This window comes from Syzygium oleosum, unplaced genomic scaffold, assembly GCF_021117445.2.
Source record: "Syzygium oleosum isolate NSW1041296 unplaced genomic scaffold, Sole_v2.1 Sole_v2.07, whole genome shotgun sequence".
In the NCBI taxonomy this organism is placed as follows: domain Eukaryota; kingdom Viridiplantae; phylum Streptophyta; class Magnoliopsida; order Myrtales; family Myrtaceae; genus Syzygium; species Syzygium oleosum.
Window position 1 is genome coordinate 4,732,948 of NW_026607491.1, and position 70,948 is coordinate 4,803,895.

Here is a 70,948-nt window from a genome sequence, read left to right on the forward strand (position 1 = left end):
GTGCGAACGAATCATCCGTGAATCACGATGACACAAGAGTTTACATGTGTCATTCCTCTTGCGACACGTGAAGAGGAAGTTGGGTGAGGTTGGAATCAGATTTGAGCGAGGATCACGACATCATAGAATCGGAGCACGTCTGCAATTTCAAATCCTAACGATAGTCCTCGAATTCACCTTTACCGACCTTGTTATTATATGCTTCCTTTCTATTTGCACATCAAGCACCATTACACCAGCGAGTATTGAGAAATATTCTCGCCATATAAGTCGGGTTAAGCAACGGTCGAATAATACCCTTTCCTTGTACGGTTGTCAATTCATCGTTTCATTATTTCCGATCAAATTTATTCATAAATTTAAGAAAATGAGTCAATGGAAAGTCAAATTCCGCGATAAATCCCATTCGGGATGGTCATTAATGCCCCCGATCCAGTCCACTAGGTTCTACCAAACTAGACTTCACTGATGTGGGGCGGGGTGGGGTGGGGCCCCTTGATCGTTGAATCCACGCAAGCGAAGGAACGCCGGGGGGGGGGGGGGGGGGGGACCCACAACACGACAAGACGTCGTCGGGGCTTCTTGCATCTGAATCCGTTGGGAGATGTAGTTGTCGCAGATGGGAGCCTGGAATTTTCTATGCTTGTCTCTCCCTCTCTCTCTCTCTCTCTCTCTCTCTCTCTCTCTCTCCTCTGGATTGCTTTATATATAGAGACGAGTTGTCTTGTTCCTCACACTTCGAACAACAGCGCCACACCCCTCTCTCTCTCTCTCTCTCTCTCAATCTCAAGGTGATAAGGTTCGCTCTTGCAGCTGAGATCGGCGTGCGTTGCATGGATGGAGTCTCCAAGCGTGCAACATCAGGTGAGGATGGAAGAGCGTTTCTTCCTTATGCGCAACCGCGACTGAACTTTTTTTTGCTTTCTACTTTCCACCGTTTGATGATGGCGATGATGGTGATGGTGATGATGATGTTGATGTTGCTGTTCTTTTTCCTTTCTTCCGATGAGAAAAGGCGCTTCGCTGTTCATTTCAAGAACTAGCGCAAGATTCGCCCTCAGAGCCCGTTTTCGGGTTTTGAGATGTGCATCTGTTGAGCTTGGGTCGAATTTCCCGAAACTTTACTTCGCTGACATGAATTGGGCTGACTCGACTGATTCGGCAAACATCGCCCATTTGCTCAAAAATCAAACTTTCTTTCGCTTAATCTCCTCGGTGTTCGAACTATTCTATTCACAGCAGGCGTGAATGACCGGTACCTAAAACCGTGTTTTCTTGAGCAGGAAATGTCCGGTTCGCTTGAAAGCATGCTGGTCTGCACGAAACCCCAGCAAGAGAACAAGAAGCCGAGGCCTCAGCCGGAGCAAGCCCTGAAGTGCCCGAGATGCGACTCCACCAACACCAAGTTCTGCTACTACAACAACTACAGTCTCTCTCAGCCCCGGTACTTCTGCAAGTCCTGCCGCAGGTACTGGACCAAAGGCGGGACCCTCAGGAACGTCCCGGTCGGCGGAGGGTGTAGGAAGAACAGGAGGTCATCGTCCTCGTCCTCTTCTTCCTCGAAGAGAGCCCAAGATCAGCAACTCCTCACATCCAGTGCCAATTCGGTCTTCAATGGACTCCCCGGGTTGAGCACTTTCGACTCGAGCGATCTCACGCTCGCATTCGCCAGGCTCCAGAAGCAGGCCGGTGAGCAATTTGGGCTTGATGACCATGACCATCTTCCAATTCTGGGAAAACCCAGCATCCACCCAAGCGATGTTTTGGGCAACCACGGCGGTTTCCTCGATTCGCTCAGGCACGGGTTTCTCGAGACCCATCAGAGCAATCTCCAGAATTTCTATTACGGTCTCGGGGGTGCAAATGCCGGAGACCCGATGGAGAATGGCTGCGGCCCAGAGATGAGCCTCGGGTATGATCAAGACATGAGCTGCCCCACGACGACGGCAGTGACGATGACGACTATGAAACAAGAGCTGTGCTCCGGGGTGGAAAGTGAGAACAGGATCTTGTGGGGATTTCCATGGCAGCTCAATGCCAATTATGCAGATGGAGGGAACACGATGGGTGATCTTGATTCTGCAAGAGGAAGCAGCTGGAACAATGGGCTCGGTTCATCATGGCATGGCCTTATTAATAGCCCACTGATGTAGGAACTCAACAAGATTTTCCAAGTTCAAGTGTATGCAATTAGCTAAGAAGTGACCAGAGGCATTAGGGGGTTTCTTCTGTTCCAGAATGAATGAATTCATATCTTAAGGAATTTCGTCCTCTGGGTGGTGTGTTAAGAGATGAGATTAGTCTAAATCATCTCCAAATTTTCTTGGGGGTTTTGCTTTTCTTTTAAATCTTTAATCTTTCCTTGTTTAATTTAATGAGAGAATGAAATTTCAATTTTCCTTTTCTAAGAGAATGTATTTGTACGGCGTGACTCCAGTGGTGGTCGATCGAGCGGTCCAGAACTTGATCTGCAAGTCAAAAGTTGCAAGTTTGATTCTCCAGTCTAATTCTTGATCTCGAAAAATCTTTATTAGTCTGTGAAGGATGTGTTTGTACCTACGTGTATGCCCTATCTTGGGCAGCTCACTAACATCATAATGGAGTAAGGATGACAAGCTTGCCTAATGGGCAGTGCACCCGAACAAAATCCGCAGTCTCAAACCGAAAAATTCTACTAGGGGTGATTTATACTTTGTCAGCGCTAAACATCCTTCATTCGGTTGAACAATAGTACGAGAATGAACGAGCCAATTATAGGCGAGAGTTTTCGAAATACTTTTGCGGTTCTTGTGTTATGTTTCATGATTCAGGGAAACGAAATTTCAAATTGGTTGTTACAGCGAGATGTGGCGAGCAAAACTTTTGGTGGTTCTTATGATATTTCGAGAAATCAATCCATCGAGTGCTTTATCTAAGTACCAAGTAACTTATTGTTGCAATTCCGGTACAAATAATTTGAACGTCAAAGCTTGAAAAAGTTCTCATAACATCTATTATCTTGAGATTGGCTGTCGATTTTCTTAGTCTTCCGAGCTCTTTCCAGTTTTAGAGATAAGAGAAAAAGAAAAGGAGGGACAACGAGTGACGTTACAGGCGTTTTGTGCAATCTGAAACTTTCGCTTTACGTACACTTAAACCTCTGCAGGTTTGTTCAAGAAAACGCATTATTCTTTTCCCTGTAATGTGAGTGGCAGTTTTCGAGATATTCCCGTCATGATTGCCTGGTTGTTCCGACGGATTCCGAGAATATAAAGAATTGGATTATTATAAGGGAATTATTGTCCGATGATGGGGTCGATACAAGTCGCTCCTTTTCCCCCATTTCTTTAGTGCAATGTTTTTTCTTCCGAGCATTTGGAATTTCAGTGAAGCATGAGCACCGATTCCGGAGAGGATTTTTGCCCCTCCCACCTTCCCTTCGCTCTCTGCACCAGACAAGATCCAGCAACAAAGATTCGGGCGTGCCTGAGGGGGCAGCGATCTGATTCGAGAACGAAGGGGGACGAGGACGAGACTCCCAAGCCCGAGGGCAGCGCCAGAGATGTCAGAATCAGACAGAGTAAAATATTGCAGGACATCTGGTCTGCCTGACTTCAGTGTCCGTCTCGCTTCTTTTTTTGACTAACTGTCGTTTTCCTTGTTCCGGTTTCTCGTCTGAATGCGAATTGGTGTGGGGGTGGACATCGAGGAACGAGTGTACTTTATTAGACGGAGGAAATGGGGGGAAGTTGGATGAGCTTGAAAGGCCCAAAGCTTGAAGGGGAAGGCACACGGAACTAATGGAGGTGGGTGATGTGAGATGTTCCCTTATCTCTTGTAAATAGAACTTACCCCGAAATCAAACAGCTAAAAGCAATAACTTGTGACCCGGATATCGTAAGGAATGCCTCGGATTGATTCATCGATGATAAATATCGGCGGACGCATGATCTATCTATATGTATATATGTATCTAGCTATATAATTATCTATTAGCGCTGTGAGTATCTGAAAAAGGTTCATTCGACTATAGTATTTCATTTTGCGGTTTCCTTTGTAAATTTTGTTTTGCGTTTCCCTTAGACTACGGTAATTTTATTTAGTAGCAATTAAAAGCGATTTTCGATTGAAAAATATAATTCCGGGTCCATAATCCTGTTGTGGACTTCACATTGATTGTAGCCAACGATCATTCAAATTACTTGATGGGTTTCATCAAACGCGCCTTCATTTTCTAAGGAAACCCACAATTAAGTTCAATTTTTTTCTAGATCTCTAAATTATGTTCTCTTGCTATTGGGCAAATCTGTGTCCACCGACAACCACCATCGCCATCAGGTGGCCGCGACCATGGCCGCGGACATCATCTCCATGATCAATGCAATGTGACGCCATATTTTCCAATTCTATTTAAATTCACAAGATCTAAATTTAGTATGTAGATTCTTTTCAACTAAAACATACTTGAAACTCACAATAAAACTATTTTTGGATCGTATCCCACTTACCCTGATTTCTTTTTCACCATACTTTTCGTGACATCAACGACAAATACTGGTTCATGTCCCATACCACATTAGTTTTCGTCCCCATCTTTTTGATCTTGTTAATTGAAGGACTTGCAGGTGGGTATTATCTATGAATTTTGCCAACATATTTACGAATTAAATTGAAAAAAGGATTTTCTTCCTAATTTTCAATTTTAGGGGCTTATATATTCATGAAATGTCCATAACAGTGATGCCAGCAGCACTGAACTGAAAGTCATCCCCTTCCATACGGGGGACGTTTCCCAAGAAGATTAACACGTTCGAAACCAGAGCAACTTCTCTTGTTCATGCGATAAACATGTGATGGCATCTCAAGAAGATTAATGTAAACACTTTGGTGAAAGACGGTCGCGCGACATAAAGGAGGCTGCTTTGGCGGATTGGGAATCTGTTCCTTCCCCTATCTCTTCCGGCGAACTCACGTGATGGGCTGAAGCTGTTATGTTAGAGGAACAAAGGGCTGCAGACAATCAAGAAATTGAAGGTTGATGTGGGTCACTTTGGTTTTTTGCTGAGAGAGTACATGGAAAGATTACTGATAGAATTTAGATTCCATTAAGAGCTGAGGTTTGAAGTTGTCTATGAAAAAAAAAAATTCCAAAGAAGTGATGATTTGAGTGTTTGAGAAATGTTGGCTCTAGGGTTACAAACTGATGTAACTTTCATTCAGCGTTTTAGTTAATTCGACTTTAAATGAATGTTCACTTCAGTCTGACTTGTTTTTTCCTGTTTTTTAACCTTTTGCAGATTGGTGCCACTGGCTAACAAGGTGGAGGTTGCTTTTCCTCTGCGCTAATGCACATCCCCGCTGTTGTTGTTTGATATGTGAAATCATATCTGCATACTCTTTCTTCGCAGGACCACCCAGCAATTGTTTTTTTTTTTTTTTGGGGTCTGTACCCAGCAATTGTTTATTGTATTCAAATTCTCTCTCTCTCTCTCTCTCTGTTACATATGTTTGGCAGGGATGCAATCCTATCAAAACAAATGAGTTCATCTTCCCTCTTATGCAGCGGAAAGAAAAGAGGAAGAAGAAGAAGGAAAAGTTGATTCCGAAGGCAGGGAAATGAACGGTTTAGCAACTTTTCTGCTTGAGGTCATTTGGGCTTCAATTAACGTTCTGGTGGCATCATTTGTGATGGGTTCTGGCTGTTAGTTGGTGATGAGGATTTTGCTGCAAGATTATTCAAAGTAGTGAACAATAGTTCAAGTCTGACAACCTCGGCTCAGCCAATTGCCCAATTTGTTGGCGATTGATGAATTTTTGGAACTCGCAAGGCCGAGTATTTGTAACCTGTTTAGCTCGTCAAGAATGGCTATATCCTCTAACGAACAACCATCAAGACACAGAGTGTGTAAGTTATGCAAGGACTGAAACGGCAACGGCGAACGAGTGAGACGTATCTCAATAAGATTAAAGAGCATAAATTTTTTCATAGAATCAAAATGTAAATATGAGACTTTAAGAGATTTATTGTTTGTGAAAAGCAAAAAGATGTGCAATTCAAGGCCAATCTAATCATTTGGGAAGCTGCTCATGTCAATATAGGGAAAGCATATTGCCCAACCAGTTTTGAGCTTGCCCTTGGGCAACTATGCTATCAACTTATCTTTATCTTTCAACATGAGAAAGATCGAGGATGCTTTCTACAAGCTGACTGAAACAACAAACTCATGAACCAAGTTATGTAGCTTGAAATTATCAACATCTCCATTATCTAACAAAAGGGAGTAGACTTGAAGAGCACGGATTAGCGAGCTCAACCTATCGAGCTTCTTCCATGCCCCGCTGTCTTCATGAAATAACCCCAAACCCATGTCGTACGTCACCAAAATTTCAAGAAAGGACTCGAAGATGCCATAAACAACACAGAGTCATAACAATGACTTTACCTCCTTGCCTTTTAAATGATCTCATAACTCAATTGCAACGTCTTATTTACCGCCTCATCGATTCCTTCGTTTTTAGATATCTCGATTTGTTTCAAAGCATCTTTCCATTCAAATAAACCAGCGTATTTAAAATGTGCAAAGTTCTGATAACCACGAAACTTTTTAAAGAAGCTGGTTTATCTGAATGGAAGGATGCTTTGAAACAAATCGAGATATCTAAAAACGAAGGAATCGATGAGGCGGTAAATAAGACATTGCAATTGAGTTATGAGATCATTTAAAAGGCGAGAAGGTAAAGTCATCGTGATTACGTGTTGTTTATGATGTCTCTGAGCCCTCTCTCGAAAATTTGGTGAGGAATGGCATGGGTTTCGAGTTATTTCCGAAAAGATAGCAGCATGAAAGAAGCTAGAGATTGGTTGAGCACACGGATTCCTACTTTCCAAGCCTCCTCCCTTTTGTTAGACAATGGATATGCCGATGATCCAAGCTTAAAGGTAGAAAAGCTTCCTCACAAGCCCCACGAGTAAGCATGCATTCTCCCCCCTTCATAAACCGAGCAAAGCCCATTGTATCGAATTCTTTTTACCCTGCACACAAAATGAATGCTAGGAGCCCAATAGCTAACAAATACTAACTTCTAAATCGTATGTAAGCGGGACCAAAACTAGGTAATAATCACTCACTTCGTCTGAACCGATCGCTTGTTAAAATCTGGATTGTCACACATCCTTCTCCCATGTCGAAATTTATCTAATCTAATCTATCCTCAAAGTCGGGCCTAACATAAATGTTAAGTATCTTTTCGAAAAGTCAAGTCATATCACCGTCACGGCATGACTCTGGCAACTTAGGCTTCGATGCCATTCGAAAACATCCCGAAATTCACTTAGCTCTGATACCAAAATCCGAAACATCCCAACTCTTGCTTACCTCGGATACGAAAAGCTGTAATGCCCCGGAATACTCTCTCCTTCTACCCTGCGCTTCGATATCCCGGAACCTCGATTTCCTATGTCCCTGCGAACAAACCTGCAAATGCTGTTCCCGGGGTCAGCCTTAACGCCGCCGAGGATGTTGCAGGGCCGGCGAAAACTGAGATAACGCAGTCGAACGCAAGAGGATGTGCCTTCCTTTCTTCGTTCCAAAAGCGTGGAATGTCTGCATTGTGTCCGTCGCGTGCTCGTTGTCGTTGGTTCGATTGCCGGTTCTCTCTAGCAAGAACGACCCTTGTCGAGAGTACATGGACATCATCACTTCTCCCGGAATGAACAACTGAACTTTGAGAGAACGAATTAACCGAAGAAAGGAGTAAATTTTGTCGGATGCGAAGTGAAGACGAAGCTGATCATGGGGAGTCTGATCAGCATGGAACACAGTGAACTGAACTTATAGCTGCAGCTCATGGGGTTTGTTTCGCAAAAACTAGATGATTTAGAAAACATTTTTCTAAAAATAAAATTGCTATTGCTTACAAAAATGGGCGAACGAAAAAAAAAAGTTTCATCGTTTAGTTAAATTTTTAGACATAAACTATTGTCGATAATGTAAGATTTCATCAACTAATTATTTCAAGCGATATAAGCTATCATTTTTAGGAAAATGTTTTCTAAATCATCCATTTTTCGTGAAAGAGACAGAGCTGAAAACTTCAAGATAAAGTAAAATGTTTTTCGTGACAATCATTTTTAAGGAAAATTGTTAGTTTTGATATGTTCGGTGGATTAGGGAAAGTGATTATCATGTTAAAGAAGAGATAGTTATTTTCCCTTAATTTAACTTTATAGTTTTCACTCCATGGAAAAGGTTTTTCGTAAATCGATTAGTTTTTGCCCATTCAAATATTGAAAAGTCTGAAAATAATTTTTCTTCAAACAAACGGATTTCAAGAGTCATTAATAATTACACTTTCTAAGCAATGTTGATTAACCACGCTTACTGTCCCATCAGTAGTGCACTCTGCAAGCACAGATGGTACTGCATGTTTAGGGTGTGTTTGTTTGAACGATATAATTTTTTGTGAATTAGTTTTTTGGGCTTTCACTTGCTTAATTTGTTAAAAATGATAAGTCAACAGAAAATGATTTACGGTAAAAAAAAATATATGCATGCTTAAAAGTTAGGAAAATGAATTCTCTAATCTGAAAATGAAAAAACATTTTTCTGGAAAACGATTATATTCATTATGAAGTTTTACCCGAAACAAACACACCCACAATATGTCTGGAGAAGATGATGTAAGTGAGTAAGTGTGGGATAATGGTATTGCAGTTTCCTCCGGTGGAGGACGAGTCGCGTGTGAGCGAGAGGACATGCAATTTTCTTCTCCAGAAACAATTCATTAGATCGGATGAATCACAATCGTTGCTTTTACGAGTGGAACCCACAGAATCAACATCTGCGATTCATTTAATCCAAGATCTGAATTTAAATATGTACTCCTGGAAAATGGAAGAATCGGCCTTGGCGGAACCCACACAATCGTTGCTTTTACTGGTGGAATCCACAGAATCAATAATTGTGATTCATTTAATCCAAGATCTGAATTTAAATAAGTACACCCGGAAAATGGATGAATCGGCCTGGGCGGGCCATAATTATATCCGATAATATCTTTTCGTGTAAGTTAGTGATTTTTTTAAACACGGAATTTCATGGGCAGATCACTAGTTTGCACTTTTATTTAATTTTAAATACTCCAAATTTTTAGAACTATTTTGGTAATTATAATGATTTGATATGATTTTACATGCTTTGTCATTTAGAGACAACGCAAAGAAAAGCTGCCCAAATGAGACCTCCTCTTTTATGAAGTACTCATTTCTTTGGTAATATGTAATCATGAAAATTTCGATTTTTTCAATAATGAAAAGCAATTGTTGGTTAAAATTGCAAAGAGCAAAGAAATTCTATCCATATACCTAAATAGAGAATAATATTTCTAAAATTCGAATAAGGTTGTAATCTAATCAACAAGATTTACATTTTCTAGAGAATTGAATTACTAACTTACGTTACACATTTCTCTGAGAGATATGAAAAAGGAAAAAAAAAGGATCGAAATCTTTAAAAATAACAATTTTTCCTTACTCCACGTAATAATATATAGAGTTAATATCATGAAAAACCCCAAACTGGTTAATTTATCACAAATTTACCCTCCATGAAATTAGATTAATCCCACGAAAAATCCCAAACTGGTACGCCTGTTAACTGTCACATGTCATCAAATTCAGAAATTTGATAATAGAATTTAACGAAAACCGACGGATGGTAAAATTTATCACGGGTATAACAGTTTGGGATTTTTCGTGTTCATGTGCGCGTGCTTACATATATATAATTATTTTCTTAAGACTAATTTAATTGCGGTATGTCTGGACTTTTAGGTACTTCCGACGTACGTTAGCCATCGGCTCGTGCAAAAGTGGATTAAGGTAGGCGAAAAAGTATTTTTGATAATTCTCCCATTTTGTTTAAAAGAGGGGGAGAATTGAGGAGGGGAAAATATTTTTTTAAAATGTTTTTTCAAATTTGCCTTTTTTTTATATTTATTTAAATTAAACCTCCAGTTGACCCCTCGGAGAAGCTACTCCCCTCTTCCATTTTCTCCCTCCACCTCCTCCTCCTGCTACTGCACTCCCCGGGCCGCTTTCCCGCAATCCGCCTGCCGAGAAAACGGGGGAAAGTTCCGGCCGCCGCGAGGAATGGACGGCGACGACCTCGAGGCCGCCGTCGCCGAGCAGCGCCGGGAGCTCGTCGCGTCCCAAGCCCTAGCCTCCGACGCCGACTACGCCTTCCAGCTCCAGCTGCAGGAAGCCATAACCGCTTCCCTCTCGCCCTCCCGCGCCTCGGCGTCGCGGCCTCCCCCGGCGCCCGCCGAGCCGGTCGGGGACGACGGCGACGGCGACGGCCGGTCGCTGGCGACGGCTCTGATGCTGGAGGAGATGGAGAGGTACGCGCGGGAGCACCAGGATCGCGCGCAGTGCGAGGCGGAGTTCCGGAGGATGAGGGAGGATTTGGACTGTCGGGTTCACGACCTGAGGTTCGCCGCCGAGATCGTCGGCATCCCTGAGGAAGAGTGGCGAAACTACGGCGACTTTTATCACAAGCCGTTCCAGGCCGGTTGCTCTTCCTCTGCTGCATCGTCTTCGTCGTCGTCGTCGTCGCCCGCGAGTAGCGAGTGTTTCAGGGTTCATGTCAAGGGTTTGGTGAGCGAGGAGTGGATTAAGGACGAGAAGGTTGTGGTGGCCGGGCTTGGGGTCGCTATTTGCGATTTCAAGGACAATGTGATTATGGAGGTGAAGAAGCCTTTGATCAATGACGTTTTGGTCAGTGACTTAGAAGCTGAGATCGAGGCCTTAGTCCAAGGGCTTCATGCTGCGTTTTGCTTGGATTTGAAGAGGGTTAACGTATTGATCGGCGATGTTAGGCTCTATAACTACGTAAGTTTCGACGATTCTCGGCATTAGAGTCGTCTTTTCCTATGAAAAATGGCGTTTTGCTTATAATTTTGGTTCATTTCACTAAGCTGTTGGTTCATGTTGACTGGTTTGAGTATCTGTTGCATTGTTGGAACTTGTAATGCTGGATTACTTGGGCTCGATTTGCATTACGCGCATTTTCCTGTTGGTAGGGAAACGGGAATGGTCTGGTGATGCTGACTAGTATGAAGCAAGTTATAGAAAGTGGCTAATAATTAGGTTGGTAGATTGTTACTGTTTGGTTGATGAGGAACTATTTTTTTATCCACCCGCAGTTTTTTGGCCCTTTTTTGCAAGAGAAAAAAGCAGGGTTTGTAAGCAAACAAAGTGATCTTTCTGTTTTGAGAAATATGTGAAAGTGTGATTTAAGTGGAACTATCTCAACTGGCTAATGGGATAAAGCTTGGTGGTTCACTGCTCTATTGCATCACTTAAAAGATGGTTAGTTAAAATTACTTTGTTTCTGAAATGGGATATCTTATGGTGAGAAGCTGGTATCTGTTCCTCTGAGGAGAGCAACGACGCTCCAAATTGCAAGGTAATAGCCTCTAGGTCCACATTGTTGCTTCAGCTCTTCCTAGTAGACTTGGAAGCATTTGCTCCATTCAGTAAATAACGATGACTCATCTCGCTACAGAGAACTGAAACACTTCTGTCACCAATATTCCATGGATGTAACCTAATTGCCCATCTGATTCTGTGCTGCTCTATCTTTGTTTGTCAGGGGAGTTGCTATTGATCTACTTGCCAGAAAGAATCACTCTTCCACTGAAATTGTTCATCTGGAATAAATAGCAACAACCATATGGCATGAAATCTTTTGTTCGATCTTTTAATTACATCAGTTCTCTTTTTTGATGTACAGTTAAATTGCTATTAGAAATTGCCGGTAGGTATGACTTCTCTATCTTTGGATTTTGATCGAGTGGTGCTTTGAGCAAGGGTTTGCTGCTTCTTTCAATTCGCAAACCTTGTAAATTATTTTCACTTTGCACAATCGGATCTATTTTTGCAGCTACCTGAAGAGGGAAAAATAGAAGGTTTTAATCTGCTTCGCTGTTGTTGCTTGTGTGTTCTTTAAAAGTTCACTGTGATGCAAAATTGCAAATATATATTGACATTGTTTACTCCTCAAGTTTCAGATGACATTTTCATTATTTTGCTCGTAATGCTCTGCAGCTGTCCTCTTCTGGTTTGTACATTGGAGGTGTCATTCTCATGCTATTTTTCATTCCTAACTCCTGTTGTTGTCCACATACTTCAGAAATTGAAATTACTAGCAAAACTTTGGTTACATGTTTATTTTTCGTTTCTTTCTTTGTGTAATTAATCCTGATAATCAGCAATAAAGACAGGTCACAGGCATCCAATCGCCTGGACAAAGCAAGATTGCTACGCCGTTGAATGAGGCTACCATGCTCCAAAAGAAGTTAATGTATTTCGGTGCAACCCTGGTGGGGCCAAATGATACTAAATATGCATATAAACTAGCAAGAGATGCCATTGTTTCTCAGATCTCATGGCCTGAGGAGACTAACCGCGGGAAGAGCTTGAAGGAGACCTGTGTTATATGTTTTGAAGATAGCAGTGTCACCGAAATGTTTTCAGTTGAGGAATGTCTGCATAGGTATTGCTTTTCTTGTATGAAGAGGCATGTGGAAGCAAAGTTGCTGGATGGAGTGATGATTAAATGTCCTCATGATGGTTGTAACTCTGAGGTGAAGATTGATAGCTGTGGTGGGTTTCTCGAACCAAACATTATTTCAATTATGAGCCAACGGATGAAAGAAGCATCTGTTCCTGTGACAGAGAGAGTCTACTGTCCGTATCCCAGATGTTCCACTTTAATGTCAAAACACGAGGTTTTAGAATATTCCAGAAATGGTTTCGTTGGAGCTGAACATAGCGGAGCTAGAAAATGCATGAAATGCCAATTCTTTTTCTGTGTTGAATGCAAAGTCCCCTGGCATTATAACATGAGCTGCTATGAGTACCAGAGGTCAAATCCTATTGCCACTGCTGGAGATGCACAACTGAAGTCTCTCGCAAGTAAGAGACTCTGGCGTGAGTGTGTGAAGTGCAAAAATCTGGTTGAGCTGGCTGAAGGTTGCTATCACATAACGTGCAGGTTTTCCCTGTTCTTTAACCTCATTTTCCTTTTTTATCGTTGACACTTGATATGTGATCCTACGCTCAGTCAACCGGGCTGTATTCTTTGTTAGGATGTTTTCTGCGCACTTTAATTTGGAAATCTCATCTCAGAATGAACTTGAGATTTTCAGTTCGTGTTTTGGTCCTGGGATGAGCTTCAGATTTTTAGTTTGGTCTGTTGGTGTGGGTCGACCTAGATTTTTTGTTATCTGAATTCATAGTTCACAAGCGGGCTGGACCACTTTTGGAGTTGGTCAGAAACAACTAGGACTTCTTCTGGCATACTGCGTGGGACAAATTATAGATCTTTCCACTCGTTCAATTTTGCGCTGTCCAAATTTTTCTATGATTTTCAAAATGTATTTCTGTGTTTCTAACTTGGTTGTTTAATTTGGAAATTTGCATTGCAATTGATTGCCTTCATAATTGTAGATGTGGATATGAGTTCTGCTATATCTGTGGAGCTGAGTGGAAGAATAAGAAAGCAACATGCTCCTGCCCAATCTGGGATGAGCGGAACATTATTCGTGATGGCCGCCGAAGGTACTGATGGTATGCGAAAAAGAATGTACAGAATCTAAAGATCTTTAGTTTCTCTGAATGTCGAGGAAATATGGGTACGAGAAGATTTGAACTTGTGAATGGGACATGGGCAGAAGGTGCCATACGTCACTGCTGATATGTTGATGGGATGAATTGTAAATTCTATACTGCAAGTTGCCTTAGTTGTCTATTTCCTAGTTACTTTCACAATCACAGGCACATTAGCAAAGAGTAAAAGGCGAATGTATGACAAAATACGTTTTGTTAGTACCTGTACCTTGTTTTGGTAAATCCAAGTTAGGCAGAAATGCATGGAAAAACGGAGATGGGAAAGGAAACGTCATTTTCCTCCTCAAATTCTGGATGTACTTGGAAGGAAATATGTGGAGCGGATAAGAGTTATATGCAATGGGTTTTAGGTGTAAGAAAAGCGATGGAGAAATGGGAAGACGAATGTGGTGGTAAAATCTGCTTCCAGCAGGTGGATTGTGCAGGGAATTTCTTTCATCTCAAACTATTTCCCTCCATCTTTCTATTAGCGAAATGAAGGGTAAAAATGCTCATCTGTTAATCTTTTCTCTTATCGATTATTCTCGCACATCAAGAACCGATGCACTGCCACCATGATGCACACGGGGTACGTGCGCAATCACGGGTAGGTCCGGAGATTGTGACCGATCTCATCTTCGCTCCGGCCTAGTAAATGTACCGGGTTCTGGGCGGAACTTCGCCACGAAAGGCCGCATGAGAGTAAACACGAGGAAGCTTCTTTGCGTGTTGCATGTGTTGTTTGATTTGGATGGACTTGGGGACTGTGCAAGAATGGGGATTGTGTGTGCTGGCGGAGTGTGCATGATAAGTTTGGCAGAATGTTCAGTTCAATCCGACCGGTGCTAAAAGGCGATGGGCTAGGGTGGGATGGACCACCCATTATTGAGGCCACTCGGGGTTAAAAAGGAGGAGAGGGAGAGCCCATGTGCACGCCCGCGTACTCGTGCGATTAGATTGCTTGAGCTGTCTCGATTGAATTATTAGGCTCCGCTTCACCACCACGGACGGGTCGATATGCTCTTTCTCTGTCTCCCTCGATCCAATTCCCAAGCTTTTCATAATGGGAAAGTGTTCGGAGGACCCACTCCTTTGATAGCAAGACAAAGAGCAACAGCCATCGTAATAGCTCGCGAAATTGGAAAATGATAGGGCTTGACTTCCTCTCCGGGGTTGAAGGTTGTTGAACACGCTTTGAGAATGGGACGAACTTTAGAAACAGACGATGACGCGTCGAGGACGTTTGGATCGATTGTCCTCCGCGTCTTGTGTTGGTTTTTCTCTGTTCGAGAAATTTGCGACATCCAAAATGCAGATCGGATTATAAAATTAGCGGTAATGAACATAAATATGTGGTGTGCGCGTGCGTGTAAACGAATGGACAATTACGAAATGAGAAGTAGCTGACCGAAAGTTACCTCCGAGGAAGTGAAAATAGTAATGTTTTGGAGTGAATGAAAGGGGGCTGGCGATGGCTGATAAATGGTAATAGGCTATGCTCTCTCTTTTTTTTTTTTTAACGATGTTAGGTATGTGTTGATTCGCATTCATAGCTTGCTTGCTAACCTTCTTTCTATTTTCATTTCGATGCGGAGTAAGATTGATTTGATGATTGAGAAAGATTGAAGATGCGATGTATGTTCAATTCACCGCGCTATTGAAAATGCATTTAATCATACGTTCCGTTGAATTATTTAGACCGCGATTTACATCTTACCTGATATATCGATATATCCCGGGTGAATTTAAGGCGGGTCTTACGAAAAAAAGAGATGTACTCCTTGTAATTGTTGTTACGTTACAATTTGCAACAGTCAACTCGCGTAATTATTCCGACCAAATTTTTTTTTTTTTGGGGGGGGGTTCGGATATTCCAACCAAAAGTTAAAAAAAAACCAAAAGAAAGAAGGAAAGAAAAGACCCCATCTCTTCTCTACTCGGCCAACCCTATCGTCACGGCAAGTCAAAGCATAATGACCGTCGCAAACACGAGGAAACGTCGCCTTCCGTCTCTAACGACCCGCTCGCTGACGTTGACGGCCGTTACTCCGACGGTTACGCCAGCCAGCGGCAGCTTTTTCACTCCCAACCCCCCTCCTGCGCGCTCATCTCCACGTGGCGAGCTAATCGACCGTAAAGATCCTCATCGGCCGCGCCATCCTAGCCGCCCACCCTTCCCCGGCAGCACCGGGCCTCACGCGCGGTCGCGCCGTGGTCCACACGCAAACATAATTCCATTTCGTCTTCTTTTTTCTTTTTCTTTTCCTCTCTTTTTTAATAAATTAATTAATCCCCAGGCACTTTTTTTCGTGCCGAGGCAGTCTTTAGTCATCGGATAATTATCCACATGACAAGCAGATAAAATGGCTAACGAAAAAATTTATTCTAGAGCGATTCGATGGCGTAACGATGATGCACGGGGATTCAATTCGATGTAGAATAATTTATCGATCGGATTGTCCTTGCTCAACAATTGCTTGCTATGAGATCAGATGAGGGTTCCCCTTACTGGACTCCTTTTTTTATTTTATTTTTATGTGTGTTTCGCCTGACATGTCAAAAGTCTATTCCATCAGCAATTAAAAGATTTGTTATAATTTATTGAAGTTCAAAGAATTTTCATTTATTTATTTACACATCGATGCACTTCAATTGAAAAGTTCGATCAAATGTCTAGTAACTGTCGATAGGCATTAATGTGGTAATTTGATACATGGACATTAGACATCATTTCAGCATTATGTGAGAAAATCGCTTTATAACTGTATCGATTGAAAAAAAAGCACATAAAAATCAAAATAAAATGAAAGTTCAATAATACGAAATTAGAGAAAGGATAAAAGTCACCGAAAATCTTAAATTATGTCCACCGTTACACACATAAATTTTTTTTCCGTGATACAAAAATCTCAAATTCGTATTTGTGTACAAATTTATCTTTCGTCAAAATTTTGTCAATAAGAATCATTAAAAATTTGGTTATACGGATGCCAAAAAGTAAGCAGCATTAATATGACATCACGTGATTTGACTAAAAATTTTGGGATTTTTAATATTGTATCACAATCAACATAGCATGAGGTTTTAAACGTCGAAAAAAAAAAAAAGTCCGAGTAAACAATTGGGTTTTTCCTTTCTTCTTTGTTTCTCATTGCATAAATTTTTGGGTTAATACCACGAAAACCCCAAACTGGTACACTTATGACACATTTATCCCAAATTATTTTTTTGACCATAAAAAACCCCAAACTGGTACACCTGTGACAATTTTACTCTGAACTATTTTTTTGACCACCAAAAATCCCAAACTGGTACACTTGTGACAATTTTACCCTGAACTTACCACAAAAAACCCTAAACTGGTACATATGTGACAATTTTACCATGAATTAAAATTTTAATATTAATATTAATTTTTTTCGAATTTTTATTTATTTTTTATTCTTTTCTTTTCTTTTTTTTTTCATCTTCAAACTCTGGCCGGTCGCCGGGCCAGAGGCGGAAGCCGGAGAGGGCCGCCCTTGCCGGTGTCGGGCGAGGGCCACCCTCGCCGGATCCGGCGAGGGCGACCCTCGCTGGCGTCGGGCGAGGGCTGCCCTCGTCGGATCTGGCGAGGGCGACCCTCGCCCGACACAAGCGAGGGTCGCCCTCGCCGGCTTCCGCCTCTGGCCGGTCGTCGGACCGGCGACCGGCCAGAGGTTGCAGGTGAAGGAAAAAAAAAGAAAAGAAAAGAAAAGAAAAAAAAAAAAAAATTCAAAAAATTCAAAAAAATAATATTAAAAATTAGTTCGGAGTAAAATTGCCGATTTGCGATTTAGGTTTGTTTATGTTTGGGGTAAAATTATCACAGGTGTACCAGTTTGAGGTTTTTTATGGTCAAAAAAATAATTTGGAGTAAATGTGTCATAAATATACCAATTTAGGATTTTTCGTGGTATTAACCCTAAACTTTTCAGTGAAATCCAGTGGCCGGTGGATCGTCAGTATCAAAGACGAGTCCCACTCAGAAGATTCCAAAGAGAGGGTGAGGGTGGTGGGGCGGAAGAAAAAAGCTCAGGGAAAAACCAGCGGAAGCTTTGAGACAGCGCCGTTCATGGCGGCGGCGGAGGAGGAGCAGCAGCGGTTACACTGCAGTCCTCGCTGCTGATAACGACACTCTTTCATTCTCTGCGGTCACGTCTCTTTCCAAACCCCCACCATAAACACTCCGCTATCTGATCTCTGCTTGACTCGCTCCCTCCCCACCGTCCTTTTCGGCCCATTTCTCCCATCAACCTTCCCACACCAACGCAACCACCCACCCACCCACCCACCCACCAATGCCAGATCCATCTGGGTCCTCGCCCCCCCTTTCGACTCCCATGGCTTCTGGGTGTGCTTCGAACTGAACTGGGGTGGGACGAGAGAGAGGGAGGGTGTGATAGGGGCGATGGGTTCGGCCGCCGGGGAGATCGGGAGCGCGGTGGGCCACGCGAGGGAGTTCGCGAGAGGGGCGGCGGAGATGTGCGTGGAGCTGGCCCGGGGATGCCGGGACATCGTGCGGCAGACCCTCGGCAACGACGACGACTCCTTCCTCGCCAGGTACTTGGGGAGGGGCTCGTACGTGGCGGGCAGGCTCCGGGGCCCGTGCGCGAGGGCGCTCGCGAGGCTGGGCCGCCTGAACGAGTACCTGCCCGAGGACAAGGACCCGGCGCACGTCTGGTCGGTCGTGCTGTTCGTCGCCGTCGTCGCCGTCGCAGGTTGGTTGTTGATTCTCTCTCTCGGGGTTCCTGGTTTGACCGAGCAAGTTGCTTGATTGAATAAATGCTATCATCCGATGTTGTGTGTCTCTGTCGTTGACACCGTTATGCCCGTTTTCGACTATGGTTCGATCTTTCTGAGGATGAGAAATTGGAGAATTCGATCGGTTGACTCTCCTTTTAGTGCTCTGAACCCGGATACCCTTTTTTTCGGTTTTGTTGTTGATGAATTCGGATCCATTCAATCGAAACCTTTTTGCCGAGATGATGAGTCGTCGTAATCATGGGGCAATTCAAGCGTTGAGTTTCCTCTCAGTGCTCTCGCAGGCTTTTGATTGATAGTGGTGTATAAATTGATAGAAGTAAACTATTCAAAGGTGACAGCAATTGCCAAACATGCTACTAGAAGGCGTTCTCTGATTGCTAGCACGGTCTCTTGAGATATTGGCTATGTCCAGTCTGTACTTCATTCGCTTCAGTCTTAAAAATCACAATGCGGAGAGGTGAAGCTAGTGATTGGAGACTGGAATGAAGATGTGCAGCTGGATCAACCCTCTTTTTCAGCTGGAGAGGTGAAGCTAGTGATTTTTTTTCATGAAATTTATATACAGGAACATGAAATTAGGTACGCTACACGTGTATTTACCTATCCATTGAACTTCCGAGGAGATAGATTCCATTGGTGGGATAAGAAGTGGCACACTCCCGAGGCACAACTGGCAAAGATTTCACTTCCCTCGAAGTGCGAAATTAGTGAATCGGAATATCGGACGAACATGACTTTCTTTTCCATCTTGAGAATGTTTGGAAATTGGATGTTTGGAACCAGACAATAAAGTAATTGGAAGTTCAGCTTTTAAGATTAAATATTCCCGTGTGGAAATGTGGACGGAATTGCACTGTATGTCAAAGGGGCGCTTAAAGTGAGTTACCAGGTCACAAATGTTAGTACTAACTTATCAATATGATTGTATTTACTCCAATGAGAGCACTTGAGTTGGAAATATGTCGTGATAAAGCGAGAGTAGGCTTTGTATGGTTTGAAGTATGTTTTGCAAGCCATTGCAAACTGTTTCTTCATGATGCAAATTGATCTTACCTACATTCTTTTGGCATGGACTTACTGTTCTGAGAGCATTTCTGATTAGACTACTTTCTTGTACCATTTTCTTTCTGTGTTCGTGTTCCTTTGGTAATTGTAGTCATGTGGCCGACAAATTGCAGCTCTGAGTGTATATATTGAACCTAAAGCTTCTGTGCCTCTGGCGAAGAAAGTATTGATACATCCTCCAAGTGCTAGCCGCATATTGCTTCCAGATGGCAGATACATGGCCTATAAAGAGCATGGTATTCCACCTGACAAAGCTAGGTTTTCAATAGTATTTCCACACCCGTTTCTCTCCTCTCGACTCACAGGTGGGATTCTACAGTTTCTGCATTTATGTCGTTTCAATTCTCGTCTTGTTATTTTGGAGTCTCTCTAGTAGCCCTTGGATTTTAAATTATTTGATTTAAATAGGTATACCGGGACTTAAGTCTTCATTACTGGAGGAGTTTGGCATTCGATTAATAACGTATGATCTGCCTGGTTCTGGTGAGAGTGATCCTCATCCCCATAGAAACCTTGAATCATCAGCAAGGGATATTTCTCTTTTAGCAAACGCCTTAGGAGTCAATGACAAGTTCTGGGTGTTGGGATATTCCAGTGCAAGCATGCATGCGTGGGCTTCACTGAGGTACATTCCCGACAGAATTGCAGGTACATCATTTCCTTCTTCATTCTTTTGTCATGTCTCCCCTAATTTTTCTTTTTCAACTCTATAACTCCTATCAAAACGTGGGTTCTTGGATAAGCACGAGTTTTCAGAATATTGTAGATCATTAGGAAAACTGACAGACTACCCTTGGCGCGTTTGCTGAAAAGTACTAACAATTGCCTTTTACCTGATATGCAGGAGCTGCCATGTTTGCCCCCATGGTCAATCCGTATGACCCTCTAATGACCAGGGAGGAGAGATATAGAACCTGGAACCAGTGGACACGTAGAAGAAAATTCCTTTTCTTTTTAGCAAGAAGATTACCTAGATTTCTTTCTTATTTTTATCATCGGAGCTTTTTGTCCGGAAGGCATGGTCAGATTGATAAGTGGCTGTCATTATCACTTGGAAATAGGGTAAGTCACTTGGTTCTGACAACTGATGGTTCCTTTAAATTTTTTTTTGGTTTTCCCTCAGTAGAAACTTCTGTTACTGCTCTAAAATTTCCATAATGCAATTACTACGGATTGGTAGCTTTTAGGTGTGACTAGTAGTTATCGATCACAAAATTTTTCATCATGGCCGAGAAACATTCAACATTTGATTAAGAGACTGACTTTTGATGGAAAACGATTATAAATTCTTTTTAGCGTTGATGATCCGTGAGGATTTTGGTTGGATGTCATGTTACAGGCAAAGAGTTGACTATGATCTGTCACTTTAACACTATTGCACTTTGGCCTTGTGGTTTCCCTATGGCCCATTCAAAGTGTGAGATGGGAACCTGATCTTAGAGTTCTGGGATGAATAATGGAATATCATGCAGAACTTGATAATTTGTCATACCATCAGCTTTAGCTGTTTATTTATCTTTCATAACACTCCTAGTCACTGGCACTAGACCAGTCACGATCTCTCCCTGATTTCAATGTTCCATGATGCCAAACAATTTGGTGTTATCATACTGAATTCTGCCAATTTATTTAGGACAGAGCATTGATAGAAGATCCATTATATGAGGAGTTCTGGCAAAGGGATGTCGAAGAATCAATTAGGCAGGGGCATGCAAAACCTTTTGTGGAAGAAGCTGCATTACAGGTGTCAAACTGGGGTTTTAGCTTGGCAGATCTCAAGTTACAGAAGAAATGTCGAGGTAAAGGTGTTTTGAATTGGCTTAAATGGCTGATTTCTCTACTCAGCAAAAAAGAGGAGGAATACACAGGCTACCTTGGGCCAATACATATATGGCAGGTTTGTCGTGCATACCTTGAACATTTTATGTCCTCATGGCCAGAATAAGTTTAGGGAAATGCATTTGATGTTTATTCGTTCAGGTATTTCTGTTGTCAATATCTAGTGACTGCATTCTCTATTGAAGCTTTTAAATTTACTCGATTCTTATACTCGGGTTAATAGTTAAATCTTTAAGGAGACTTTGTCATAAATCTTTAAGGAGACTTTGTCATACTCTGGAAGAGATTTCCGGTAGGTCATACATCATTTGTCATTGATGATCACAGGAAGGGGGAAAACTAGTTAAATAAGCTGAGACTTGTAGAATATAACAGCATTTGATTCTTATGATTAGTACTTCCGAGCAATGGTTCTTATATGACTTTCTTTTTTTTCTCTTTTATTTTTCAATTGCTTCCTGCTCATTAGGGAATGGATGATAAAGTGGTTCCACCAGCAATGACTGATTTTGTGCACCGCGTCCTGCCAGGTGCTGCAGTTCATAAGCTCCCATATCAGGGTCATTTTACCTATTTATACTTTTGTGATGAATGCCACAGACAGATATTCACTACACTTTTTGGAACCCCACAAGGCCCGCTTTCTAATAATACTGAAGCTGATCTAAATCAGGCGGATGACAAGATGGTACAGCAGGAAGACATTATTCATGTTGACGTCACCACCGAGTGATTGACGATCATCTTACTATACAAGGGAGAATTACCATGTACATATATGGTATACGGGGTTTTCTTGGAAAGGTGAAATTGCGGATTTCATGTCCTTTGACTCGTCTTAGGCTGTCATAGGAAAGCGCTGTTGCTAAGTTCAGATAGAGATGTTGATAGATCAAAATTAATTCTCTTGTTCTTGTTCTTGTTCTTGAAGTTGGCCGAGGAGTTCAAGTTCCTCCGATTTGAACTGCTGATGTAGTATTTACTTTCGTGCAAAATCTGATGTACTATTTATTCATATTATCTTCACTTCCTCGATTTCTCTGGACCATTGTCGCAAAGGAGATATATGTACCCTCGATAATTTGTCCGTTTGAGTTGCTCCACGTGGACTAGGTTTATGTCCTCTCAGGTATGTCTGTGTATTCTATAACCTCGCTGCCAAAATGACCAGTTTAGTTTGCATAAATCTGGACCTGTTACGATTACTTGGGGTTAAGTCGCAAACCGAGTTACCCTCTTGGATCAATCGTGTTTTGCTTTAACCTGTTTATACATTGCAGGGAATGAACACTGGTTAACGGTGTAACACTGATCTTACACGACACTAATTTAGTCTTTCTTTGCTCAGGAACAATCGTAATCTGGTAAATGGGGGCAATGCATTTCTTCTTTCTGGAGAAATAGGAGTAAATACACAATCTGCTTCGAAAAACATCATCGGCCTCTAATTATTGACAGGAGTTAAGCTAACATGAGGTCTCTTCTTGCTACAAACCCTGTTCGGATCACTTCGAGTAGCTGTTTGGTAGCAAGAATGGTGGCATGGAAACTACTACACCATTTGTGTCAAACAGTTCTGTTTCTCTGTAGTTGAGGACCAACTCTGCCATCAACTCGCACAAGCATGTGAGAGCCGTCGCAAATTGTATTCCTTTGAGGCCAATGAACACTTTGCCGTTCAGTACAGTTGCACGTCCGAATCAAAACTCTTCCTTTCGTCGGGCCTTCACCACATGGTTTCTCCTCCGCGAGTCCTGATTCCACGATCCACAGGAGATCTCGCCCTCCTGCATTATAGAGCAAGATGAGCACGGTTGCGACCAAAAGCTGTATTATCCAGGGAACCGTTGCTAATGTGACACCAGAGACGGCCAATATCTGCACGTAAACGACGTTCTGAGTGTTGGCAGTGGCGAGGCGAAAGAGGAAGACGCCAACCACGGTGATCCAGAGTGAGTGCAAGAGGATCGAGCGGAGGCAGAGGCCTCGTTTGCATGAGCTCCGGTGTAGATGCTGCTGCTGCTGCTGCTGCTGCTGTTGATCCTGCATTGAGTGTTAATGGAGTTGGCGAATTGAGAACGAGGCAGACTCAAGAGAGTTCAAAAGTTTGTTCAGTTTTTAGTATTCACCATCGATTTGGTAGTTTTGTCTATTATTTGATTTTCTTTGTTATTGTTTTTTTTTTCTTGAATTTTTGAATTTTGAAGATGCTGCAAATCATGGTCATTTGAATTATTCTTTAAATCAATGAAATTCACAATATTTTGATTCTGGTAACTGGCTCCATGATTTTCTCCTGAGTGTAGATTTCACGACCCTGTTTTTTATTTTCTTATTTTTGGGTTGAGATAATGACACAAATAGTCCTTGAAGTTTAGCTCAATATGCGATGTGGTCACTGAAATTTTAATTTGTTCAATGTGGTCCTGTACTTTTAGTAGATGTGCAATGTAGTCCCTGAACTATACGAAAATGTTCAATATAGTCTTTGAATTTAGATTAATGGAAGGACTACATTGAACATTTTCATATAGTTCGGGGACTAAATTGAAGATTATCAAAAATTCAAGAATGATATTGAACAAATTAAAAGTTCAGGAACCACATTGCACATTGGGTTAAAGTTCAAGAACTACATTAAATAAATTAAAAGTTCAGGGATCACGTTACACATTGGGCCAAAGTTCAGGGACTGATTATGTCATTTTCTCCATTTGGGTATAATTAGCGAGGAGTCCAATCAACAGCCAAACCGCACTCCTAAAGTTACACTAAAGTGAGAATAATACCTTTTCCAAGACATTTAAGAAATTAGAGGGGTCTGTGCTTTGATAAGTATTTCCGATGTACAAGTTTTATCAAATAGATAGGCACGTTGAGATAACGAATTCAATTCTAGCATCACTTAAAGTTGCTGTTGCTAACTGTCATTAAACTTATGACATTGGTTTAGTCAACTTAATCTGGAAATTTAAATATAATTTAACAATACACAATTAGCCAAGTTACGTGTCAACACAAGAAAGGTATATGCATCCAGTATAAATGCAGCCGATTCAACAAGATAGGATTGAAGACCCAAAAAAGAAAAACAACAAGATAGGATCAGAATGCATATAAATCTACAGAAATAGTAACGACAGACTGTTTAGTAGATGGTAAGATTTATGGTATTTGATAGGGTATCTGCATATCTCAAATGAAAAGTAAACAGTTTGAGTTAGTTCATAAAATCGTGTTTTTTTGTTTACACAAACTTACGAAAAGATTAATTTCGATAGTTCATGTACACGCTTGGCGGTACTGTTTCGAATTTAAAAACAGTCATTTCACTAATTGAACTGCGATCTTCGAGAGACATAAATTATTCGTCGAAACCCTTCGAGACTGATAAATTATTTTATTTTGGATTTCTTTTGCATATCATGCTCATATGTAATCGAAAAAAAAAAAAGAGGGTTAGTTGCTGGGTACTGATATGCCAAAACTGTATAAACAAGAGATGTATTCATAGGCGCCATGTCACTTTCGTAAATATAGGTCAAAAGTATCGGCTGTCATCAAAGGTTCCATCCAGTTGGAAAACAGTTAATGATGTTTCAATTGTCATGGACCCAAAAGTCAGAGCTTTCACGCGACGCGGTTACAGGCTACATTAGCCCCAAAAATGACCTAAATTACTCTGTGCAAATGCACAAGTTACTATTCCTATGAAAAGGAAAAATTTTCATTTTTTAGGTATATAGCTGTACAAAAGAAGTCATGCCCAGTGGTAACATGGGTACCCCGATAAAAGATAGAAAAATTGGAATTCTACAAAGTAAAACCGCACATGAGGAGCGAGTGAACCTGCAAAAGCGACACAATGCGAAGACGGGTGGCAAATTAGAGAATCACTTGGTGAGCGCAGATGCTCTGAACTGCAATCTGCATATGATGTGGGGTCGAACCAACAAATCGAGCCGAACTAGGGAGCTCAGTCCGGTAACTCCTCGAGTTAGTAGGACCTAACCGAGACTCAAACCCAAGACAGAGGCAATTAAATCCGGGAGTAGCACTCCGAAATTGCTACTTCTAGAATGCTACTTCTAAAGGCCGTTGCTCCCCAAAGTTGCCCAAAAAACGAACGGAAACGCCATTTGCACCTGGTGAACCAAACGCACCCCGAGTCAGAACTCGGCCAAGATCCAACCCAAAGACAAGACAAGGGAAGGGGAAGGCAAAGACAGCACGCGAAAGCCCCCAACTTTAACCTTAAACATAGCCGAACCATGAACCGCTTCCCTATAAGCTTTTTAGCCTCCTTAGCCCGCCTCCCCCTCACTACTTTTTCTCTGTAGATCGCCGTGACGGCACGCACCGCCCTCTGTCTCTCTTTCCTTCCTTTTCCTGTTAACGCCCCCTTCTTCAAGAATCGTTTCCTTCGCTCCAAGCACGCAGACCCCCATCGGATCACTCAAAACCCCCCCACACACACGAGCCAGTAGAAACGACACACACCCACAAGCCAACAAGCGAACCAAGGCAGAAAAGGAGGCTCCTTTCGATCTCCCCTGCCGTTCATCGCCCGACCCACGAGCTCATTCCGGCTCGGCTGTTGCTGCTGCGTGGTTCCGCGTCGATCCCATCCGATCCCCGCAATGCCCACCGCCTAATCTCCACGCGATCCGCTCGGATTCCGCCTGGTCCCGTCAATCCGCGTGGAGTCTCCGGCCAGATCTGGGCCGCTCTGTCAGCCGTCCCCCCGCTAATCCCGTAGGGAATATATTCTTCCATGGCAATGCCATCGGGGAATGTGGTCTCGCCGGACACCAAGGACAAGATTCAGGCCAACGCCGCTGCCGCGTCGGGCGATATCTTCGGCCACCACCAGTACGGCCACCGGCCGCCCCCGCCGCAGCAGCAGCAGCAGCAGTGGTTCGTGGACGAGCGCGACGGGTTCATCTCGTGGCTGCGCGGGGAATTCGCGGCCGCCAACGCGATCATAGACGGCCTCTGTCACCACCTGCGCACGATCAGCGAGCCCGGCGAGTACGACGCCGTGCTCGGCTGCATCCAGCAGAGGCGGTGCAACTGGAACGCCGTGCTCTATATGCAGCAGTACTTCCCCGTCACGGAGGTCATGCAGACGTTGAAGCAGGCGGCGTGGCAGCGGCAGCGGCAGCACCAGCTGCAGCACCACCACCAGCAGCATCATCAGCACAGGCATTTTGATCCGGTCAAAGTAGGCGGCAAGGATTATCGGAGATCCGGCTCAGGGTATAGGCCGGGGCCGAGGAGCGAGAGTACCCGAGAAGGCCACAATTCGGGTGTAGAAACTAGCGTTAGTGACGCCGGGGCCGCTGCCGCAGAGAAGGGCGAGAAAGGGAATGAGAAATGCGAAGAGAGGAAGGATGGTGTCAAGCCTGTCGATGCAACCATGGCAAATGTGGAGGAAGAGAAAGGTAATGCAGCGATTTGGGCAATTAATTCGGTGTAGCGTGCTTTTCATTTTTCTCTTGGTCTTGTGAGCTTTGATTACCATACATTGCGATAATTTAAAGGACTCTAGTCGGATAATCCATTTATGGGAATGCTGTATTGCCTCCTAGGAAGCATGCTTTTTGAGTACGAGCTTCGTTATTGACCTTAAAATCAGGATAGTGCCTTCGGATCTATTTTGGCAAGTGCATTATTGATAGTGATGTGGTAAAACAAACTGCTTTGTCATTTTCCTTTTTTTTCCTTTCCATTGACAGCTTACTTTGAGCATGCTGGATGGAGTAGTCATGTCAGTTGATTTGGTTGCATTATATCAATGTTGAAGGAGCTGATTTCTAGTGGGAGGGATTTCTTTTGCCTTTAGAACACTTCCTTGCTTGGTTGTCATTCAAAATTGTAGGAAAGCTCCTTTCTTGGTAGGTTGAACCTATCTAACCTGCAGTTGTTGTAGGCATACGTCTTTTCTTTAATTCACGAGTATGCATCTCTGCTTGGGTTTCTCATTCTAGATAATGGAAGCATTATGGGTCCTTGTCAATTTTGTTGGGTAGATCGGCGTCCTAGGTCTTAAACCTTGAATGTGCTTTTTCTAGTTTTTGTGCTTTCAATATATCAGGTGCTGGATGGCAACGCCATTTTTAATGTCTAGCGCTCTCATTTAGCTTCATTGCTCAAATAAATGCGTGCTAACTATATGCTACCTTTCACGGTTTTTAACTTAATTTTTCTTTTGGTGTTTGTCATGCCTATGCTTCATACTTACATTTTTTCATACTGCACTCTTTAAATTGTAACAACAGAACTGTTCAGCCTGATCAGCTTCCTGCTCCATTGTGTTTCTATGTAATGCTTATACCAGGTGAAATGTCGAATTCGTATCTATTGAAGAGTTCTAGTTTGTTGTATTCTTTTAACATACGCTGAAAAAGAGGTCACTTGATTGGGTAAGTGATACCACGTCATAATACTAAGTGGTATAACTGTGGCGTGAAAAGAGCACTTCACTTTATTACATGGTATACCTGTTACATAAAAGACTTTCTTGTCATGAAGGCACTTAAAGCACTTGCCTTGGTGAATGATGAGGTGCAGCGTTTGCCTCAAGTGGTAATGCAATTTATATGACCTACCCAGCACATAGGCTTCTACCCAGCACTTGCCTTTGTCTTTATGCAAGCTGCTATATCGTTCAAATGGAATCTGGGGCATGGTTTAAGGTGAATTTTCCAGAGAGGCTTCCTTTAAGGCAAGGAAAAATGAAGAGGATGGAATCGAGGAAAAGTTTCTTCGTTCTCCCATGGGAGTTGAGTCTTTGAGTTGATGCATATATGCACATTAAACGAAATATTTTGTTGGTTGTGAATATATATGATACCTGAAATTTTACATCAACTCTTCTAAATGAAGATACTTAGAGGTCTGATTGATCCTCATTTTCTTCCTTCATTTGTATGAAATTGGTCTCTCACCTTGCTGTTAGCCAGTTTTTCTCCTGGATCGTTCATTGTCTGTCTTTGTAACTGTGACTACTTTCTCTTTGTCTTCCACGTTGATTTGATTTATTACCTCAGTTATTGTATCACTAATCATTATATACATGGTATTATGCTACCTAGGAGAACATTCTGGTGACGGTGCCTCCTGTTTTCATTTCCTGTGCAGGTCCTGCCACAAAATCTTTTGCTAATATTAGCTTGAAGGATTCAGGTAGTACAGTGATAGTTCCAGGTGAGAATGCCAAATCTGAAGCTGAGATGACAAGTCATAGCTCCACAACACCCTCTAGAGGTAGTCTTCTTATTAATACTGATTTGGATTTATTTGCTTTCTAGTTTGAAGGGTTGGGGGATGGATTGCACTTAGGGCAAAACTGTGATTTCTTTAGGCATACTCTTGGCTTTGATGAGAATTGTTACTTAGGATAAATGTATTATGTTGACTGATATCTCTTATCATGACTTGTGTGTTGTCACTTTGCATTTGTTCCACATCCTTTTCTTATCCTCGTGCCATGTAAGTCTTTCTGACTGATTCTCCCCCCAATGTCCAAAGAGATCCATAGTAATGGTTCAGACTTTCATATTTTATATAAAACTAATTCTTTATTTATTACGTATTTTTTAATGTTCTTCCAGACCAAAACTCGAACATGAAGCAGGGTGTTGAAGCTGTTCCTAAAACTTTTGTCGCTAACGAGCAGGTTGATGGAAGGACGGTAACTCTCTGTTTTAGTCTTCAATTGTTATTTCATTAACCTTTCTTATCTAGCATGAAGGCTTTTACAAGGAAATGGTTATGTTCCTTCCTATCACTTGTAAGATCTGATATTTTTGATGTGTAGGTCAATGTGGTTGAGGGACTGAAGTTATATGAATCACTATTGGATGACAAAGAAGTCAAGAAACTCGTTTCATTGGCAATTGATTTAAGGGCAGCAGGAAGAAGAGGACAATCTCCAGGCAAGCTTATATGAAAATTTAGCATCATTTAATTGTACAAGCATCTGTGTGTTGTCACTATTATCTCTTAAAATAGAGTGCTATTTCTATTCTTAAAATCTGAACCAGTGCTATTTACTAGGATGGTTCTTTTGCATACACCAAACCTATTGGACGATTTTCCTATTAGAGAGTATTTAGTTATGACAACTAAGTTAGTTGAAGTACTTATGTGTGGGACTATCAACTCTCAACAAGGTTATCTCACTATGAAAGTTATTTCTACTGCAGATTTTATCCAGTTAATAGTTGATGCTAGACTAGGGTTGGAGTACGTAAGAAAAGATTGTGTGAGGCAAATGAAGCTTCTGTTGCTACTGCCTTGTATTCTTCATTATGTTTCTAGTCATCTTGCTATGGCTGTGCATTTTTTGATTATTTTCTTTTTCTCTCTCTGCATCTGTACATTTCTGATAGACTAGTATTTTCTTTAATAAAAGCCCACATTATTTATTATAAAAAGTTTACGAGAAAACACCACACTATAATGATGGTTGTTTGTGTTTAGGATTCCCAATGCATTTCTGTCTGATTTGAGGAAAACTCAAGTGGATTTCTATTATGGTTTTCTTTTTGGTTTAAATTTCCCTTTAAATGGTTTCTCAAGTGAGTCATTCATCAATTCTATTTAAATCATTATGAAATATGTCAACGATGAGACCTATCAACAAAATCCAACTTCTTGCAGTTTACTTCCCTTAATTATTGCACTTCCAAATCCTAAGTTAACAAGGGAAATTACTTTAGATATTTCGAGACTTTGCAGTAGCATTATTGTCAACATGTTTGTTAATATTTGTGAGAACAACGACAGCAACAAATCAAGCTCTTTCCCACTAAATGGGATCATCTTTAGTGAGAAGAATATTGTTTCAAAATGGAAAGATCTGTACAAGTTACCTTTAGTCACCACTTTGTATAAAATTGTTAGGTATGAATATGTTAGATACTTGTGACTCGATTGGTGAAATAGCCATTTTTGACCCGACCCAAACCCTACTTGACTTGACCCACCTGTTTGATTGGTCTACTCATGGATAATCAGATTAATGAAATATCGTGTTTTTGGCTTCATAGTTTGAGCTCTGAAAAATTTATTTGTTCAAGGTTTGGAGTTAAAACGAAACCTGGAATGGTAAGAACAACTGATTGCAACTTGAAGAGAGATGTCGGGTCTCTTGATTTACTTTAAAAATAAAATTATTTGAATTAGTACTGAAGTGGGAAAATTGATGTGTGGCAATGCTGCAGATTTGGTTGTTTTCAGAGACTGTAGAATAAGCAAATACTTGTGCTTTATTTGCTTTGGACATTTTTGTTCAGGGCAGGTCTTCATTAATGAAGGATGTCGATTTTCATCTTCCTCAAAGGGCCAGGAATTGACTTCTACAGTCATCTTTCTTTAGAATATGAATAGGGAAAGAAACTAAAAATTCTGTACTTGTTTCGTTAATGAGATTCAGGCTTTGACTTTTCCCAGTGATTGCCTTCCTTCTGTAATCAATGTATTTCCTGATTTAACAATGAGATGCTTAGTGAAAATATTGATTGTAGTTGTTTTCTGCCATGCAATATGGGAAATGGAAGTCAGGGTTCCTTCAAGTTTTGTCATTTCTGTTGACTTAGCTTTCAGGAGGAAGAGGTTTTGATTTCTTCAAAATGATATCGGAGATTCTTTTTCGCATTTAAATACATGTGTAGGCAAGCTTCTTATAATTGCAAATCTCTTTTTCGATAAGAAGCAGGTCATACTTATGTAGCCTCAAAGAGACCCATGAAGGGACATGGCAGAGAGATGATTCAACTAGGCGTGCCAGTTGCTGATGCACCTGTTGAAGTAGAGAATGTCGGAATATCTAGAGGCATATCTACTTATCTGAAGATCTTATCCAATTATTGAGGATTTTATTTCTCAAAAAAATAAGATGTATCATTTGGCTTCTTTGTGTTCAATCTTTGCAGACAGAACTATACCTGCCTTACTGCAAGATGTTATTGAACGTGTAGTTGGCATGCAGATCATGACAGTGAAGCCAGATTCTTGCATCATTGATTTCTTCAATGAGGTTATTATCGGTTCCTTTTTTTTTTTGAACAAGTGGTCACGTTATGAAAAATTTGTCTTATATTTGCTTCATGCAGGGTGACCATTCACAGCCTCACTCTTGGCCTCAATGGTATGGGCGTCCAGTTGGTGTTCTGTTTTTAACAGAATGTGACATGACATTTGGGAGAGTCATTGAAATAAACCAACCAGGGGACTTCAAAGGCGCTCACAAGCTGTCTCTTGCACCTGGGTAACCATTTGATGCTCTCTCTCTCTCTCTCTCTCTCCACATGTAGAAAAGAAATTTTCATTGGCTTCAGTGTAGGAATGTGTTGGGATTTAAATCACGTTTGAGCTGCTATGTGTGGTTGGAAGGGGCTGATTAGCATCGAAGTCATTAAGATGGATCATGTTTATTATTTATCACATCATGCCAGTTCTTGTTGCTCATCATTTTGCTCTAGACAAAGATAATGCTTAATGGTATCTGAAAAATTGAAAATCTTCTGAAAATTTACTGTAGGTCACTCCTTGTGATGCAAGGAAAATCGTCAGATTTTGCTAGGCATGCAATTCCGTCCCTTCGCAAACAACGGATACTCATCACCTTCACAAAATGTCAGCCAAAGAAATCCACACCCGGCGAAAATCGCTTTTCGCCACCGACCATAGTTCAACCTTCTCATTGGGTCCCGTCATCCCAACGATCTTTCAACAATGTTCCTCATCCTGCAGGGTCGAAGCAATTCGCATCCGCTGCAACGGCTAATGTGTTGCCACCTCCCATTCATCCACCAATACCGGCACCAAACGGTATCCAGCCCCTCCTATTGCCACAACCTGTTGTGCCGGCCATACCTTTCCAAGCCTCGGTACCAATCGCAGCTGCTTCAGCCGGGTGGACAGCGGCTCCTCCACGCCATCCACCACCTCATCCCCCAGTTCCCGGAACTGGTGTCTTCCTTCCTCCTCCTGGCTGCGGTAATCCGTCCTCTCCCGGACACTTATCTACTAATGCTACTGCAATTAACCTTATTCCAGAGAGCCGAGAAAATGGTATGGGGAAACTTGAACATAGCCCAAGCGCTTCCCCGAATGGAAAATCAGACGTGCAAATAGGAAGACAAGAAGTCAATGGCCAAAGGGATATGGCCAATGAAGAAAAAAATGAAGGAGATGATAAAAGGCTGTCGAGCAAGCCAAGTAGAGCAGCTTAGAAGAGGGAACGTGAGAGTAGTAGGCTGCGAGGAGATTTGAGTTTGACGCAAATGTAAAGAGCGGCGAAATTTGAGCGGGTAGACACGTCACACGTCGTGGGAGTACAAGGGAAGGAGGATGAGGAACTTCTTGGTTCTCTTTAATTTTACTTCTCAGGTGCTCCTTTCTCTTTTTGTTGTGCTATTATACAACTCCTAGGAAATGTATGGGACTGCATTACAAACTCATAAACATTGAGTTAAAGAAAATTGATTTTGCCCAGATGAAGTGCTGGCATTATCGCTGTGAGTTTGATTTTGCTCGGATGTGGTGCCATGCGAACTCGACCAAGATGGTGTCCTAGGTGGTCTTCAGTTGCTTGCTTGAATTTTTAGGATTGGATCGCAAGTGAAATACCCTGAGGCTCTCATTTATCGGATTTGGGGACTCAAGGATGACGCTTGATCGAATATAACGTATCCTGTCCTATCACAGGTAATGCATAACCTGCCTTTGATCTTGTCGCGAACCAGTTACTATTGGCTGCAGATAAGCTCTCTCTCGGCGCGAATTGCCCTCTTGAGCCATGCATAAGAAAACACACAAACACACATCCTTCTCTTATCGGGGCTCTCGCTCTCTCATTTTGTTCAATTGCATCCCGTTCACGACAGCACGAATCCTCTGCAGTGTCACCTGACCTGTTTTATAGTTCACCCTACAGCCGAAATTCATTCGGGTAAATCACATGTACTTTACCTAGTTCAAGCTAAAATATATAGAGCTCGCATAATATTTCTACATGAACTCTTTCACTAGCAGGCAAAGTTTAGACCCATGATCTTGGGACTCATATGCAAAACTTAAAAACCTTTATTCCAGCATTGTTCAGGTCTTACATGTGCTCTTCACCAAAAGCACAGTTGCCCATAGTGGCATCTACCTTGTAATTTTAAGCGCTATTGGAGAGCTATATTAAAATTCTCCTGTACTCTCAAGGCCAAACAACGGTACAACTCATGCATATCACACCTCCCAGTCCATGCAAATTTCTGCACTAACATTAGTGATCAAGTTCTGCCCCTTTCTTTGGTTGAAAGGTAAAATCTGAAAACTAAATGTGATAACATACTTGCATCAGCTGAAGAAATTTCCTCACACTGAAGAACCATAAGATTTTTTTTTGCCCCTTTTGAGGTAATGGTGGCATGAATTCAACTGAGATTGTAAGAACTTTGATCGCTGTGCCGAAAGAAAATATTGCCCAACATTCAACCTGATTTCACAACTGACAAACCACCTGTCTGAATACTAAATGCAGAACTATATTAGCCTCGGTCTCATGTCTTTCAAACACAGTCATCATCATCACTTACGGTTCACCAAAATTGATATGTCAACCTGTGACTTTGAAGGGGAAGGAAAAGAGTAATGCGTTTGAGATTCATAAGTTACAAGAACACACAGGCAGAGCTTCTAAAAACTGGCATCAGGACATGGGATGCCACTGCCTGACCCACTCTGTCAAGGAAGCTACATTCCTGTCTATGTCGGCCACGGTGTCACTCTTCAATGCCAAAACGATGTCTTGAGGGTAGCTTTCTTTTGCCTCCTCCAACAGTACTTGGAATATTTCACATTCTATATTGTTTGAGAGCTTCGACCCAGCGTAACCTCTGACATATGAGAAAGACATTCCATGATAAAGTTATGCAGAGATATCAGACGAGCGAGACTTTAGGTCAAAGAAAGTAAATCAGGTGAGCATTACCTCTTACTCAAGCGATCATAGAGGATAGAGTTGTCAGTTTGAAGCACGGCGACGAGATCAAACCATCGCTCGGGGAAGAAGTCACACCCATGGTAATCCACAATGTTCCCACCTTGTTCCATCACATCCTCGAGCTCATCACATACCTAACATCAATATTACGAAATGAGCCTCCCATAACAACTACAACTCTGACAAGTCATTTACTGCAGTATATCACTAAGATGTGCGAAGAGACCAATCAAGCAAGGATATGGCGACATAGAAGAAGTAACATTCTATAGAAGACAGGCAACTTTAAGAAGGTTTCACTACAAGATCATCTGCACTCGACTGTAAATTAAATCCTCATCTCAATATTCACGACAGGGCTATAGAGTTCATTACTTAACCCCCAATCCAATACCTTCTCTCCTAACTTCCATCTCAATTCTTCTTCAGGAAAAGAGACTACCATCTTAATTCATGGGGATAGCAGTAACCAAAACCAGATACAACAGCAATCGTATTCCCGTCTAAAGCGACTGTGCCGACAAAATTCAGTTAGCTCTCACTGTAAATGCTGAACCCTGTTGCGCTACTCATGACCACTTCAGCATAGCCAACATCCCGAAATTATTTGAACAGAACCATGCACTGGGAGGCTCATCGATTATATAGTTAGTGGGTCATCATCAAGAACCGTATCCCCACAAACAATGACAGAATCCTTAAAGAGAGAGTTATGGGCCGGGGCGGCGACACACACACCCCAGAAACACTTCGCAGCTCACCGTTGAAGAGCCGCATAACCGATCGCCACGAAAAGATTCAAAATTTACGTTCCTTTCGACTCCTATAAGAAGGATTGACATTCATGGATCCTCTAATCGAAGGTCCTCAATTCATAATTCCATTGCAACCTTAATCAACTGAAATCCCCCTGTTCTACGCCCTCCGTCAGGTTTGTCTTTGTTCAAGAGAAAGAAATCAGATGAAACCCAGCTCAGAACACAATCGATTAAGAAATTCGCAGCTGCTCCGCACAGAATCAAACTCGAATTAACCGGCGGGTTACCCCGAACCAAGCAAACCCGTCGGCGCAAACACACAGCACAGAGCAAAGCGGAACGGCGGCCCAAAGAGGAAATCCCTAAGGGTTTCGCCGCTCCCCACTCACCAGGTCCTCGTTGATGACGTGGCACTCGAGCTCGTCGTCCCAGCCGTCGTGCAGGCCCTTGTCCCGGACCAGGTCGCCGACGCTGACGTGGCGGAGCTGGGTGGCGTCGGCGAGCGCGGTGGCCGTCGTCGTCTTCCCCGTTCCGGGGGTGCCGGTGAGGAGGAGGTTGGGCCTCTTCCGCGCGCGATCCTTCGCCATGTCTCTCCACCACCTTCGCCTTTTCTTCTCTAGCGACTGCAATTGAGAGAGAGAGTGAGTGAGAGAGAGAGAGAGAGAGAGAGAGTTTTGTAGCTCAAAAATTCAGTTGCCACTAAACCCAGCCCATCAGAGTTCAAGTAACCCCTCTTCTCGTCTCCAAAATACAAACGCTTTCAAAATGCAATCAAGTCCTATAACTTGTCACAAAATTATCATCAAATTCTAAAATTTATAACGAAAGTGCAATCGAGTCCTAAAACTTTTAGAAAGTGCAATCAACGGAAGTACTAGATTGGACCAATTTGACAAGTTTTAAGACTCAATTACACTTTGTGACAAATTTTCGGATGTAATTTCACTTTTTGAAAGTTTTTAGGACTTAATTACACTTTCGCGACAAGTTTTTGGACTTCTAGTGCACTTACTATTTTTTTTTTTTGGCTAGGCAATTGCTATTTCGTTACCAAGGGTCCGTTTTTTCAAAGAAAAACTATTTTTGAAAAATTATTTCCCGGTCTTTCGGTATTTGGGTGACAGAAAACTAATATATTTATGGAACGTTTTTCTATGGACTGAGTACAACAAGATTAGATTGGAAGAAGACGATTTCCCCTTTTGGTAAAAAGGAAATCACTTTATTTAAATCATAAAACAAATGAAAACTATATATTTTTTATAAAAATGATTTTCTTGAAAAATATTTTCTATATTACGAAGTTTTCAGTGAAAAAAAGTATTGAAAGATTGATTTCCAATTGCTCACCAAACCTGTCCCCAATTCGTCTCGGATTTTAATATATTATCCTAACTTTGTATCATTGAAGTAGTTGGGTTCCCGTCCAATACCTATAACCCGCCATAATTGTTATAGATAATGAATTTTTTTTTTGCTAGGCAACCATATTAGGGATAACGACATAAATAATCTTTGAATTTTCGCTCAATGCATAATATGGTCCCCGAAATTTTAATTTGTTTAATATGGTCCCTGAACTATAGCCACATGTGCAATTTGGACCCTGAACTTTTGATTTGTTCAATGTGATTCATGAACTTTTGGTACATGTTCAACAATGTTCAATGTTGTCCCTGAACTTGAATTGGTGGGATGACAACCTTAAATATTTTCATATAGTTCAAGAACTAAGTTAAACATGTATCAAAAGTTCAAAAACCACATTGAACAAATTAGATAGAGATCATATTACACATTGAGTTAAAATTCAAGGACCACATTGAGCAAATTAAAAAGATTAAGTCTGGATTCACGAAATCTTCTATTAACCATATAAAGGGTTACTATAATAAAAAACTTCAGATTGATACTCTTGTGCTATATTTACCTTAAACTCATTTTTGGTTGGTAATTGCTTACGGATATCAAACGTCCTAAGTGGCACGGTTGAAGCTAACGTTATAATCATTAGTAATCTAAAGGCCCATGTTTGAATATGTCAAATAGATAAGCAATCACCAAGGAGATACGTATGGTCACGTTTCTCGTAAAAAAGCTGTCGTCAATGTTATAACATCAGATGCTATTGATGTGTAGTTTTCCATTTAATGTCATTTTTGACTACGTTAATGGAAGAGACATTTGAGTGAAGTATACTGATGGTTCATGTACTATATTGGAAAATTCTACTCTTTGCCCTTGTACTTTTTCTAATTATTGTGCTTTTAATTTACCCAATTAAATCCTTCTATTTTCAAAAATTTTATAATCAAGGCTCTTGACATTGAATCCAACCGAATTCAATAGACATGACGGTCGGATGACATCAGAGTATGATGTGGATAAAATATGATGATTCTCATATTAACGTGTGAGGAACAGTTTAGCCACTGTAAACAATGTTGGAGTATGATGTATATAACATCTAGCCGATATGGACAACCACGTGGGCGTCCACAATAAAAAAAAATTTGCTCACGTCACAGTATGACGTCAACCAATAGCCATGTTAGTTGGATTTGGTCGGATTCTATGTTGGAGGGCTTTTGTGAAACTAGAAGGACTGAATTGGACATATTAAAAAAATAGAGGTAAAATTTGAAGACTGTGTTTAGAAAAATATGTGAAAATAAAGGGATGAAAAGTAGAATTTTTCTTATTATAACCTCAAAGTCTCAATTGAATTGGCACGAAGAACAGCATAATCAAACTAATAAATTTTGATTTATTTAGGTGCAACAAGATATGATAAGTGAGTAAAGTTCGTTAAAAACATAACGAATAGCATGAGATGTAAACCTACTCTAAGCTGATCTATAACTTTCATCCGTATATAATAAACCTTTAGGGACAAATTTCTTTGTTGGCATTCTAACCCTACAATTAAGGTGAATTGTAGCACGAGCTGTACTTTCTACTTAAATTAGCTGAATTATAGTATGCCGGCATCTTACTTTCATAATTACAGGAATCAAATCATAAATAACAATACCATAAGATACGACTCATTCATACATTTACTGGCTGGCCAAAAAAATACGTCTGTATTGTTTAATGCCTAGCTCTCAGTTTTTTACTGCTTTGGAATTGTTTCTATATGAAGAATAATTGCTTTGGTACTCTAAAAGACAACAACAACCCTATCTTTTTCAATGATCGCATAGTTCTCAATGTACTAGTACCTATAACGAATAAGATCCTTCACAAATTAAATCGCAAATAATATTAGATTATATTCTTATTGACCTATCTAAGAATACAATATTAATCATCACGTAAGTGAAATTCACAAAACTTTCGTTTGTGGGCACTTTTGTCGCGCGCTTGATCCTAGAAGCTTGACCTCCCCTACTCTCCTCAATTTAATCAATCTGTAGACACAAAGTACCAAACACCTTTTACATCTTTTAGAAAAATATTATAGCTAAAGAAACTGTTAAAATTCCAAATAGAGATAACTACATTTGTGTCTGCAATAAGATCATAACGATTCTTTTACTTTATGTTTGCTAAAATAGATGTAGAGTTTTCTTTTGCCAATAATTAGTAATTTTAGCACTGCATGCAATCTCTTGTATAAATTAGTTGCTAAATGCTTTTAGAGAGCATTCTCTCCATCCTTTCTTCTTACTATCTCTATCTTATCCGGGATCCATATCAAATAATACATGTGAGACAAATGAGTTTGATCTATGTTAGAAATCCTTCTAATTGACTAAGATGGTACTTATATGGTAGAACAGAGATTAACAATTTACGGCTTTTAAGCTGCATATAGCGACCCCTAGATTAAGTACATGCCTTTGAGCATTTTATTGGCACCTCGAATAATGACATTGAACATTGATCATCAAATTGCTGCGTCCGCACTTTCGATCAAGCAAAAATCATCAATATTCTATGGTTCAATACGTCGATTTTCCTTATATGTCAGGTTATGACCAAAGGATGTGCATTGTCACATTAGTGGATAATACAATTCCTACCTAACCTACCATTTATCATATTTCTCGGTATGGGAATGTCTTCAATGCGAAATATGCAGGTGTATCTACCAATAATGAGAATGGCCAATTCATTGCCTATTTAAACAGCTCTCACCTTTTGATGCTCCACAATCCAATATTTCTGTCCTCTCGAGCCACAATCTCTCCTATACGACCATCTCCGTCAACGGACGATGAAGTTGTTCCCTCGGCCTCTATAGTCTTTTCCTCAAAGAAACCAATTGATGCATCCAGATTGCTATTCCTTCTTGCATCCAAAGATTATTGTCCATCATACGAAAAACACTCCTAATATCACTAGGAGATGTATCATTACGCACTCCAATCATGAAAAGTCGGATCAGCGATTTACCAGACAAGTCACTTGCATCTTCATCTTCATCTTAGGTATGAATCGCCAAAAGTATCTTTTTAGCTTGACTATTTTTGTCTTAATCCGATAGATATCACTCCCACGCGCGTTTTGGATGATTGATCTAACTTTCCGGCACTCACTTACTGCAGCAATCGGTGGCTGCCTTGCCGATAGACCTCAAGAGCTTGCTCGAGGGCTCTACTGCAGGGAAGAAGTTTCAACGGTGATCCTAGGGGATTTCACTTGGACACGCCGTCGGACCCATCGTATTTGGTGGATGAAGAGATAGGAAGAGAACGGAAGACGTCGTATTTGGTAGATGAAGAGATTGGAAGAGAACGGAAGATGTCGAGACTAGCTTGGCTGCCCATCTGTCGCGACCATCCACCTTGGCTCCTTACCACCCCCACAGCCAATTTCCATCCCAAGTCATGTTGGATATTTCGGTAGTTTTGAAATAATAAAAGGTATTAATTTTGTAACGGGTTTTGTTCGCCATTAATATGAAATGGTTTTGTAACATTTTATAACGGCCATATAGTGGTCATCTATTAGTTATCAATAAATTTATAACGGTCTTTTTAACGGCTCTTTTCGTTTGACTATAAAACTTCAAACCACAACTCTAGAAGGAACTGAATTAAAAAAGAAGAAGAAGAGAATTCCTTTCCTTCTACTTTTCTTTCTTGCTGGGTTATACAAATAAGTTGTTCATGTTTCTTTTAATAATAATTGGGAAATATAGAAGAATTTCTGTTATATCTTGGGACGATAGCCGCTAGAGCTTATCGCACCGGGTTTCCTATTTCGAGGGCGAAATTATCCTTAAGGGCAATGCCTGCATGCCTTATACAGTTAATTTTATATTCTCATCTTTTTCAAAAGATTTTCAATAATTTTTTTTTTCATAATATCTAATATGTTTCCCAACAAGTCACCATCCATTGATGGCAGTGAACTTTGGACGGGTTCTGTGTTGTCTCACCAATTTGCAAAGCAAACTTCATCTTCGGTGGATAGATAAAGGAAGAGAAATTAGGGCCTGCTTTAGGGTGACTACTTCCATTTTCAAGTATCACATGTAAAATCGTATAAGAGCTCGTTGGAGGGAGTGAGTTTCCATTAAATTTTTCGTCGTGAAGAAATAAATGTTTGTTACACAAGACATCCATCGATTATCTCGATTTATGTGTAGATCTCTAATATAGTTAGCTCTTAATTTTTTTCAGGGTCGCTAATGAAGAATGTGATCTAAATCTCGAGCAACAGTCAAGTTAATCCTGTGACGATAGCATGACCCCGAAGCAATGGCAAGCTTCACATATCTAATCTATCATACTTTTCTCTAATCAACAAGAATTCCACATCGATCCTCTACTAACTTTGTTGCTTTGAAGTCGCATAGACATTTCTCATTAATTCAGAATAAAAGAAAAGTAAATAATTCATGACTTCATTCTTCTTGTTCAAGTTTTATGTCATTTTGGTTAAAAAGATAACAAATCACCTAATTACAAATGTATATCATTTGGAAAAAAGATAGAGAATTCAAACGGACGTGAAATGCATGGAAATTTTTTTTCGGTATTAGAAGTATCATTGTCTGTATGTCGGAAGATTTTTAAAGCAGCATGAATGGAAGATTCGTCTCGTTTTTTTTGGCGATCAGTCCGAACTTTATTCACACAACAACAAAAGCAGGCGAGCCAAGACCCTGCTACAAGCTTTTGACAAGCTAATCATGGTTAATTTGTCAGTTTTTGCTGTGCTCAATGAGCTGAGTAAATTCATGCAATATCGTCCACAATTGGCTCCATCCTGTCGCAAGCATTGCAGTAAAACGATAAATGAGATTCCCATAAAATTCAACTCGTTTGGATTTATTTTGGCTTAAAGTTAGATGATTTTATTAGGGTAAATATCTTTGTTGGCATCCTAATCCTACAACTATGGTCAATTGTAGCATGAGCTGTATTTTCTGCTTAAATTAGCCAAATTTGTATATGCTGGCATATTCCTTTCAAAATTCCAGCACTCAAATCATGAATAACGATGCCATAACATGTGACTCATTCATACATTTACTGTCAGGCCGAAAAAGTACGTATGTAATGTTTAATGTCTTGCCTTCAATTCTCTACTGCTTTGGAATTGTTTCTGTATGATGAATAATTGCTTTGGTACTCTAAAAGTCATTGACAAGCCTATCTTTTTCGATTATCGCATAGTTATCAAAGTACTAGTATCATTAACGATCCAAACCCTTCAGAAATTAAATCTCAAATAATATTGAATTATATGATTGTTAACCTTAGAGAATACAATGATCTAATAATGCAATATTAATCTTAACATAAGTAAAATTCACAAATAGGTGTCATTTTGCTTATCCCCGATCCACGTTAGATGAACCATATAGGACGACCAATGTTGACTGGACCTCCACGTCAGTATCTTTTGGCCTAAATTGGCCAGAAATATTATATTGAAAAATCATTAAAAGGTTTTTTAGGTATAAATTGGTCAAATTGAAAAATGAAGGAGTGAATAAGCCTTCGTACGATATATTTAGGATCGATTGAGTAATTTTCCTTGCAATCGAGAGTATAGCAAGCCCAAAACATCACCGGATCTATTTTAGCTACTCCATTTTAGGTAAGTTTCTTTTTTTTTTTTTGGTCGAATGCAAGTTTCTTAGTTAGCAAGTTAATTATGGTTAATTTGTTAGTATTTGCTGTGCTTCTAATTGTATGAGCAACTTTATATCGTCCACAGTTGTCTCCATCCTGTCATAAGTATTGAAGTAAACCATAAATGAGATTCCCGTAAAATTCATTCTTTTAGATTATATTTAGCTTAAATAGTGATGATTGTATTTAGGGCAAGTATATCTGTCGGCACCCTAACCCTACAATTATGGTCAATCGTAGCATGAGCTGTATTTTCCGCTTAAAATAGCTGAATTTGTATTTGCTGGCATCTTCTTTTCAAAATTTCAGCAATGAAATCATGAATAACAATGCCATAACATGTGACCCACTCATGCAATTACTGTCTGGCCAAACAAAGTACAAATGTAATGTTTAATGTCTTACCCTCAATTCTCTACTGCTTTGGAATTGTTTCTATATGACATCAACAACCCTATTTTTCTCAATTATCGGATAGTTCTCAAAGTACTTGCATCTCTAACTATTCAAACTCTTCACAAATTAAATCTCAAATAAAATCAAATTATACGTTTATTAAACCCTAGAGAACACACTAATCTAAGAATGCAATATTAATCTTAACATTAGTGACAGTCACAAAGCTTTCGTTTCGCGTCCCCTACTCTCCTCAATACGATCAATTTGTAAACTCAAATTACTAAACACCTTCGACATCCTTTAGAAGAATATTATGGTCAGAGAAACTGTTAATTCTCAAATAGGGACAACTGGATTTTTCTCTATCAGAAGATATTTTTAGTTTTCGTTTGCTCAAAAGATGTATAGTTTTCTTTTGCCAATAACTTGTTATATTAGCACTACATACTATCTTTTGCGTAAATTTGTTTGCTTTTGGAAAGTACTTTTCTCCATCCTTTTGATCTTACTAAGTTCGTCTTATGTGGGAACCATACCAAATAATATAAGTGAGATCAAAGAGTTTGATTGATGTTAGAAATCCTCCTAATTGACTAAGTATTTATATAATAGTATTAATGATTTACGACATTTAGCTGCTTAGCATTTTATCTGCGCATCCTAACAACATTGAATATTGATCATCAAATTGCCGCGTCCGCAATTTCAATCAAGCACAATAATTAATAATCTATTGTTCGATACAACGAATACTCCTTGCAAGTCAAGTAATGAGCAACGGATGTGCATTGTCTCATTAGTATATTATAAAATTCCTACCTAACCTACCATTTATCATATTTCTTGGTATGGGAATACATTGAATGCAAAATATGCAGGTGTATCCACTAATAAAGAGAGTGGCCAACTCTTTGCCTATATATATAGCTCTCATCTTTTGATGCTCCATGCCTGAATGACTTATTACTATTGAGTCACAATCTTACCACTACTCTCGTTTACGACCATCTCTATCAACGGATGATGAAGTTCCGTCGACTCCTATAGTCTTTTCCTCAAGAAACCTATCGATGCATCTAAATTGTCATCCGCTGTTTCATCAAAGATAATGGTCCATCAAACGAAAAACACTCCTAATTTCAGTGGGAGATGCATAACCATGCCCTCCAAACCTGAAAAGTCGAATCAGCGATTTACCAGAATAAGCTATTTGCAAGACTCCAGTTGCGCTAAAGGTATGAATTTCCAAAAGCAACATCATTTTAGCCTGACCATTTTTGTCTTAATCCGACTAAACATCCATCCTTCGTGTGAATTAGATGATTGATCTAACTTTCCATCGCTAATTTATTGCAGCTGGGTGACACCTCTGGAATGTTATTGGATAATCTTGCTTTATCGGCGCATTTGATGACGACATTGGATATTGATCATCGAATTGCTGCATCTGCAAAGCAAATCATCAATAATTTGTGGTTCAGTACAGCAATAATATGTTAATCGATACATCCATTTTCAAGTATCACATGTCAAATCATATAAGGGCTCAGTGTCGGGAGTGAGCTTCCCTTAATTTTTTCGTCAGCCGAGAAATAAATTTTTGTTATACGGAACATCCGTATGTTTTCCCTTATACTGTGCAGATCTCTGATGCAGTTGGTTCTAATTTTTTCCTATGTCGCTAATGAAGCATGTGATATTAATCTTGAGCAATGAAGTTAATCCTGCGACAATAACATGATCCGAAAGCAATGGCAAGCTTGGCTGATCTTTCTGTTATACTTTTCTCAAATCAAAAAATCTGACGTGGATCCTCTACTAATCATGTCGCTTTGAAGTTCCATAGATATTTATGATAAATTTAAAATAAAAGAAAGTTAAATGATACGTGCTAAATGCTCTTTATATAGTTGTGATCTCTCTCCACCTAGCTTGGCCAATAAAAGATAGAGACAATAAAATTGAAAAAAATATTAAGAAAATAAATATAACAAGGAGAAATATAAAGAAACAAATACCAATTAATGAATATTAAGTCACAAGTTTTATTCGTGATATCCTCCCTTGCATTATGGGGATTGCGTATTGTAATCACACATTGAAATGAACCTTATACAATGTATAAAAAGATAATGCTTCATTCATCCGAGGCCACCTTCTGAGCCCTGTGACAGCAATACTCGTCCCAGGCGCAACATATAGGTATGGCTTTAGCTCCTCCCATCGAGGAAGCCATGAATGCCAAGAAGGCCATCACGACAAACTTCAACATAGATCTCACTGAAGAAGTAGTCTCCATTTGATGCTCAGATTAGAATTTTATTGGGTTTTCTTTGTTTTTGGTTTTTTATTTCTATTTTGGTCATGGGAGATCGTATCTCTTTATATATGCGAAGGAAAAGGGTTGATCAAAGTTGGCGTTGCATGATGGGACATAAATGCAATTAGGATTTGCATTGAAGAGAGAGGAGATCGGTTGAGGAAGCTCTATACATCATCATTAATAAAAACTAGTGTTAGATTTGCATGTACTCGTTTAACGCTGCCTCTTTACTTGCACGTGATCAAAACCATCCCTCCTTGCCTGCATCTGTCTTGCCTGAACGAACTTTAAATTCTTCGAAACCTCTTGATATTTATTAAAGGGATAAGTGCACTAAAAGTTCGAAAAGTTGTCACGGAATTGAAATAGAGTCCTAAAACTAATAAAAAGTATAATTAATATAAGGACTTGATTGGATCGATTCTGCAAGTTTTAGGACTTGTGTTCTCTAAATTAGCAATATAAGGACTTGATTGGATCGATTCTGCAAGTTTTAGGACTTGTGTTCTCTAAATTAGCAACGCAAGTGTACGTATCGAACAAGTAATAAAGTGATGAATTAAAGTATCGTTCCCACAGAGATTGTAGACAAATCAATCAAATTGCTTACTAAAGGTGAACAATTCTCAACTTTATCTAACCAATTAAAGATTTAATAAAGCAATCAAAATTCTAAAGAAAACTAAATTAACCTATTAAGATTGAAATTTCCGAAAACTAAATTAACCAAGGTAGCAAACCAAAATCGAAAATAGAAATTCACAAACTAAATCTAGAAATTTCAAACATAAAGAAGCAAGAAGCAAAAGACTTTGATCAAGAATTGAAAACGTTAGAGCATATATCCGATTTCACTTAACCAATCAAGATTAATTAACCAAGCTCGTCATGCAATCAAATTGAAATCATAGTGTGATGGTAGAACTTCCTAATTTAAATTACCATCCTTGGTCCGGTATAGCAACCCTACTTAGATTTAGCAACCCACACTTGGTCCATGTGAATTTAAGTAAACCTAAGTGCATTAAAATCTATGAATGTTCCCAGATTCAATAAACCACTCTCGATTTACTTTCTACTGAAACCACACAAACAACTTAGTATATCTCTATCTAAGTTAAATTCGTGGCTATATATCATAAAGCACTCGCATAGAATCTCCTTTCGGTTTCATCATGCAATAAAAATCATTCAAGTGGTGATCAAGCACTTAAAAGCATTAAGAACATGATATATAACTCACACATACGAGATCTAGAATTGCATCAACAAGTCTTGAAAATTATTCAATCATAGTTAAGCTACATCGTAGTTCTAACAACAAGCAGTCTAGAACATAATGAACATTAAACTAAAAACAATAACTAAACTAAACATGATGAAGAACTAGAACAGATTCACCAACAATAATCAAATGCTTGATTTTTAAGTCGCCTCCTTCTTCTTCTTCTTCTTCTTTTTTTTTTTTTCTCTCTTCTGAAATCACGGTTTTATACCTCGTCTTGCTTTCCAAGAAACCTTAATCATAATAGGATTGCAATTTAAGGTTCTTCCAAATTAGGACTCCTCTCAATAATAAAACTCATTTTTTTAGCTTGGACTTTGATTTTCTTCCCAAAATAGGCTTGATTCTTCTTGATTTCAGATTTGCATAGCTTTGATCTCCAATTTGGGAAGCTTCTACACGATTTAGGAACAATTGGATTGTTTTGGATACATTCACGCAGCTTAGGAGGACAAAACACGTGGAAAGCCGGCAAATCACAAATTTAGTCCCTAAGCTTCCTTTAACTTCAATTACCTACAAAAATTAATTAAAATAAATAAAGTAGGCATCAAATTCAATTAAAACTAAGCAAATATTAAGTTAAAATAATAAATAAACTCTATATAAAATAGAATTATCAACTTGATTGTACTTTTTGAAAGTTTTAGAACTCAATTGCACTTTCGTGATAAATTTTAGGACTTTCAATGTACTTATTTATTAAATCGTAATTAATCATAACAACCACATGCTTATATCATTATGGACACATAGAGTAGCTTTTAAATGATAGCACATTCGTATTGTTTTGCTGACAAGCATCGATAAAGCACCTTTCGGAATGTGGATCGATATGGAAATCGACAAAGGATGCAAAGCATCCTTTGTTGATTCTTGGATAGAAAACATGGTTTAACGAGAAAATTAAAGGAATGAAGTCAAGAGACAATTGCAAGTAACCATGTAAAAGGGTAGTGAAATGTAAAGATAACATAAAGGTAAAATTGAACAACTGGTGTTCATTGATTGATTGGAGGTGCCTTTCTCGAATTATAATTCTAATATTTATAACTCGGGTTAATACCACGAAAAATCCAAAACCGGTACACCTATGCCAAATTTATTTCAAACTAATTGTTTTACCACGAAAAACAAACTAGTACACCTATGACAAATTTACCCCAAACTAATTTTTTGACCACTAAAAACCCTAAACTGATATATTTGTGACAAATTTACCATCCATTAAATTGGATTAATACCATGACAAATCACAAATCGGTAAATCCGTGACAAAAGAATGGGTAAAACTCCAAATTCGTACACCCATCAACTGCCACGTGTCATTTAACTCAGTAATTTGACGGTAAAATTTAACGGAAACTAATAGAGGGTAGATAAATTTGTCACAATTGCCACATGTCGTTTTCGCTCCCAAAAGCTTACCCTGTGTGGAAATCGGGAAAAAAACCTTAGACAAAATGATGCTGAGAATGACACCCGATGGTTGGGTTAATTAGAAAGATGAGGCGATCCTCATAGGACAAGTAGATGATGAACAAACCATACTCCGAGCAAAACTGGCAGCATAGGCTGAGTCAGAGAAGAAGAAGAAGGCCAAGGCACCCGTATAACGGCGGATCACTGGTAAACCTAGAACTGAGAGATCCCCATCTCCAGCCGATACATCTGCTCTTCTTGCCGTTGGACTTGCCAAGCTTCAAAATGATGTTTAGGAAATCAAGAAAACTCTATCCTCTCTCGCTCAATATCTGGTGAAGATTGAACAAACTCTGCCGAGCCTAAATTGCTACAATCTTGTTCGCCCTGAACCTGAAAAATCTGAACCTCACCCTCTTGCCTTCTACTAGCAAAGAAAACGCCCTTGCACCTTTTTTTTTTTTTTGCTACGCGTGTTTTTCTTTTGCTGATGTTTGCTAATCGTTCTATGTACCCCATCTATATTTTGGTGGATGCAAGTCGTCTATTTCCATATTATCTTTTGCTTCCATTTTCTTTTATGCTGATAATAAAAAGGGGGAGAAAACCTTGATGTGTATAGATGGATAAATGCTCTCAGATCTTCATAGCATCGAGACAGGGGGAGCAACGTTCTATTTTATTAAACTAACACCCTTATAATAACATGTTGTCTCTGAAAGCCTGTTTTCTAATGAATCCTTATCACATTATTCATCATTCTTACAAAAGTATCATGTCTAGAAAATTTGTTATATTTCACTTCTATTATTACCAAAGATCACCTAGACGTAATCTCCATTTATTCCCTGATAATATGCAAATGTGTATATTTCATAAATACATCCTCACATAAACAGATATTTTACTTTTGGCAAAAGTACACCAGAAGTGCCACAACTTGTGTACGGCGATCACTTTGGTGCCATAACTTTTTTTCGGATCACTTTGGTGCCAAGTCGGAGGAAAATAGATCACTTTAGTGACTCCGGCCAAAATTCCGGCCAAAAAGCTGACCTGGCATTTATATTAAAAAAAATGGTCTGACTTGTACACGTAGAAATTATGTGGCTTTTTTTTTCGAATTTTTTAATTTTTAGAAAAATAATAATAATTAAAATAATTAAAAAAAAAAAAGGTTGCATCGGCGGCGAGAGAGCCCTCGCCTTGCTTTGCCCTCAACCCACCACCGCCGGGAAGGGCCGGTGGTGGTGGGCGCAGTGGTCGGCGAGGGTCGCCGGCCCACGGCCGAGGGCCGGCGACCCTCGCCAGGAGCCCCGACGAGGGCGAATCCGGCGAGGCGAGACCTCTCAGTCGCGACCCAGGCGACGGTGAGGTCTCGCCTCACCCAGCGAAGGCGAGGCCGCGCCTCGCCGTCGCGACCCAGGCGATGGCGAGGTCTCGCCTCGCTAGATCCGACACTCGCTTGGCTCGGCGAGGGTCGCCGGGCGCCGACCAGGGGCCGGCGACCCTCGCCGACCACTGCGCCCACCACCGCCGGCCCTTCCCGGCGGTGGTGGGTTGGCGGCAGCAGCGGCGAGGGCTCCCTCGCCGCTGCTGCAGGCTTTTTATTTATTTATTTTAAAAAAAGTACACGTCAGCGGGCTAAACGACGTCGTTTTTGGTTTTTAATGCTAACTGGACCTCTCTGGCAAGCCGTGGACCTCTCCGGCGAGCCGTGGACCTCTCCGGCGAGCCGTGTCAGCGCCACATCGGATTTTCGGCGAGCCACGTCAGCATTAGCACTAAAATGATCGTTTTTCAAAAAAATTGGCACCAAAGTGATCGCCGTACACAAGTTATGGCACTTCTAGTGTACTTTTGCCTTTTACTTTTTACTGCAGCCTTATCAAATTATTATTCACATCCGCGGGATAGTTTTGTTATCATAAAAAAGGGGAGATTGTTGGACAAACATCTCAAGGAAATTTTGATGATCCCAAAACTATCCTTAGTATAATGTTTTACATTGATGATTGCGGATGTTTGTGATAATGTTTATAGAACTTAAGTGATGAAATCACGTATTTGTTCTGTCTACAAAAATAAAAGAAAGTTAAATGATATGTGCTAAATGCTCTTTATATAGCTGTGATCTCTCTCCACCTAGCTTGGCCGATCTTTTCTGTTAATATTTGCGGCGCTTCTAATATGAGCTAAATAGATTCATGCAATATCGTCCACAATTGGCTCCATCCTGTCATAAGCATTGCAGTAAAACCATAAATTTAGATTTCGTTCGACCAAAATTGTGATGGTTTTATTTAGGACGAATTTCTTTGTTGGCATCCTAAACCTACAACTATGGTCAATTGTAGCATAAGCTGTATTTTCTGCTTAAATTGGCTGACTTCGTATATGCTGGCATCTTCCTTTACAAAATTGCAGCACTCAAATCATGAATAACATTGCCATAACATGTAACTCATTCATACATTTACTGTTTAGCCAAAAAAGTACATATGTAATTTTTAATTTCTAGTCCTCAATTCTCTACTGCTTTGGAATTGCTTCTACATGATGAATAATTGCTTGGATACTCTAAAAGACATCAACAGCCTTATCTTTTTCAATGATGGCATAGTTCTCAAAGTACTATTATCTCTAATGATCCAAATCCTTCACAAATTATTTCTCAAATAGTATCAAACTGTACGCTTATTACCCTCAGAGATAACACACCCCCTACTCTCCTCAATTCAATCAATTTGGAAACACAAAATATCAAACACCTTTGACATCTTTTAGAAGAATATTATGGCTGAAGAAACTGTTAAATCGCAAATAGAGATAGCTGCATTTGTCTCGATTAGAACGATATAGTTTTTGTTTGCTTAAAAGATGTATATTTTATTTTTGCCAATAATTTGTTATACTAGCATTACTTGCTATCTCCCGCGTAAATTTGTTGTTCTTACTAAGTTTGCCTATTTGGAAACCATATCAAATAATATAAGCGAGACCAAAGAGATGTTACACATACTTTTAATTGACTAAGATAGGTCTTATATGTAGTAAAGAAATTAACGATTTTCAACTTCTAGTTGCATAGCATTTTATCAATGTATCCAACAATGACATTGAATATTTATCATGAAATTGCCGCGTCTGAATTTCAATCAAGCAAAATCATTAATATATAATCAATGGTTCGATACATCGATTTTCCTTAAAAGTCGAGTAATGACCGAAGGATGTGCATTGTCACATTAGTGGGGAAAATTACCAAAAAAGTTCTAAACCTTTTGCAATTGTGTTAATTCAGTCCTAAACCTTTTTTTTTTGCCAATTCAGTCCTAAACCTTTTGTAATTGTGTCAATTCAGTCCATCCGGCCACTTTTAATCGGCCGATGCTGACGTGGACGCCGGCCGGCTGACGTGGCAATATTTTAATAATATTTTAATTATTTTTCAAATTTTTTTTTATTTTTTTCTTTATTTTTTTTCTCCTATCTTCTTCCCCGGTTGCCGGTCCGGCCAGAGGCTGGTGAGTTCGACCTCGCCGGCCATGGGCAAGGCTGGCCCTCGTCGGCACTGGCAAGGGCGAGCCTCGCCGTCACCGGGCGAGGTCAACCTCGCCTGGCGACGGCGAGGCCACCCAGATCTGGTGAGACATCGGCGTCACCGGGCGAGGTCTTGATAGATCTGGGCAGCCTCGCCGTCGCTGGGCGAGGTCGACCTCGCCATGACCGGGCGAGGCCTCGCCCAGATCTGGCGAGGTCGACCTCGCCTGGTGACGGCGAGGCTGCCCAGATCTGGCGAGACCTCACTGTTGCCGGGCGAGGTCAAGCTCGCCCAGCGACGGCGAGGTCTCACCCAAATCTGGCGAGACCTCACTGGCCTTAGCCTCTTGCCGGTCGCCAATCGCCGGATCGGCGACCGGGAAAGAAGATAGGGGAAAAAAAAAAGAAAGAGGAAAAAATAAAATAGAATTCGAAAAATAAAAAAAAAATTATTAAAATATTGCCACGTCAGCCGGCCAGCGTCCACGTTAGAGTCGGCTGGCCAAAAGTGGTCGGATGGATTGAATTGATACAATTGCAAAAGGTTTAGGACTGAATTGGCACAATTGCAAAAGGCTTAGGACTTTTTGGGTAATTTTCCCCACATTAGTGAATTATACAATTCCTACCTAACCTGCCATTATCATATTTCTTGGTATGGGAATATATTGATGCAAAATATGCAAGTGAATCCACTAGTAAAGTGAATGGCGAATTCTTTGCCTATTTATACAACTCTCATCTTTTGATGCTCCACGCTTAGGTATCTTACTCCTCCTGAGCCACAATCTAACCACTTTCCTCATATACAACCGTCTCCATCAACAAACGATGAAGTTGGTACGTCGACTTCGACTTCTAGTCTTTTCTGCAAGAAATCTATTGATGCATCTAAGTTGTTACAGGACATCCATAAATTCATACATCAATTGATACGCACGAAATGAGACGATGAATGTCACAAGTGGAAATTTCAGTTACATTATTAACGTTGTAGTAAAGGAAGGTCTGAAATGTATTTTTCATGCTCGTAGTTCTCGGAAAGTGAGTCCATTATAATTGAATTAATGACTATTTACTCTTGGGTCAATTATTTAGAGTGGCGATGAAATACGTATAGCCACATTGGTTATTAAGGGAGACTAACACACTTTGAGGTTACGTATCGGATAAGTGGTAGGTTAGAAATTTACCGAATTATGATTTTCTTGGTATTTGGTAATTTTCGCAGAAGCTTTAGTGAGTTCAAAATATTTTTCCGATTTATTGGTGTTTAGAATGGACACTAATTTCCGTGTTTATATATTGATTTACTTGATATTTTGGTAACTCAATAAAAGATCTACTTTGGGACCATATGATTTTGCCACTTGTAACTTTTAAGCTTGAACACATCTCCTTCATTCTTCACCAAGTGTTTTTAACTCAAAGTCATCATTACCTTCAGCCTTGATTAATAAATCTTATCCCTTTTTAACTCTTGTAAAGAACTCTAGTGCATCTCCCTTCTTTGATTGTAGGAGCCACTACAAGTATTCAAGAAAACTTCAACTCATTCTTACAAAGAAAGAGAGAGTTCCATGTCTCTTTCTCTTCTCTTTCATCTCACACTCTTTTGAAGAAAAGAGGTCTCACGTTTGTATTTCTAAACTTTCTAATTTCACCATTTCAAGTGTTCACAAGGTGATTTATTGGGTTTCCTCTTCATTTTATCAAACTACTTTTGTTTTTTAAAAAGATGAGATGATCCTTATATATATGCATGTTCTTTGGTCGATTTCACATATCAAAAACTGGTTCTAGAGATTTCAGATATCGTGTTGCTATTTCTGGTAGAAATGATTTGTTCTCATAAATCTATAGGTGTTTCACCAAAAAATGCTCCCGCGGCGAAATATAATTCACCGAAAGTCGTTCTTCGGTTCTTAATGTGAGGAGACCGGGTTCCGTGGCAACTCCGGACAGGAAATATCCAGGGAGACAAGGAAAAACGACGAACTTTTACTCCGAACTTCGAACCGGACTATATGTACAAACCGTGCCGGAATTTAATCGACGACAAAGCTTGAAAATACAGCCGCACACGTACACAAAGATGTAACACCGGAATTTAATCGACGACGCAACACTCGAGATAGATATACACGCCGGAATTTAATCGACGACGCGAATCGTAAAGCTACAGCTAAGGAAAGATAAAGTGCGGTACATGAAAGTAAAAATAATTGAAAGATAATATGTTGTTTGATTTTGTCGGGGTCCTCTCTCCAGTAGATGGCCAGTGATATTTATAATGGTCGTGTAGTAATTGCTCCTTAGCAGTTTTCAACAGTTGTGCCCATGTTCTTCCATTCCGAAAATCTTGTCTTCATGTCCATGTGATGCCATGATTCTGCTTTCAAGATAACTGTCTCACGATTTTGTCCACAAGTGATAACTTTCTCATAATCATGGTTCCAAGTAACTGTTTTCTCAAAATACGCATGTATGCTCCTTAGTGGTTTCCAATAGTTACGTTGAATCCACTACCTTGACGGTTCTTTTTTGACTCCACTACGTTGGCGGTTGCTTTGACTCCACTATGTTGACGGTTACTTCTTCTTTCTCCATCTCCAACCAGTCACAACCGTCGACTTCCTCTTAATGTCGAAAACTCTACAGTGATTTTCTGAGTAAACTCAAAACATAAAAGTTGTAGATCCAGGAGTCTTCGTTCTTTTGGCTTTGGAATCAGGTCAATCCGATCTGTCTCGAAGAAGTCATGACCATTTTTCCGAACTAGCGCAGAACTGAAATTTCGTTGAAGTCCTCGACAAGATGAAGTCACGACCGTCGACTTCCTTTAACCTCGATGGATTCTACAGTGATTTTCTGAGAAAACTCAAAACATAAAAGTTGTAGATCCAAGAGTCTTTGTTCTTTTGGCTTTGGAATCAGGTCAATCCGATCTGTCTCAAAGAAGTTATGACCATTTTCCCGAACTAGCGCAGAACTGAAATTTTGTCGAAGTCCTCGACAAGATGAAGTCACGACCGTCGACTTCCTTTAACCTCGATGGCTTCTACAGTGATTTTCTGAGAAAACTCAAAACATAAAAGTTGTAGATCCAGGAGTCTTCGTTCTTTTGGCTTTGGAATCAGGTCAATCCGATCTGTCTCGAAGAAGTTAGTTGCAAATGTGATTTTGTTAAATATTAACCTTCCTTTGGGCTGGTTAAAAAATCCACATGCATCACGTGCGCATACCTTTTATATCTTAAAATAAATTAATTTACACAAGAGAGGTCCATTTGTGGACATGTTGCTTCAATCAATTTATTTCAAGATATATATTCCTCCACCAAAATTTGAATTTTAATTGCTATTTCATTAAAAAAAAATTTAGGGTTTGACTATTTTCCCGAACTAGCGCAGAACTGAAATTTCCCGGACGAAGTTATGACCAGTCTTGTCAATAATACCCAAAAAATTTGTCATCTTCGGGTGTAAACATATACACTGGACACGTGTCATTTATGTTGGCAACTTGATGATATTTGCTTTCACGTTATCTCAAGTCTCTGCCATGTGTCCCTTGATGATCTTTGACCATGATTGAACTATGTCGACAAGTTGGCCATTTTTTGGTGTAAACAAAAGGTTACTCGGTTGGATTTGGAGGAGAGGAAGTGTTGTTCATGGATCAGCCTGGCTTATCCTTCAATAAGGACAAAACTTTTCACTTGTACCGCCATGAAAAGGAGCATCTGTCGGGCGAATTAGGTGGAAACGCCACTGCCGTCCTCCTTGCACGGTTGCGAATCCGGCGGCATATGAAGGAGGAATTTCCTTCCATTCTTTTCTTCTACTTTCTCATAATGACTTTCGTAGTACCATATTCCCATGTATGAACACCTACTTTACTTTATTCGAATGTATGTCCCACTGAGGGAAAAGAATAAGACTAAATCTTCCTGATTAAGGCCCCGTTTGGTTCAGCATTCCCAATGCTCATTTGGCCTTTAAAGTCCCTTGGCCAAATGCAAATAGCGTTTGGCAATTTTTTTTACTCACTTTGGGGAAATGCAATTGCATTTGGAATGCTGGTTAAGGGACCTTTGGCCAATGCACCTCTGAAGGTGCTTTGGGAAGTTGCATTTTCGGAATGCAACTTATATTCATCAACACTGTTCATCTTCTCCAAACCAACGTCCGGCGGCCGGCGGAGGGCTAGCCCGACTCCGGCGACCACCGCCCGGGGTCGCGCGACCCGGCGACCGCCGCCTGGGGTCGCGGACCTCGGGCGGTCGCTGGGTCGCGCGACCCGTGCAACGCTCGCTGGGTCGCGAGACCCAGCGACACCCGAGGTCCGGCGACCCCGGGCGGCGGTCGCCGGGTCGCGCGACCCCGGCGGTGGTCGCCGGAGGGTCGCGCGACCCGGCGACCGCCGCCGGGTCGCCGGACCTCGGGCGTCGCCTGGGTCTCGCGACCTAGGCGAAGCGCCGCCTGGGGGTCGCGCGACCCCGGCGACCGCCGCCTGGGGTCGCCGGCGACCAGATCTGGCCGTCGGCGGTTGGCCGGCGACCAGATCTGGCCGGAGGCGGTGGCCGGCCGTGTAGCTCCACCGGAGTTTTTTTTTATAAAAAAAATAAAATAGCAAAAGTCCTTTAGCCCAAGTTGATTTTATAAAACACTTACCAAACGCTACTTGCATTTCGGAAAAACCCTTTAGCCCAAAGGTATTTGCATTTCCCCAAATGCATTCCCCCAAAGCCGAACCAAACGGGCCCTAATTTTGTCTGTCTGTTGATTTATCTAAAGCTATGAAATATATCTTTGATTCCAAAAGACAAGGTGTGCGGATCACTCTCGGAAACACGTTCTTGATGATATTTATTGAGTTTTAATCAATCATGACCACCGTAAACTTACATTATTGCGAATATATAGACCACACATATAATTTTTATTTCGTGAATTTGGAAAACAAACTTAGTAAATTATAACCAAGAGAAGAAATGATTGTAAAACTTTAGAGATAATAAAGAAAAATAAAAGATAGAGACAATAAAATTGAAAAAAATATTAAGAAAATAAATATAACAAGGAGAAATATAAAGAAACAAATACCAATTAATGAATATTAAGTCACAAGTTTTATTCGTGATATCCTCCCTTGCATTATGGGGATTGCGTATTGTAATCACACATTGAAATGAACCTTATACAATGTATAAAAAGATGATGCTTCATTCATCCGAGGCCACCTTCTGAGCCCTGTGACAGCAATACTCGTCCCAGGCGCAACATATAGGTATGGCTTTAGCTCCTCCCATCGAGGAAGCCATGAATGCCAAGAAGGCCATCACGACGAACTTCAACGCAGATCTCACTGAAGAAGTGGTCTCCATTTGATGCTCAGATTAGAATTTTTATTGGGTTTTCTTTGTTTTTTGAGATTTTTGTTTCTATTTTGGTCATGGGAGATCGTATCTCTTTATATATGCGAAGGAAAAGGGTTGATCAAAGTTGGCGTTGCATGATGGGACATAAATGCAATTAGGATTTGCATTGAAGAGAGAGGAGATCGGTTGAGGAAGCTCTATACATCATCATTAATAAAAACTAGTGTTAGATTTGCATGTACTCGTTTAACGCTGCCTCTTTACTTGCACGTGATCAAAACCATCCCTCCTTGCCTGCATCTGTCGTGCCTGAACGAACTTTAAATTCTTCGAAACCTCTTGATATTTATTAAAGGAATAAGTGCACTAAAAGTTCGAAAAGTTGTTACGAAATTGCAATAGAGTCCTAAAACTAATAAAAGTATAATCAATATAAGGACTTGATTGGACCGATTCTGCAAGTTTTAGGACTTGTGTTCTCTAAATTAGCAACGCAAGTGTACGTATCGAACAAGTAATAAAGTGATGAATTAAAGTATCGTTCCCACAGAGATTGTAGACAAATCAATCAAATTACTTACTAAAGGTGAACAATTCTCAACTTTATCTAACCAATTAAAGATTTAATAAAGCAATCAAAATTCTAAAGAAAACTAAATTAACCTATTAAGATTGAAATTTCCGAAAACTAAATTAACCAAGGTAGCAAACCAAAATCGAAAATAGAAATTCACAAACTAAATCTAGAAATTTCAAACATAAAGAAGCAAGAAGCAAAAGACTTTGATCAAGAATTGAAAACGTTAGAGCATCCGATTTCACTTAACCAATCAAGATTAATTAACCAAGCTCGTCATGCAATCAAATTGAAATCATAGTGTGATGGTAGAACTTCCTAATTTAAATTACCATCCTTGGTCCGGTATAGCAACCCTACTTAGATTTAGCAACCCACACTTGGTCCATGTGAATTTAAGTAAACCTAAGTGCATTAAAATCTATGAATGTTCCCAGATTCAATAAACCACCCTCGATTTACTTTCTACTGAAACCACACAAACAACTTAGTATATCTCTATCTAAGTTAAATTCGTGGCTATATATCATAAAGCACTCGCATAGAATCTCCTTTCGGTTTCATCATGCAATAAAAATCATCCAAGTGGTGATCAAGCACTTAAAAGCATTAAGAACATGATATATAACTCACACATACGAGATCTAGAATTGCATCAACAAGTCTTGAAAATTATTCAATCATAGTTAAGCTACATTGTAGTTCTAACAACAAGCAGTCTAGAACATAATGAACATTAAACTAAAAACAATAACTAAACTAAACATGATGAAGAACTAGAACAGATTCACCAACAATAATCAAATGCTTGATTTTTAAGTCGCCTCCTTCTTCTTCTTCTTCTTCTTCTTCTTTTTTCTCTCTTCTGAAATCACGTTTTATACCTCCTCTTGCTTTCCAAGAAACCTTAATCATAATAGGATTGCAATTTAAGGTTCTTCCAAATTAGAACTCCTCTCAATAATAAAACTCATTTTTTTAGCTTGGACTTTGATTTTCTTTCCAAAATAGGCTTGATTCTTCTTGATTTCAGATTTGCATAGCTTTGATCTCCAATTTGGGAAGCTTCTACACGATTTAGGAACAATTGGATTGTTTTGGATACTTTCACGCAGCTTAGGAGGACAAAACGCGTGGAAAGCCGGCAAATCACAGATTTAGTCCCTAAGCTTCCTTTAACTTCAATTACCTACAAAAATTAATTAAAATAAATAAAGTAGGCATCAAATTCAATTAAAACTAAGCAAATATTAAGTTAAAATAATAAATAAACTCTATATAAAATAGAATTATCAACTTGATTGTACTTTTTGAAAGTTTTAGAACTCAATTGCACTTTCGTGATAAATTTTAGGACTTTCAATGTACTTATTTATTAAATCGTAACTAATCATAACAACCGCAGGCTTATATCATTATGTACACATAGAGTAGCTTTTAAATGATAGCACATTTGTATTGTTTTGCTGAAAAGCATCGATAAAGCACCTTTCGGAATGTGGATCGATATGGAAATCGACAAAAGATGCAAAGCATCCTTTGTTGATTCTTGGATAGAAAACATGGTTTAACGAGAAAATTAAAGGAATGAAGTCCAGAGACAATTGCAAGTAACCATGTAAAAGGGTAGTGAAATGTAAAGATAACATAAAGGTAAAATTGAACAACTGGTGTTCATTGATTGATTGGAGGTGCCTTTCTCGAATTATAATTCTAATATTTATAACTAGGGTTAATACCACGAAAAATCTAAAACCGGTACACCTATGCCAAATTTATTTCAAACTAATTGTTTTACCACGAAAAACAAACTAGTACACCTATGACAAATTTACCCCACACTAATTTTTTGACCACTAAAAACCCTAAACTGATATATTTGTGACAAATTTACCATCTATTAAATTGGATTAATACCATGACAAATCACAAATCGGTAAATCCGTGACAAAAGAATAGGTAAAACTCCAAACTCGTACACCCATCAACTGCCACGTGTCATTTAACTCAGTAATTTGATGGTAAAATTTAATGGAAACTAATGGAGGGTAGATAAATTTGTCACAATTGCCACATGTCGTTTTCGTTCCCAAAAGCTTACCCTGTGTGGAAATCGGGAAAAAAACCTTAGACAAAATGATGCTGAGAATGACACCCGATGGTTGGGTTAATTAGAAAGATGAGGCGATCCTCATAGGACAAGTAGATGATGAACAAACCATACTCCGAGCAAAACTGGCAGCATAGGCTGAGTCAGAGAAGAAGAAGAAGGCCAAGGCACCCGTATAACGGCGGATCACTGGTAAACCTAGAACTGAGAGATCCCCATCTCCAGCCGATACATCTGCTCTTCTTGCCGTTGGACTTGCCAAGCTTCAAAATGATGTTTAGGAAATCAAGAAAACTCTATCCTCTCTCGCTCAATATCTGGTGAAGATTGAACAAATTCTGCCGAGCCTAAATTGCTACAATCTTGTTCGCCCTGAACCTGAAAAATCTGAACCTCACCCTCCTGCCTTCTACTAGCAAAGGAAACGCCCTTGCACCTATTTTTTTTTTTGCTACTCGTGTTTTTCTTTTGCTGATGTTTGCTAATCGTTCTATGTACCCCATCTATATTTTGGTGGATGCAAGTCGTCTATTTCCATATTATCTTTTGCTTCCATTTTCTTTTATGCTGATAATAAAAAGGGGGAGAAAACCTTGATGTGTATAGATGGATAAATGCTCTCAGATCTTCATAGCATCGAGACAGGGGGAGCAACGTTCTATTTTATTAAACTAACACCCTTATAATAACATGTTGTCTCTGAAAGCCTGTTTTCTAATGAATCCTTATCACATTATTCATCATTCTTACAAAAGTATCATGTCTAGAAAATTTGTTATATTTCACTTCTAGTATTACCAAAGATCACCTAGACGTAATCTCCATTTATTCCCTGATAATCTGCAAATGTGTATATTTCATAAATACATCCTCACATAAACAGATATTTTACTTTTTACTGCAGCCTTATCAAATTATTATTCACATCTGCGGGATAGTTTTGTTATCATAAAAAAGGGGATATTGTTGGACAAACATCTCAAGGAAATTTTGATGATCCCAAAACTATCCTTAGTATAATGTTTTACATTGATGATTGCGGATGTTTGTGATAATGTTTATAGAACTTAAGTGATGAAATCACGTATTTGTTCTGTCTACAAAAATAGCATCAACGAATCTCTAAAGATCAGCTACAAGACAATGTTTGCTTTAAGTTGAGGAGATCAAGAAGTTAATGCTATTATATCAATGGATCATTTAAAGTGACCGTGGGTTCACCATCATAGCCATTGTGGATTGGATACACACACAGCAGGAGAGATGGAAGATATGAGAATAGGCCGTTTGATAATATGTCAGTGCCGCAACAATAGGACAACAACAAAAGCTAACTCGCATAACCTGCAAATGTTTAGATAGACTGTATGGGCAGTTCCATCCTTGGACAGCAGCACCAATGAACTCCTAATGTTTATTTTTTCTTCTCCAAGACATCTCCAACGGGCTGTTTAAGGATGCCTATAAAAGAGAAGATTTTTTATGCCAAGATGTTAGAGACATGGAAAACCTCAAATCCAGAAATCTGCTACAAGCCAGGTTCTTAGCGAGAAACACTTATCTTTATGTGATCTTAGCTATTTGTACTTGTGCTAAAAGATCAAATGTATTGAGTAATAGCAGCACCAAATTTCGATAGTGTGATCTATCTTCTAAGATGATTGATGTGTGTTGATTGTAACTTGTTCAGCAAATTACTAGTGTATTCTAGCTCATCCTGAGGTTGTTAATGGTGAGAGTAGACATAGGCTTGTGGATAAAGCTGAACCACTATGTATCTTTGTGTGTTGTTATTTCCCTCTAATCGAATCACTTAAGCACACAATCAGCTCATGGTTTCTAAAACATCATCTTAATTTGATGTTTACTTAACAACTACTATTTTCCGCAAAATTCTCAAAAGATTTTAAAACAACCTATTAACCCCCCCTCTAGGTTATATTGTTAGCCCCGACAATAATTTAGGAGGATAGCCACTAGACCTTATCGCACCGAGTTTCATATTCGTAGAATTATCCTTAGGGACAATGCTTGCACATTTCAGACAATTGATTTTATTTTCTCGTCTTTTTCAACAGATTTCCAACCATTTATATTTTCCAACAAACGATGCAGTAGGTGACTTCTTGGTTTGGTCTCTCCTTTTGAAGTTTTGCTTATCTAAACACCCTAGAAAGTCTTTAACAATTTAGTCCATGCTAGTGACACTATGATGACCAAAGGAAGCGTAAAATAGACAAACATTTTAGGCTCTGTTTGTTTCGTGCAAAATAATTGTTTGGAAACCATTTTCCTAAAATTGATATCCTGTATCGCTTAAAAAATGAATGAACGAAAAAATATTTTCACTGTCTATGAAATGTTTAGATATAAATTTTCATCATTAATGAAAATATTTTTCATTGACTAATAATTTCAAGCGATACAAGTGATCAGCTTTAGAAAAATATTTTCTAAATCATACATTTTCCATGAAATAAATGGAACCTTGGATAGAAGATCTTTTAACATGGGGAAAATTACAAAAAAAAAATCCTAAATATATTACATTTATGTCAATTTAATCCTAAACCTTTTTTAATTTGGCTAATTTGACGTTTTCATGATTTGCTAATGTTTGGCCAGAAATGCCAGCTGTCCTATGTGGCATCGCCGGCGTCGGCGCTGACGTTGACAATTGTTGTAATTTTTTAAAAAACTTGAATTTTAAAATTTTTAAAGTTATTTATTTCTTTTCTTTTCTTCTTTTCCCTTTATTGTGGCCGGTGAGGGTCGTCTCACTAGCCACTAGGCAAGGGCCACCTCATCCTGGCCCTCGAGGGAAGCCCTCGTCCAGCCCTTCTCCGGCCATCGGCAAAAAGGGAAAAAAAGAGAAATTTTAAAAAATTGTTCACATTAGCATCGACCATGTCACATTGGACAATCAACGCTGACTGGACTACAAAGTCGGCATTTTCTAGTCAAAATTGGTTAGAAAGACTATATTAAACCATTTCCATGAAAATATTTGGACATAAATTTTCATTGTTAATGAAAACATTTATCATTGACCAATAATTTCAAGCAATACATGTTAGTTTTCAATTTTGAGAATTTGATTCCAAAGAGTATAAATTTGAGGACCTTATCAGAAAAGTACCTCAAGTTTTGGAACCAAATATACACTTTTTTTTGCATTTTCTTTTATTCCGACATTTGACATGCCAATAATTGTAAACTCGTAACGAGCTTATAAAGTTATAAAATCAACACGAGAAGTTACTTATTAACATGCAAACACAGGTGTGTATGAAGCAAACTAATGAGAATAAACATACAATTGTCATATTTGTGAATTTTGGAGAACAAACATGGTGAGTTATAACTAAGAGAAGGAATGAATAAAAGATAGAGACAATAAAATTAATAATAAATAATAAATTAATAAATATAACAAGGAGAAATATGAAGTAATAAATACCAATTAGTGAATAATAAGTCACAAGTTTTATTCGTAATATCCTCCCCCGCATTATTGGGGATTGCGTGTTGTAATCACATATTGCACAGTAACCTTATACAATGTATAAAAAGATGATGCTTCATTCATCCAAGGCCACCTTCTGAGCCCTGTGACAGCAATACTCGTCCCACGCGCAACATATAGGTATGGCTTTAGCTCCTCCCATCGAGGAAGCCATGAATGCCAAGAAGGCCATCACGACGAACTTCAACATAGATCTCACTGAAGAAGTAGTCTCCATTTGATGCTCAGATTAGAATTTTATTGGGTTTTCTTTGTTTTTGGTTTTTTATTTCTATTTTGGTCATGGGAGATCGTATCTCTTTATATATGCGAAGGAAAAGGGTTGATCAAAGTTGGCGTTGCATGATGGGACATAAATGCAATTAGGATTTGCATTGAAGAGAGAGGAGATCGGTTGAGGAAGCTCTTTACATCATCATTAATAAAAATTAGTGATAGATTTGCAGGTACTCGTTTAACGCTGCCTCTTTACTTGCACGTGATCAAAACCATCCCTCCTTGCATGCATCTGTCTTGGCCGAACGAACTTTAAATTCTTCGAAACCTCTTGATATTTATTAAAGGGATAAGTGCACTAAAAGTTCGAAAACTTGTCACGTAATTGCAATAGAATCCTAAAACTATTAAAAAATATAATCAATGGAAGGACTTGATTGGATCGATTTTGCAAGTTTTAGGACTTGATTATACTTTTTGAAAGTTTGATAACTCAATTGCACTTTCGTGATAAATTTTAGGACTTTCAATATACTTATTTATTAAATCGTAATTAATCATAACAACCGCAGGCTTATATCATTATGTACACATAGAGTAGCTTTTAAATGATAGCACATTTGTATTGTTTTGCTGAAAAGCAGCACCTTTCGGAATGTGGATCGATATGGAAATCGGCAAAGGATGCAAAGCGTCCTTTGTTGATTCTTGGATAGAAAACATGGTTTAACGAGAAAATTAAAGGAATGAAGTTCAGAGACAATTGCAAGTAACCATGTAAAAGGGTAGTGAAATGTAAAGATAACATAAAGGTAAAATTGAACAACTGGTGTTCATTGATTGATTGGAGGTGCCTGTCTTGAATTACAATTCTAATATTTATAACTATGGTTAATACCACGAAAAATCCAAAACCGGTACACTTATGCCAAATTTATTTCAAACTAATTGTTTTACCACGAAAAACCTAAAACTAGTACACTTATGATAAATTTACCCCAAACTAATTTTTTTAACCACTAAAAATCCTAAACTGATATATTTGTGACAAATTTACCATCTATTAAATTGGATTAATATCACGAAAAATCACAAATCGGTAAATCCGTGACAAAAGAATGGGTAAAACCTCAAACTCGTACACCCATTAATTGTCACGTGTCATTTAACTCAGTAATTTGGCGGTAAAATTTAACGGAAACTATTACAAGGTAGATAAATTTGTCACAATTGCCACATGTCATTTTCGCTCCCAAAAGCTTACCCTGTGTGGAAATCGGGAAAAAAACCTTAGACAAAATGATGCTAAGAATGACACCCGATGGTTGGGTTAATCAGAAAGATGAGGCGATCCTCATAGGACAAGTAGATGATGAACAAACCATACTCCGAGCAAAACTAGCAGCATAGGCTGAGTCAGAGAAGAAGAAGAAGGCCAAGGCACCCGTACAACAGCGGATCACTCGTAAACCTAGAGAGATCCCCATCTCCAGCCGATACATCTGCTCTTCTTGCCGTTGAACTTGCCAAGCTTCAAAATGATGTTTAGCAAATCAAGAAAACTCTATCCTCTCTCGCTCAATATCCGGTGAAGATTGAACACACTCTGCTGAGCCTAAATTGCTACAATCTTGTTCGCCGTGAACCTGAAAAATCTGAACCTCACCCTCCTACCTCCTCCTAGCAAAAAAAACGCACTTGCACCTTTTATTTTTTTTTGTCACTCATGTTTTTCTTTTGCTGATGTTTGCTAATCGTTCTCTGTACCCCATCTATATTTTGGTAGATGCAAGTCGTCTATTTCCATATTATCTTTTGCTTCCATTTTCTTTTATGCTGATAATAAAGGGGCAGAGAACCTTGATGTGTATAGATGGATAAATGCTCTCAGATCTTCATAGCATCGAGACAAGGGGAGCAACGTTCTATTTTATTAAACTAACACCCTTATAATAACATGTTGTCTCTGAAAGCCTGTTTTCTAATGAATCCTTATCACATTATTCATCATTCTTACAAAAATATCATGTCTAGAAAATCTGTTATATTTCACTTCTATTATTACCAAAGATCACCTTGACGTAATCTCCATTTATTCCTTGATAATCTGCAAATGTGTATATTTCATAAATACATCCTCACATAAACAGATATTTTACTTTTTACTGCAACCTTATCAAATTATTATTCACATCCGCGGGATAGTTTTGTTATCATAAAAGAAGGGGAGATTGTTGGATAAACATTTGTAGGAAATTTTAATGATCCCAAAACTATCCTTAGTATAATGTTTTACATTGATGATTGCAGATGTTCGTGATAATGTTTATAGAACTTAAGTGATGAAATCACGTTTTTGTTCTGTCTACAAAAATAGCATCAACGAATCTCTAAAGATCAGCTACAAGACAATGTTTGCTTTAAGTTGAGGAGATCAAGAAGTTAATGCTATTATATCAACGGATCATTTAAATTGATCGTTGGTTCACTATCATAGCCGTTGTGGATTGGATACACACACAGCAGGAGAGATGAAAGATCTGAGAATAGGCCATTTGATAATATGTCAGTGCCGCAACGACATGACAACAACAAAAGCTAACTCGCATAGCCTGCAAATGTTTAGATAGACTGTATGGGCAGTTCCATCCTTGGACAGCAGCACCAATGAACTCCTAATGTTTATTTTTTCTTCTCCAAGACATCTCCAACGGGCTGTTTAAGGATGCCTATAAAAGAGAAGATTTTTTATGCCAAGATGTTAGAGACATGGAAACCTCAAATCCAGAAATCTGCTACAAGCTAGGTTCTTGGCGAGAAACACTTATCTTTATGTGATCATAGCTATTTGTACTTGTCCTAAAAGATCAAATGTATTGAGTAATAGTAGCACCAAATTTCCGATAGTATGATCTATCTTCTAAGATGATTGATGTGTGCTGATTGTAACTTGTTTAGCAAATTACTAGTGTATTCTAGCCCATTTTGAGGTTGTTAATGGTGAGAGTAGACGTAGGCTTGTGGATAAAATCGAACCACTATGTATCTTTGTGTGTTGTTGTTTCCCTCTAATCCAATCACTTAAGCACACAATCAGCTAATGGTTTCTAAAACATCATCTTAATCTGATGTTTAATTACTTAACAACTACTATTTTCCGCAAAATTCTCAAAAGATTTTAAAACAACCAATCAACCCCCCCTCTAGGTTGTATTGTTAGCCTCAACAATAATTTAGGAGGATAGCCGTTAGAGCTTATCGTACCGAGTTTCATATTCGTAGAATTATCCTTAGGGACAATGCTTGCACATTTCAGACAATTGATTTTATTTTCTCGTCTTTTTCAATAGATTTCCAACCATTTATATTTTTCATATTATCTAATATTTTCCAACAAACGATGCAGTATGTGAATTCTTGGTTTGGTCTCTCCTTTTGAAGTTTTGCTTATCTAAACACCCTGGAAAGTCTTGAACAATTTAGTCCATGCTAGTGATAGGGGTAAGTGCAGCGCAAGTGCCATAACTTTTTTTTGGCTCACTCGAGTGCCATAACTTTAAAAAAAAAGATCACTTAAGTGCCACTTACAAGCTAGTCGTGAGGGCCCAAAACCGTGGCTTTTCCGGCCGAACGGTGACCTTCCCGGCAAGGCGAGCACCACCAGCTTGAAGAGGGGGTGTCGGTGAATCATTCCATGGCCTCCGTTCATCTCGAAATTTCCGTTTTAGCCTCCGTTGACGAAGGTAAAAATGCTTCGTAGTCACACAATTTATCGGACCGATTTGTGTGACTACGAAACATTTTTACCTTCGTCAACGGAGGCTAAAACGGAAATTTCGAGACGAACGGAGGCCATGGAATCATTCACCGACACCCCTCTTCAAGCTGGTGGTATTCGCCTCGCCGGGAAGGTGACCGTTTGGCTGGAAAAGCTGTGGTTTCGGGCCTTCACGACCAACCCCTCTAACAAGCTAGTCGTAAGGGCCTGAAACCGCGACTTTTCTGGTCGAACGGTGACCTTCCCGGTGAGGCGAGTACCACTAGCTTGAAGATGGGGTGTTGGCGAATCATTCCGTGGCCTCCGTTTGTCTCGAAATTTCCGTTTTAGCCTCCGTTGACGAAGGTAAAAATGCTTCGTAGTTACACAATTTATCGAACCGATTTGTGTGACTACGAAGCATTTTTACCTTCGTCAACGGAGGCTAAAACGGAAATTTCGAGACGAACGGAGGCCATGGAATGATTCACCGACGCCCCTCTTCAAGCTGGTGGTACTCGCCTCGCCGGAAGGTCACCGTTTGGCTGGAAAAAGTCGCGGTTTCGCCCTCACGACCAACCCCTCTGACAAGCTAGTCGTGAGGGCCTGAAACCGCTGCTTTTCTGATCGAACGGTGACCTTCCCGGTGAGGCGAGCATCACCAGCTTGAAGAGGGGGTGTTGGTGAATCATTCCATGGCCTCCGTTCGTCTCGAAATTTCCGTTTTAGCCTCCGTTGACGAAGGTAAAAATGCTTCGTAGTCACACAAATCGGTTCAATAAATTGTGTGACTACGAAGCATTTTTACCTTCGTCAACGGAGGCTAAAACGGAAATTTCGAGACGAATGGAGGCCATGGAATGATTCACCGACACCTCCTCTTCAAGTTGGTGGTGCTCGCCTCGCGAGAAGGTTACCGTTCGACCGGAAAAGTTGCGATTTCAGGCCCTCATGACTAGCTTGTCAGAGGGGTTGGTCATGAGGGCCCGAAACCGCGGCTTTTCCAGCCAAACGGTGACCTTCCCTACGAGGCGAGCACCACCAGCTTGAAGAGGGGGTGTCGGTGAATCATTCCATGGCCTCCGTTCGTCTCGAAATTTCCGTTTTAGCCTCCGTTGACGAAGGTAAAAATGTTTCATAATCACACAAATCTGCTCGATAAATGTGTGACTACGAAGCATTTTTACTTTCGTCAACGGAGGCTAAAATGGAAATTTCGAGACGAACGGAGGCCATGGAATGATTCACCGACACCCCCTCTTCAAGCTGGTGGTGCTCGCCTCGCCGGGAAGGTCATTGTTCGGCCGGAAAAGCCGCAGTTTCGGGCCCTCACGACCAGCTCGTAAGTGGCACTTAAGTGATCTTTTTTTTTACAGTTATGGCACTCAAGTGAGCCAAAAAAAAGTTATGGCACTTAAGTATCCTCCGTACAAAAGTTGTGGCACTTGCGCTGTACTTACCCCCTATGATGACCAAAGGAAGAGTAAAATAGACATATATTTTAGGCTCTGTTTGTTTCGCGCAAAATAAATAGTTTGGAAACCATTTTCCTAAAACTGATCTCCTGTATCGCTTAAAAAATGAATGAACAAAAAAATATTTTCACTGTCTATGAAAATGTTTAGATATAAATTTTCATCATTAATGAAAATATTTTTCATTGACTAATAATTTCAAGGGTTACAAGTGATCAGCTTTAGAAAAATATTTTCCAAATCATACATTTTCCATGAAACAAACGGAACCTTGGATAGAAGATCTTTTAACATGGGGAAAATTACAAAAAAAATCCTAAATATATTGCATTTATGTCAATTTAATCCTAAACCTTTTTTAATTTAGCTAATTTGACCTTTTCACGATTTGCTAATGTTTGGCCAGAAATGCCAGCTGTCCTATGTGGCATCGCCAGCGTCGGCGCTGACATTGACAATTGTTGCAATTTTTTTAAAAAAACTTGAATTTTAAAATTTTTAAAGTTATTTATTTCTTTTCTTTTCTTCTTTTCCCTTTATTGTGGCCTGTGAGGGTCGTCTCGCTGGCCACTAGGCAAGGGCTGCCTCATCCTGACCCTCGAGGGAAGCCCTCGTCTAGCCCCTCTCCGGCCATTGGCAAAAAGGAAAAAAAAGGGAAAAAAGAGAAATTTTAAAAAATTGTTCACATTAGCATCGACCATGACACATTGGACAATCAACGCTGACTGGACTACCAAGTTAGCATTTTCTAGTCAAAATTGGTTAGAAAAACCATATTAAACCATTTCCATGAAAATATTTGGACATAAATTTTCATTGTTAATGAAAACATTTTTCATTGACCAATAATTTCAAGCAATACATGTTAGTTTTCAATTTTGAGAATTTGATTCCAAAGAGTATAAATTTGAGGACCTTATCAGAAAAGTACCACAAGTTTTGGAACCAAATATACAATTTTTTTTGCATTTTCTTTTATTCCGACATTTGACATGCCAATAATTGTTAACTCGTAACGAGCTTTTTTTTTGATAGAGTTATAAAATCAACACGAGAAGTTACTCATTAACATGCAAACACGGGTGTGTATGAAGCAAACTAATGAGAATAAACATACAATTGTCATATTTGTGAATTTTGGAGAACAAACGCGGTGAGTTATAACTAAGAGAAGGAATGAATAAAAGATAGAGACAATAAAATTAATAATAAATAATAAATTAATAAATATAACAAGGAGAAATATGAAGTAATAAATACCAATTAGTGAATAATAAGTCACAAGTTTTATTCGTAATATCCTCCCTCGCATTATTGGGGATTGCGTGTTGTAATCACATGTTGCACAGTAACCTTATACAATATATAAAAAGATGATGCTTCATTCATCCAGGGCCACCTTCTGAGCCCTGTGACAGCAATACTCGTCCCAGGCGCAACATATAGGTATGGCTTTAGCTCCTCCCATCGAGGAAGCCATGAATGCCAAGAAGGCCATCACGACGAACTTCAACGCAGATCTCACCGAAGAAGTGGTCTCCATTTGATGCTCAGATTAGAATTTTTATTGGGTTTTCTTTGTTTTTTGAGATTTTTGTTTCTATTTTGGTCATGGGAGATCGTATCTCTTTATACATGTGAAGGAAAAGGGTTGATCAAAGTTGGCGTTGTATGATGGGACTTAAAATGCAATTATGGTTTTGCATTGAAGAGAGGGGGATTGGTTAAGGAAGATCTTAACATCATTAATAAAAACTAGTGGCAGGTGTGCTGGTACTCCTTTAACGCTGCCTACGTTTTCTTTACTGCTTTTGCTGGCACAAGACCTGACCATCCGTGTCACGCATCTATGTTCACGAGGCTCTGTTATGGATGAACGATTTAAAAAAATATTTTCCTTAAATATGATCACTTATATCGTTTATAAAAAATAAATGAACAGAAAATATTTTCATCGTTCACGAAATCAAAATATTTAGACGCAAATTGTTATCTATAATAAAAATATTTTTCATTGGATAATTATTCCAAGTCATACAAGTCATCATTTTTGAGAAAATATTTTTCAAATAATTCATTTTCCGAGAAATAAACGGAGTTTAAAGAACTTTAAAATTTCTCGGAAACCACTTCATTTATGAGTTTTCATTAACTATAATTACCGAATACTTACATATTATGTACATAGAGACTAGCTTTTAAATGTGCTCCAGCACATACATATACAATCACAATGAATTATCAGTCATAATGCTAATTTATATATCTTTCGCCTTTCATTTTGAACCGTTTTGCACGTGGGTGATTCATTTTGCTATGTTACACAGATCTTATTGGCTTGAGACTTTGACATGACTAATAAAACCGCTCGATGATTTTAGAATGACAAAAAATCATAAGATCTTAAAAGATGGTAAGATTTAAATCTAGATTTTACTAGAATTCTAGTAATTTAGATCTTAAAAGAAATCGTAAGGGTTGCCCTTGCCGGCCTCGATGGAGGGACGCTTGCCCAAGGACGGCGCGAGCGTCCCTCGCCCGAGGCCGACGACCTCCACGGGCCATTAATGAGGCCCGGCGAAGGGAGGAAAAAAAGAAAAACTAGAGAGTTTAAGAATAGATTGACATAGGATAGCCGACAATACATTAATCATTTTCAACAAATAGCCAGAAGGACTACATTAAGATTTCGTACAAAGGTTAAGACTAAATTAGCAAAACTGAAGAGTTTAAAACT

At 39.6% G+C, this 70,948-nt stretch overlaps 6 protein-coding genes across 8 annotated transcripts; 4 read left to right on the forward strand and 2 right to left on the reverse strand.

Moving 5' to 3' along the window:
- The first annotated feature begins 676 nt into the window (after positions 1 to 676).
- LOC115678069 (dof zinc finger protein DOF5.3) lies at positions 677 to 2,413 on the forward strand. Its single transcript, XM_030601378.2, has 2 exons — positions 677 to 864; positions 1,284 to 2,413. The coding sequence occupies exons 1-2, from the start codon at positions 838 to 840 to the stop codon at positions 2,151 to 2,153; spliced, it is 897 nt and encodes a 298-aa protein (XP_030457238.1). The 5' UTR covers positions 677 to 837; the 3' UTR covers positions 2,154 to 2,413.
- Positions 2,414 to 10,023: 7,610 nt separating this feature from the next.
- LOC130134361 (E3 ubiquitin-protein ligase RSL1-like) lies at positions 10,024 to 13,870 on the forward strand. The gene is made up of 3 exons (XM_030597824.2): positions 10,024 to 10,867; positions 12,262 to 13,034; positions 13,490 to 13,870. The coding sequence occupies exons 1-3, from the start codon at positions 10,130 to 10,132 to the stop codon at positions 13,605 to 13,607; spliced, it is 1,629 nt and encodes a 542-aa protein (XP_030453684.1). The 5' UTR covers positions 10,024 to 10,129; the 3' UTR covers positions 13,608 to 13,870.
- Positions 13,871 to 17,930: 4,060 nt separating this feature from the next.
- Positions 17,931 to 22,385, forward strand: LOC115675220 (uncharacterized). The gene is made up of 6 exons (XM_030597816.2): positions 17,931 to 18,387; positions 19,612 to 19,803; positions 19,907 to 20,146; positions 20,343 to 20,560; positions 21,132 to 21,395; positions 21,807 to 22,385. Exons 1-6 carry the CDS (start codon positions 18,078 to 18,080, stop codon positions 22,068 to 22,070), a joined length of 1,488 nt encoding a protein of 495 aa, XP_030453676.2. The 5' UTR covers positions 17,931 to 18,077; the 3' UTR covers positions 22,071 to 22,385.
- A 518-nt stretch (positions 22,386 to 22,903) lies between these two features.
- On the reverse strand, positions 22,904 to 23,577 carry LOC115675234 (uncharacterized). The gene has a single exon (XM_030597835.2). It carries the CDS (start codon positions 23,384 to 23,386, stop codon positions 22,904 to 22,906), a length of 483 nt encoding a protein of 160 aa, XP_030453695.1. The 5' UTR covers positions 23,387 to 23,577.
- Positions 23,578 to 25,634: 2,057 nt separating this feature from the next.
- LOC115675265 (RNA demethylase ALKBH10B) lies at positions 25,635 to 32,842 on the forward strand. 3 transcript variants are annotated; one of them, XM_056312991.1, is made up of 8 exons: positions 25,635 to 26,781; positions 28,481 to 28,606; positions 28,954 to 29,033; positions 29,160 to 29,277; positions 31,056 to 31,178; positions 31,279 to 31,382; positions 31,459 to 31,613; positions 31,887 to 32,842. In XM_056312991.1, exons 1-8 carry the CDS (start codon positions 26,112 to 26,114, stop codon positions 32,578 to 32,580), a joined length of 2,070 nt encoding a protein of 689 aa, XP_056168966.1. In that variant the 5' UTR covers positions 25,635 to 26,111; the 3' UTR covers positions 32,581 to 32,842. The 3 variants fall into 3 exon arrangements, with proteins under 3 accessions (XP_056168966.1, XP_056168967.1, XP_030453726.1); XM_056312992.1 differs by having other exon boundaries at positions 31,059 to 31,178; XM_030597866.2 differs by having other exon boundaries at positions 25,636 to 26,781; positions 31,062 to 31,178.
- Positions 32,843 to 33,865: 1,023 nt separating this feature from the next.
- LOC115673108 (adenylate kinase isoenzyme 6 homolog) lies at positions 33,866 to 35,744 on the reverse strand. The gene is made up of 3 exons (XM_030595178.2): positions 35,491 to 35,744; positions 34,332 to 34,477; positions 33,866 to 34,236 (listed from the first exon to the last, which is right to left on the reverse strand). The coding sequence occupies exons 1-3, from the start codon at positions 35,686 to 35,688 to the stop codon at positions 34,050 to 34,052; spliced, it is 531 nt and encodes a 176-aa protein (XP_030451038.1). The 5' UTR covers positions 35,689 to 35,744; the 3' UTR covers positions 33,866 to 34,049.
- Between the last annotated feature and the right edge of the window lie 35,204 nt (positions 35,745 to 70,948).

What these genes read in the sequence shown, in the direction of transcription:
- LOC115678069 (XM_030601378.2), top strand. Translation starts at nt 838, where the DNA reads ATGGAGTCTCCAAGCGTGCAACATCAG. An exon ending in CTCCAAGCGTGCAACATCAG is followed by an intron (nt 865 to 1,283) that starts GTGAGGATGGAA and finishes TTTCTTGAGCAG; the next exon opens with GAAATGTCCGGTTCGCTTGA.
- LOC130134361 (XM_030597824.2), top strand. Translation starts at nt 10,130, where the DNA reads ATGGACGGCGACGACCTCGAGGCCGCCGTCGCCGAGCAGCGCCGGGAG. An exon ending in ATGTTAGGCTCTATAACTAC is followed by an intron (nt 10,868 to 12,261) that starts GTAAGTTTCGAC and finishes CAATAAAGACAG; the next exon opens with GTCACAGGCATCCAATCGCC. An exon ending in TGCTATCACATAACGTGCAG is followed by an intron (nt 13,035 to 13,489) that starts GTTTTCCCTGTT and finishes TCATAATTGTAG; the next exon opens with ATGTGGATATGAGTTCTGCT.
- LOC115675220 (XM_030597816.2), top strand. Translation starts at nt 18,078, where the DNA reads ATGGGTTCGGCCGCCGGGGAGATCGGGAGCGCGGTGGGCCACGCGAGG. An exon ending in TCTCTCCTCTCGACTCACAG is followed by an intron (nt 19,804 to 19,906) that starts GTGGGATTCTAC and finishes TGATTTAAATAG; the next exon opens with GTATACCGGGACTTAAGTCT. An exon ending in GGCCAATACATATATGGCAG is followed by an intron (nt 21,396 to 21,806) that starts GTTTGTCGTGCA and finishes CCTGCTCATTAG; the next exon opens with GGAATGGATGATAAAGTGGT.
- LOC115675234 (XM_030597835.2), bottom strand. Translation starts at nt 23,386, where the DNA reads ATGCAGGATCAACAGCAGCAGCAGCAGCAGCAGCAGCATCTACACCGG.
- LOC115675265 (XM_056312991.1), top strand. Translation starts at nt 26,112, where the DNA reads ATGGCAATGCCATCGGGGAATGTGGTCTCGCCGGACACCAAGGACAAG. An exon ending in AAATGTGGAGGAAGAGAAAG is followed by an intron (nt 26,782 to 28,480) that starts GTAATGCAGCGA and finishes TTTCCTGTGCAG; the next exon opens with GTCCTGCCACAAAATCTTTT. An exon ending in GAATGTCGGAATATCTAGAG is followed by an intron (nt 31,179 to 31,278) that starts GCATATCTACTT and finishes CAATCTTTGCAG; the next exon opens with ACAGAACTATACCTGCCTTA.
- LOC115673108 (XM_030595178.2), bottom strand. Translation starts at nt 35,688, where the DNA reads ATGGCGAAGGATCGCGCGCGGAAGAGGCCCAACCTCCTCCTCACCGGC. An exon ending in ACGTCATCAACGAGGACCTG is followed by an intron (nt 34,478 to 35,490) that starts GTGAGTGGGGAG and finishes TATTGATGTTAG; the next exon opens with GTATGTGATGAGCTCGAGGA. An exon ending in TATGATCGCTTGAGTAAGAG is followed by an intron (nt 34,237 to 34,331) that starts GTAATGCTCACC and finishes CTCATATGTCAG; the next exon opens with AGGTTACGCTGGGTCGAAGC.